At 45.9% G+C, this 72,089-nt stretch overlaps 1 pseudogene; it reads right to left on the minus strand.

Moving 5' to 3' along the window:
- Positions 1-28,731: 28,731 nt before the first annotated feature.
- Positions 28,732-30,285, minus strand: LOC121549206 (annotated as a pseudogene).
- Positions 30,286-72,089: the final 41,804 nt, after the last annotated feature.

Below are 72,089 nucleotides of genomic sequence, written 5' to 3' on the forward strand. Positions count from 1 at the left end.
GACTGGGAGGGCTACGGGCCAGAGGAGCGCTCCTGGGTTCCAGCCAGGGACATCCTGGACCCAGGTTTGATCCGAGATTTTCGCACCCTGGGGCCAGGGTGTTCTGGAAGGAACGTCAGGAGTCGTTCCTAGAGGAGGGGGTCCTGTCAGCTTCCTGCCTCCTGTTTGTCTCCGGGCCTCTAGAGGTCATCTGTGTTCCCCTCTGCCTTAGTTCTTCCTCGTGTGTGTCAGCTTCCTGCCTCCTGTTTGTCTCCGGGCCTCTAGAGGTCATCTGTGTTCCCCCTCTGCCTTAGTTCTTCCTCATGTGTCCTAATTAGCTTGATCCAGGTCACCTGTGCCTTGTTTCCCCTTGTGTATTTTAGCTGTGTGTTTTCCCCTTGTTTCTCACTTGGTTATTGCGTCCTGACTATGTGTCTCCTGCTTTGTCCCACCGTGTCTGTCCTAGTAAGTTGTTCAAAGTTATCTTTAGTTTGTTTTTCTCCCCTCGTGGAGTTGTTTTGTTTTGCCTCCTGTTTTGGAACATTAAATCTACTTGCCTGGAGTATTGCCTTGGGTGTTTCATTTGGGTCCTACAACACCTCCTCTGGGGCTAAGGGGTAGTACCCCCAGCTCTCCACATCTGAGACCGGAGTTTCTTGCCCGGCTTGTGACACTGTGAGCTTGTGTGGCCTACCACTTCGCGGCTGAGCCGTTGTTGCTCCTAGATGTTTCCACTTCACAATAACAGCACTTACAGTTGACCGGGGCAGCTCTAGCAGGGCAGGTAATTTGACGAACTGACTTGTTGGAAAGGTGGCATCCTATGACGGTGCCACGTTGAAAGTCACTGAGCTCTTCAGTAACGCCATTCTACTGCTAATGTTGGACTATGGAGATTGCATGGCTGTGTGCTCGATTTTATACACCTGTCAGCAACGAGTTTGGCTAAAATAGCCGAATCCACTAATTTGAAGGGGTGTCCACATACTGCTGGATATATAGTGTTAGGGTTAGGGTTAGGGTTAGGGTTAGGGTTAGCTCACTGCTGGATATATAGTGTATTAGAACCTAATGATGGTATTAGAACTTCCTGCATTGACACTTTATTGAGTCCTGGGTCCCAAATGGCACCCTATTTCCTGCTTTGGACCAGGGCCCATAGGGCTCTATTTAGGGAATAGGGTGCATTGGCCCTGGTGAAAAGAGGAGAGGAGAGGAGAGGAGAGGAGAGGAGAGGAGAGGAGAGGAGAGGAGAGGAGAGGAGAGGAGAGGAGAGGAGAGGACAGGACAGGATTAAAGAGAGGAGAGGAGAGGAGAGGGATATGAAAGGAGGAGAGGAATAGTGCTGCCTCGAGGTTTAGGGTTTATAGAGTCTGAACCTGAGAGAGACAGAGAGAGCATATCAGTTTGCAAACAATGATAATTGACTTAATAAAGCCGCATACAGATGCAGAGCCTTGGTCTGACGCCATTAAAAGGTAATTTACCACCTTCACGAGTGCAGTCTCAGTGCTATGATGGGGTCTAAAACCAGACTGAAGCATTTCTTATACATTATTTGTCTTCAGGAAGGCAGTGCGTTGCTGCGCAACAGCTTTTTCAACTTTTTTTTTTAGAGGAATTGGGGATTCGATATAGGCTGAAAGTTTTTTACATTTTCCGAGTCAACGTTTGCCTTTATCAAGAGAGGCTTTATTACTGCCACTTTTAGTGAGTTTGGTACACATCCAGTGGATAGGGAGCATTTATTATGTTCAACATAGGAGGGCCAAGCACAGGAAGTAGCTCTTTCAGTAGATTAGTTGGAATAGGGTCCAGTATGCAGCTTGAAGGTTTAGAGGCCAGGACTATTTTCATGAATGTGTCAAGAGATACAGGATTAAAAAACTTGAGTGTCTCCATTGATCTTGAGTGTCTCCTGGCAGTTCTGTGCAGACTCAGGATAACTGAGGTTTGGAGAAATACGCAGATTCAAAGAGGAGTCCGTAATTTGCTTTCTAATGATCATGAAGTGAAGGCCATCCTCTCTTGTTGAATGCTGCTTTTTAGTTAGCTTTGTGACAGTATCAAATATACATTTTAGATTGTTCTTATTCTCCTCAATTAGGTTGGAAAAATAGGATGATCGAGCAGCAGTGAGGGCTCTTCGATATTGCACGGTACTGTCTTTCCAAGCTAGTAGGAAGACTTCCAATTTTCTGGAAGCTTGCTTCAGGACTTGGGTATTTTCTGTATACCAGCGAGCACATTTTTTGTTTTTAGGGGTGCGACTGCATCTAAGGTATTACACAAGGTTACATCCTCAGTTAGGTGGTTAATTATTATTTTGAGCCCCACATCTTCAGCTAAAAATAAATAAATAATACAAAATAGAAAAGTGGCTTGCCTGTTTTGCAAGTTATTTTTGCATTAATACTTGTCACACATCAGTTTGCAAACAATGTAAAAATAAATTTAAAAAAATAGTAAATAAAGCCGCATATAAACAAACATGGTCTATTTTTTATTTTTTGCTTTATTGAGCTTCAGCAGCTCCTAAATGCAGGTTTTTCCGCCTAGCTCAGTGCTTTCTGTGGTGGTGGTGGGGCAGCCAGCGGAACATACAGAGCGTAGGGGTTGGTAATGTTCTCTAGTTGCTCCGTGATTGGCTCAGTGTTCTGTCACTCATGGGGACACTACGTCACCACCAGGTCTAAGGGTAGAGCTCGAAAATTCAAGCCCCTTGGGTGCTGCCATAGAGTTACATTAGAAATGCCCATCCAAGAAGGCTCAAGGTCATTGGCCACAGTTAAAATGACGTCAAATCTACAGTAGCTTTGATTGAACTGATTACGTCAACATCATACTTTCAAAATCTTAGTTAGCAGTCATCATCATGAATAAAGTCGACAATCTACTAGCAAATCCTTTTTAATCCTTGTCATATGAAGAGAAATAATGAAGAGAAATTATAGATAAAATGTATCGGTGCTCATCGGACATTGGACATAAACATTACACAACCAGTTGGAAATCGCAAATTCAACAATGAGTGGTTTGGAAGGAATCAGTGGCTAACTGCAAGCATTGCAAAGCAATCACTAGCCTGCTATTCAGTGGAGAGGGTGTGTGGTCCCAAGTCTGGGTTTAAGGGTCTCCAATTCTGATAAACATTCAACAGTACTACTGTTACAACTACTATTATTACTATTATTACTATTATTATTATTATTATTATTATTATTATTATTATTATTATTACTACTACAACCCGATGGTCACTCTGACAGAGCTCCAGACTTCCTCTGTGGAGATGGGAGAACCTTCCAGAAGGACAACCAGCTCTGCAGCACTCCACCAATCAGGCCTTTATGGTAGAGTGGCCAGACGGAAGCCACTCCTTAGTAAAAGGCATGACAGCCCACTTGGAGTTTGCCAAGAGGCACCTAAAGGTCTCTGACCATGAGAAAGAAGATTTTCTGGTCTGATGAATCCAAGGTTGAACTCGTTTGCCTGAATACCAAGCGTCACTGTCACACCCTGGCTCTGGGACTCTATTTGTTGAGCCAGGGTGTGTTCATTCTATGTGTTCTGTTTCTATGTTGGGTGTTTCTAGTTCGTCATTTTCTATGTTTGACTGAGTGACTCCCAATCAGAGGCAACGAGTGTCAGCTGTGTGCTGGTTGTCTCTGATTGGGAGCCATATTTAACTGTTTGTGTTTCACTTTGTGTTTGTGGGTTTTTGTTCCTTGTCGGTCTTTGTCACCGTGGACTTCACAAGTCGTTTATTGTTTTGTTTAGTGTGCTTATTATCACTGACGGTAATAAAGTCAATCATGTTCGCTCAACACGCTGCGCATTGGTCTACTTCTTTTCAAGACGATCGTGACAGTCACGTCTGGAGGGAACCTGGCACCATCCCTACGGTGAAGCATGGTGGTGGCAGCATCATGCAGTGGGGATGCTTTTCAGCGGCAGGGACTGGGAGACTAGTCATGATCGAGGGAAAGATGAACGGAGCAAAGTACAGAGAGATCATTGATGAAAACCTGCTCCACAGCGCTCAGGACCTCAAACTAAGGCAAAGGTTCACCTTCCAACAGGACAACTAACCTAATCACGGGGGGCAAGGCTGTAACGTAACAACATTTGGAAAAAGTCAAGGGGTCTGAATACTTTCCGAATGCACTGTATGTCAGTCTTACAGTTTCATTATCCTTATGCAGGACATGGGTAGGACGAACCACCAGAAATAGGGTAAAGACATTGGCTACTGTAAACACTGCAGTGTTTGCCATTTCTTCCCCATGCAACATCATACATGATCACCTTTTCTACAGGACTTTCTACATCAACTGATACAGTATCACCTGTCTCTCTGCTTGAAATTCAACAGCTTACAGTGTATCAATGAAATTCAATGAGTGGAATATATTGTTATATATATATGTATTTCAGCAGTCCAATGTACTCTACACTATCATTCCAAATGGTAGCACATAGTGACTCTTTCCACTTTGTCCTATTGAAGCACTCTGGCTGATGGAGAATGATGATGTAGTATTTACAGTCACATCCATATATGATTTGGTTTAACCTTCCAACATACATTTATGTTAAATTGATACAATTAAAAGGTAAAAATATAGCAATGTACAGTGTTACAGCAGTTATCAAACTACTGTATATACACTCAGTGGCCAGTTTATTAGGTACACCCATCTAGTGCTGGGTCTGACCCCGTTTTGTCTCCAGAACAGCCTGAATTCTTCGGGGCATGGAAACGTTACTCAACTGGTATCAAGGGACCTAACGTGTGCCAGGAAAACATTCCCCACACCATTACACCACCGCCACCAGCCTGTACCGTTGACACCAGGCAGGATGGGGCCATGGACTCATGCTGCTTATGCCAGATCCTGACTCTGCCATCAACAGCATGACGCAACAGGAACCAGGATTCGTTGGACCAGGTGATGTTTTTCCACTCCTCAACTGTCCAGTGTTGGTGATCACGTGCCCACTGGAGCCGCTTCTTCTTGTTTTTAGCTGATAGGAGTGGAACCCGGTGTGGTCGTCTGCTGCAATAGGCCATCCGTGACAAGGACCGACGAGTTGTGCGTTCCGAGATGCCGTTCTGCACACCACTGTTGCACTGCGCCGTTATTATCTTGCATGATTATTGCCATTCTCCTTCAACCTCTCATCAACGAGCTGTTTTCGCCCCGCTGACTGGATGTTTGTGGTTTACTGCACCATTCTCGGTAAAGACACTGTCGTAGATGAAAATCACTTTAAGTGATAGTTAATTGTATTTTTAACTAATGACAAGAAAATTATATCAAAAGTCAAGTGAATATTGCATTGTGAAAGGCAGATACTTAATTGAATATGTATGCAAATTGAAATAGTTCAGTGAACAAGATACTTTGTGAATGTGTTTGTTGTCTCAGTCAATTGAACATTTATTTAGAGTTTTGAAGCCATTTTGATGATCTGTTTAGAATTTTGTGCTTAGAGTTGTGAAAATTGCACCAAAGTGATTGAAAAAAAGTGTATTATTATCTGTGGGGCGTGCCTTGTCTGTGTACGTGTGCAGAGTGTGTGTGTGTGTTTTCATTTGGAAACAATCTGCTGTATTTCTCCAGAGAAGCATGTTGTGTGGAGGCTCAAAGCCCACATCAAGAGGATCCACCCGGCCTCGCTGCCACAAACTCTCTTCTCCTCGCTTTCCTCTCCTCTCTTTTCCTCTTCTCCTCCCTTCTTAACCTCCTGTCCTCCCCCGCCCCTTCCCCCTCACCTCCCCCTTTCCTCTTCTATGTCCTCCTCTCCACCCCCCCTCTCTCCCCCCTTCCCCCTCCCCCTACCCACTGGGATTCAGTTTGGAGTTAAAGAGGCATAGTGGTAAATGAAATAAAGTCACTTTTTTTTTTTTTTTTTTTCTCTTCCCCAACATGTGTCCTATTACGTCTGACAGCTTGATTCTAATATCAACTCACATTGATTTATTATTTTGGTTTCAGTTCAAAAATGTGATTTAATCTCGTAAATTTAGCAGTATAGCTGGGTGCCAAGACCATTAAATACATACATCAATCTTGAAAAAAGTGATTATCATATTGCATCTTACGTTGGCTCAGTTAGTTCATACTGTATGGTATATAGTCCATCTGTTCTTAATTCAGTTCAGTAGCTGAGAAAGGAAACAACAGCACGTCTCTCCACTGTCAAGGTCACTTTAGGAAATATGCAAATATGTTTAGCTAATAAGGGCTTGACGTCAGTAGTTTGTAATGATGTTGGTTATTCATCTCATCAGCAGCAGAGTGTTGTGTTGTGGAAATTAACTCTAACTATCTGGCCTCCCTCCATCCTCACTAACCCATCATCTTATCCTCTCTTCTTGTGGTCTTTCACATAAAGATCATTGCGAAAAATTATAATATTTGTAGAAAATAAAACTGAAAACACTAACACATCTTCATTAAATAAATATTCAACCCCCTGAGTCAATACAAGTTAGTGTCACACCCTGATCTGTTTCACCTGTCTTTGTGATTGTCTCCACCCCCCTCCAGGTGTCTCCCATCTTCCCGATTATCCCCAGTGTATTTATACCTGTGTTCTCTGTTTGTCTGTTGCCAGTTCGTTTTGTTTCTTCAAGCCTACCAGCGGTTTTCCCCTTGCTGCTGTCTTTCTCAAGTTCCTGTTTTCTAGTTTTCCTGGTTTTGACCATTCTGCCTGCCCTGACCCTGACCCTGCCTGCCGTTCTGTACCTTGTCACACCACCCTGGATTATTGACCTCTGCCTGCCCTGACCCTGAGCCTGCCTGCCGTTCTGTACCTTGTCACACCACCCTGGATTATTGACCTCTGCCTGCCCTGAGCCTGCCTGCCGTTCTGTACCTTGTCACACCACCCTGGATTATTGACCTCTGCCTGCCCTGACCCTGAGCCTGCATGCCGCTCTGTACCTTTTGGCTTCTGATCTGGATTACTGACCTCTGCCTGCCCTTGACCTGTCATTTGTCCCCTGTTTTTGTAATAAACTTTTGTTACTTCGACACTGTCTGCCACTGATTCTTCTCCTAAAACGTGATAGTACAAACTGGCCATGAATGGCCAGCAGACTCGGACCAACTCCGCAACGCCATCTCCTCCCAAGGAGCCACCATTGGAAGGCACAAGGAGTTGCTTCGTGGTCTCATGGAATGGTTCCAGACCTTGGCCGAATGCCAAGACCGAGCGTTTAACACATTGCTGGAGCAATTCCGTGGGTTGTCTGTTAGGCAGCCTACCACGACAGTAACCTCCCAGTCCCTCAGTAACCCGGCTGTTAGCAGCGTGGCCTCCTCGGCCACCGCGGTTTCCCGAGATCCCCGCTTACCTCCCCCGCAACGCTTCGCTGGAGAGTCAGGAACCTGTCGGGCATTTCTCGCTCAGTGTTCGCTCATCATCGAGCTACAGCCCTCCTCCTTCTCCTCAGACCACTCTAAGATAGCCTCATCACGCTGATTTCCGGGAGGGCTCTCGGCTGAGCTACGGCAGAGTGGGAACAACAGTCGGCAGTATGCTTCAGTCTGGAGGAGTTCATGCAGGAGGTAAAGAGGGTTTTCGATGCTCCATTGTCCAGGAGAGAGGCTGCCAGGAAGTTACTCCAGCTTTGGCAAGAATCCCACTGTGTGGCAGACTATGCGGTGGATTTCCGCACGTTAGCAGCTGAGTGTGCCTGGAACCCAGAGGCGCTGTTCGACACGTTCCTGCGCGGAGTATCGGAGGAAGTAAAGGACGAGCTTGCAGCCCGGGAACTACCGACGGATCTCGACTCACTCATCGCCTTGACCATTCGGATCAATGGGCGACTACGGGAACGAAAGAAGGAGAGGAAGTCCGATTCCACCGCGTCCCCGACGGCTCCGTTGCCGGCCGAGAGAACCCGAGGCTACCCGAGTTCCTCCAAGAGTCTCAGAAGTAGATTCACCTGAGTTCTGAGCCGATGCAACTAGGCAGAGCTAGGCTGTCCCGATGCAACTAATTAAGTCTCCTAAGGTTCCAGTGGTATTGAGTTTCTCTTGGCTTCAGCTGGTGGTGCCATAATGGGCTCATTGCTTGAAGTCAGTGCAGTGTCTTCCTGCGGGCTGGAAAGTTGCCTCGGATCTCTCCGCCATTCCTGCAGAGTACCAGGACCTCCGGGAGGTGTTCAGTAAGGCCCGGGACACTTCGCTTCCACCGCACCGACCCTACGACTGCAGAATTGACCTTCTCCCAGGCACCACTCCGCTCCGGGGACGACTGTACTCGCTGTCGGGTCCAATGATCCAATGAGAGCAGACTTCTGAGGCAGAATCAGAGAGATATCCAATGAGAGCAGAGATCTGAGGCAGAATCAGAGAGATATCAATCAATCAATCAATAAAATGTATTTATAAAGCCCTTTCTACATCAGGCAGAAACCTAAGAAGAAATCTAGAGAGGAAACAGGCTCTGAGGGGCGGCCAGTCCCCTTCTGGCTGTCCGGGTGGAGATTATAACAGTACATGGCCATTAAGGCCAGATCTTTCTCCAAGATGTTCAAACGTTCATAGATGACCAGCCTGGTCAGATAATAATCACAGTGGTTGTAGAGGTTGCAACAAATCAGTACATCAGGAGTAAATGTAACTTGGCTTTTCATAGCCTGGCATTTAGAGGTTGAAATAGCAGGTGCGGTAGAGAGAGAGAGTTGAAAACAGCAGGTCTGGGACAAGGTAGCACGTCCAGTGTACAGGTCAGGGTTCCATAGCCGCAGGCAGAACAGTTGAAACTGGAGCAGCAGCACGACCAGGTGGACTGGGGACAGCAAGGAGTCATCAGGCCAGGTAGTCCTGAGGCATGGTCCTAGGGCTCAGGTCCTCCGGGAGGGGAGGGAGAGAGGTAGAGAGAGAGAATTAGAGGGAGCATACTTAAATTCGCACAGGACACCAGATAAGACAGGAGAATAACACCAGATATGACAAACTGACCCTAGCGCCCCGGCACATAGACTATTGCATCATAGACACTGGAGGCTGAGACAGGGGGGGTTGGGAGACACTGTGGCCCGTCTGACGACACCCCCGGACAGGGCCAACCAGGCAGGATATAACCCCACCCACTTTGCCAAAGCACAGCCCCCACACCACCAGAGGGATATCAACAGACCACCAACCTACTACCCTGAGACAAGGCTGAGTATAGCCCACAAAGATCTACTCGAATGCACGAGCCAGATGGGGCGACAAACCGGACAGGAAGATCACGTCAGTGACTCAACCCACTCAAGTGGCGCACCCCTCCTAGGGACGGCATGGAAGAGCACTAGTAAGCCAGTGACTCAGCTCCCGTAAAAGGGTCAGAGGCAGAGAATCCCAGTGGAGAGAGGGGAGCAGGCCAGGCAGAGACAGCAAGGGCGGTTCGTCGCTCCAGTGCCTTGCCGTTCACCTTTGCACCCCTCGGCCAGACTACACTCAATCATAGGACCTACTGAAGAGATGAGTCTTCAGTAAAGACTTAAAGGTCGAGACTGAGTCCGCGTCTCTCACATGGATAGGCAGACCATTCAATAAAAATGGAGCTCTATAGGAGAAAGCCCTGCCTCCAGCTGTTTGCTTAGAAATTCTAGGGACAATAAGGAGGCCTGCGTCTTGTGACCATAGCGTACGTGTAGGTATGTACGGCAGGACCAAATCAGAGAGATAGGTAGGAGCAAGTCCATGTAATGCTTTGTAGGTGTTGTGTCAATTCCTGACTACAAGCTATACCGAGCACTCAAGCCTAAATCCACCCAGGGTGCTCAAAGCACTCCCAACCTGCAGGGGGCAACCATGCAACCGGAGCTGTTGAAACAAACCACCAGGAAGTGCTCTGGGGACCATATTAACCTGCGCACCCACAAGCAGTGCATGTGCATGGCATCGAAATGTTTGGTAAAAAGCTTACTTGGCTCTCACTCATTCCTGAGAAGAGATACCAATGACCACAGCTCCTGATCATCCAAAGACGCAACTGGTAGGACAGAATGTGTTGTGAATTCATGCTTCTATATGCCCTTTTGGTTTGGTTGTAACATACAATACAATTATTAATTTAATTAAATAGTGAAGACTTCATTATGTGAACGTAGAACTTGACAGTAACGTTACTATAATCATGTGTATTGTTAAATGTTTAATTATGATATTGATATTTAATTATTAACTTGCAATGATCCTAGGTTAATCTAAATGATGAAATGATTGTTTGGTTAGGTTTGAGGATTCAGTAACATTAGTTTATGCTTATTTTTGAGAAAGTGGAATTGAGAGTTATTTGTAACTAATCCATGGGTTTTTGTTTGTGTGGTTTGAAGGTTATCAACCTATTCTGTTCCATCTTTATGACAATAAAAAATCATAAAGTGAACAGTTTTGAGTTGTCCTTTGCGTTCATCAAGGATAAAGCCGTTTTCAAGTTTGGGCAGAGCTGTGGTCAGCCAGAAATCACGCAGAACTTGACAGTTGATAACCATCAAACCACACAAACAAAAACCCATGGATTAGTTACAAATAACTCTCAATTCCACTTTCTCAAAAATAAGCATAAACTAATGTTACTGAATCCTCAAACCTAACCAAACAATCATTTCATCATTTAGATTAACCTAGGATCATTGCAAGTTAATAATTAAATATCAATATCATAATTCCGAGAGGCAGTCCAATTCAACCTCTGGCCAAGATACGGTAAAGAGGAGGTAGACTTTGCAATCCAAGAAGCGGAGAAAGCCTGTGACAGAGCCAAAGAAACCCCCGTCACTGCTATTAACAGGGACGGCTATGAACTACAGCTGGAAAGAGCGAGGAAGCTAATCCATGATGCAAGTGGAAGCCTGAAAGACTGGGAAAAATGGGTCCCACACGATGGGACTGCAGATCTGAAAGGCAGAGTAAAAGATCTGAGAATATTCGGCAGTAACCTCGAGGCCAAAAGAACAGAATTCCTCATCGCACAGAGAATTGCAGAAGAGGACAGAAGACCTACAGAGCTTCAACCAAGAGCAGTCCCACAACCAGTGGTGAGAATAAAACCAACCAGTCTACCTAAATTCACTGGGCTTAGGAGGAATTTCCACAGATGGAGGAAAGACTGGGAGAGCCTGCAAAAGCAGGGAGAGCCGACTGGTTCAGTGGAGGTGAAGAAGTTTCAACTTCTTGACAGTGTGGACGAGAGAATATGTAGAGACCTGCGCCTGTCATCATATAACAGTGCTGAAGACATGTTTAGAGTACTCCAAAACCGGTATGGAAACAAGCCAACAATTGCTTTGGAGATAATTGAGGACCTGGAGAGGATCCCTCCTTTAAAGTCACACCAACCAAGGAAGGGTATTGACCTGATTCAAGCTGTGGAAAAGGCCCTGAATGACCTCACGGAGCTCGAAAGCAGTGGAGCCATAAAGAATCCCCTTGTCATCAGATCCATAGAGAGCAAGCTGCCGGATAACATGAAGAGGGACTGGCTGACATTCATGGTCAACCCAAGAAATGGAGTCACACCTGACAATCACTTCGACAGGCTTCTAAGATTTTTAAAGACACAAGAGGACATACTGGAGAAACTAGACCAGTTGGGTGTAAGTGAAAACCCTGAAAAGAAAGCTACGTACCCGGAGAAGCGGTATGCTTCCACAAGGTCCACGAGAAAGGGAGGATGCGTTGTGTGTGGAGATGAAAAGCACCGTGAGAAGATTTTCTTTTGTAAGCAGTTCAAAGAACTAAAGCCTAGTGAGAAGCTGAATGCTGTCGAAAGACTGGGAGCATGCAGAAGATGCCTCAGATGTCATGGGGAGGATGAGGAATGTACGGACACTTACCTTTGCAGAAACAGAGACTGCAAAAGAGGAAGCTCCTCGGATCACCATTTCTTTCTCTGCTTAAAGGAGGGGCTAAGAGAAAAGAATACGTGAAAGTGGAAAAACCCAGCACCAGGAGGCAAACATTCACAGAGGAGCAAGAGAGATTAATATGTGAGCTCACCCCGGACGTGGCAGAAAAATTCAGGAATGCTTTCACCAACATGGCAAAATCACACTGCACTGGAGGAAGCCTTCCTGGGGTAATGGACTCAAGCACACGTGAATTACCAGTTATTCTTATGCTTCTCGAAGTAACTACTAACGCAGGGCAGAAAATTGGAACTCTCATTGACTTAGCATCAGACACCAACTACATCACTCACACAGCCGCCAGGAGACTGGAAGCTTCAAGTGAAAGGATCACACTAGTCGTCCATGGAGTTGGAGGCATGGCCATGAAGGTGAAGACCAAAAGATACTTACTCAAGGTGAGAGTCAAGACACCAAGAGGCACGGAGAAAGCTCATGAGCTGATCTGTTATGGGTTGGATGAGATTGCAAAAGTTCACAGAGCAATCAAAGCACAACACCTCAAGAAGTTCTTCCCCGATACCAACCTGGAAGACCTTCACAGACCAGAACATGTTGAGCTTCTCATAAGCCACCGGGAAGGAAGACTTGCTCCACAGAGAGTAAAGGTAGTAGGAGATCTTGTCCTGTGGGAGAGCCCTTTAGGAAAGACCGTTGGAGGAGCACATCCAGACCTCTGTGAAGTAGTGGACATGGCCCTGCACAATTCTGAAACTCATTTTGCACGATCTATGAGAATCACAGCAGCAAAGTATCAAGAAATTGCTGAGATGCAAGAATCTAGAGCTGAAACTAAAACCACTGTGATTGGCAAAGAGTTCTTGGACTGGTGGAAGTGGGACAGCATTGGTGCGGCCTGTGAACCCATGTGTGGAGGATGTCGTTGTGGTAACTGTCAACCAGGAGGAAAAGACATGACTCTTAGTGAAGAAAGAGAGCTTGAGATAATCAGGCAAGGTCTCAGTTACGTGGAGTCAGATGTGCATAGTCAGGAGCCTCACTGGGACACAAAAGACCCTTGGATTGAAGATCCAAGTTCCCTGCCCAACAACAGAAGCGCAGTGGAAGCCACGTTTCTGAGGACGGAGAAACAACTCAAGAGAGAACCAGATTGGCGTGCAGCATACACAACTCAAGTTCATGAGATGGTGGAAAGGAAGGCAGCAAAGAAACTCACTAGAAAGACCATTGCCGACTGGAAAGGTCCAGTATGGTACGTCAGTCACTTGATAGCACCAAACCCACACTCTATAACTACACCTGTCCGACTGGTATGGAACAGCAGCCAGAGGTTTAGAGGAAGCAGCATGAATAACCTTCTTCTGAAAGGGCCTGATGTACTTAATCCTATTCGAGCGGTACTGCTAAGGTTCAGGAGAGGAATCCATGCTGCTCTCGGCGACATCAAAAAGATGTACAATTCTGTGTGGCTCGAAGACCTGGAGATGCACCTCCATAGATTCCTCTGGAGAGACGGTGATGATGGGGACATTGAGGAATATGCCATCACCAGGGTCAACATGGGCGATCGACCAGCAGGGTGTATCGCACAACTAGCCATGAGAGAAACAGCGAAGTTGCCCATGTTCACACATCTGAAAGAGGAACGGAGGGTCCTTGAAGAGGATTCCTACGTAGATGACATCCTGACATCCCATAATGACCTGGAAAAGCTAGACGGAACCACCAAAAAAGTCGAAGAAATCCTAAAGGCAGGTGGATTCTTCCTCAAGCCGTGGGTCCGATCAGGCCAAAGTGGGAGGCAAACATCTACATCAGAACATCCAACATCATCAGATGAAGTCTTCATCCTCCCCAACCAAGTGAGAGAAGGAGACAACAGAGCCCTTGGAGTTGGTTATTTAGTCGAATCAGACAAACTGTACCTCATGACCTCGATAAACTTCTCAAAGAGACAAAAGAAGATGAGGATCAGTCAAGATCTCGTTGGAGAGGAAGTGAGAATGAAAACTCCAAACCCACTGACCAGAAGGCAACTGCTTAGCCAAGTAGCTAGTTTGTATGACCCAATAGGCCTTGCAACACCTGCCAAACAGAAAGGAGCCATTTTAGTCAGAAAAGCATTCCAAGAAACTGGAGGCAAAGCTCTAACAAGAGACACATGGGACACACCTCTGTCTGAGAAACTTAGAGGAGAAGCAATCCGCCTGTTTGAGGAATACAGACACCTCAACCAAATTACCTTCCATAGAAGCCTGACTCCAGTCAAAAGGATTGGAGAACCCTGGGGAATAACATTCTCAGATGGGAGCGACCAGAGTTATGGAGCAGTGGCATACTTCAGGTGGGAGACCGAGCAAGGCATCCTGGTCCGACTTGTTGAGTCCAAAGCCAAGCTTACACCACTTGACCAAAAGGGAGAACCAGTGAAGGCTGAAGTCTGTGGTGCTGTGTTCGCTGCAAGACTCAGGAAATACATTGAAAAGCACAGTCGGATGCAAGTAGGACGTTGGATCCATCTGTTAGATAGTCAAACTGTGCTGGGTGCAATCCAAAGGGACAGTTATGGGTACCAGACCTTTTTTGCAAACAGAGTGGGAGAGATCCAGAAGTCAACATCAGTTGAGGACTGGAGATGGATTCCAGGTGAGCAAAACATTGCTGACCTCATGACAAGAGGAGCAACCCCAGAGGACCTCAAAGAGAACTCTGTGTGGCAGAACGGCCCAGAGTTTCTGAAACGACCTGTAGAGGATTGGCCGACAAAGTCAGCCAAAGAAGTCGCTGCAGATGCCAAAGAAGGCATAAACAAGCTCCAAAGGAAATGTTTTACAGCAGCACTGACCCGAGCGCAGGTGGGGAAAAAGATCCAACATGCTCCACGTATACCAATATCTCCAACCTCTGACAAAGGTAAAGACCTGCAAAGCAGCCCTAATGGAAGAGGGCACCAAATCCAAGTCCAAAGACCACCTTCTGGTTATTCAGTGGGGAATATCCTTAACATCAGCAAGTTCAGCAGTTTAACCAGGTTGACAAGAGTCATTGCCTGGGTGTGGAGAGCTGCCACAAGGTGGAAAGAAATGCTAGCCAAGACCACCACCACAAGCAAGCCAAAGAAAAAGGAAATTCCTTCAGCTCTTGAGATCAAGTCCAGAATCAAGAAAGCTACACTTACCATCATGGAGTGTGAAGATGCACTCAAGGATCTCTTCCTTGCAGCCCAAAAGGATGTAACCTGGCCAGACACCACACTCAGCAGGCTTGCTGTGGTCAAAGAGGAAAACACTGGACTCTTGCTCTGTGGAGGAAGATTCCAAATCTTTAATGAAGAAAAAACTGCAGTACCAATCTTGCCCTGCACGTCATGGGTATCCTCCCCTTCTAGCTCAAGAAGCCCACAAGACAAATCATGAAGACATCGCAGGCACACTCCTCCGGATGAGAAGGAAAGCGTGGGTGGTAAGAGGCCGGAAACTAGCTCAAAAGATCGTGGATAACTGTGTGACATGCAGGAAACTTAAGGCCCGGAGATGCCAACAGATCATGAGTGACCTTCCATCGGAGAGAATAACACCAGCCAATCCCTTTGAGTACACCACAGTGGACTTATTTGGACCTTATGAAGTGAAGGATGAGGTGAGAAAGAAGGTGAAACTTAAGGTGTGGGGAATTGTCTTTTGCTGCATGGTGTCAAGAGCTATGCACACAGACCTTGTCAGCGACCAGTCAGCTGAAGGCTTCCTGTTAGCCTACCAAAGATTTACGGCACTGAGAGGGCATCCAAGGAAATTGTGGTCGGATCCTGAAAAAACTTTGTCGGAGCCAGACCTGCCCTCAAGGAACTCTACATGTTTCTGGACCGGCTGGAGAAGTCGAAGCTTGAAAACGACGTTTCCAAGCATGGCACAGAATGGAGCTGGAGGATCCATCCAGCAGACTCACCTCACAGAAACGGAGCTGCTGAAGCCGCTGTCCGAACTGTGAAGCGGGCTTTACACAATCTGGGAGGTAATGGAGTCCTCACATGGGGGGAATTTCAGACTTTCCTTTATATGGCTTCCAACCTTGCCAATGAGCGGCCTATTGATGCCAGGACTCAGAGCAGAGAGGACTGTGTAGAATACATTAGCCCAAATTCACTTCTACTCGGACGAACCGGACCCAGAGGAGATCCAGGGACCTTTGACTTTGAAGGTTACTCCTACAAGAGATTAAGAACCATCCAAACAGAAGTTGACCGATTCTGGAGGAAATGGAGTCAGTTAGCCGGACCAAACCTGTTTGTCCGGACCAAGTGGCACACCGCTCACAGGAATGTGGCAATTGGAGATGTCGTCTGGCTGGCCGACCAGAACGCCTTGAGAGGTCAGTACAGGCTTGCCAGAGTTATTGACGTTAACACTGACAAGAAGGGAATCGTGAGGGATGTATATCTCCGATCCTTCCCCAGCTACCCAGTCGCAACTGTGAAGCCCACTAAAAGGATGGAAAAACATTCAATCAAGATACCAGCAACAGTTCTTCACAGGGATGTCAGACGGATAGTTGTCTTGCTTCCAGTTGAAGAGCAGCAGCAACAGGATCAAAAATAGAGTAACTGAATCCAACACATCACAGTTCTGTGTGACCTCCTTGGGTTGAAGAACCAGGAGGTCAAGTGGGGAGGTGTTGTGTCAATTCCTGACTACAAGCTATACCGAGCACTCAAGCCTAAATCCACCCAGGGTGCTCAAAGCACTCCCAACCTGCAGGGGGCAACCATGCAACCGGAGCTGTTGAAACCAACCACCAGGAAGTGCTCTGGGGACCATATTAACCTGCGCACCCACAAGCAGTGCATGTGCATGGCATCGAAATGTTTGGTAAAAAGCTTACTTGGCTCTCACTCATTCCTGAGAAGAGATACCAATGACCACAGCTCCTGATCATCCAAAGACGCAACTGGTAGGACAGAATGTGTTGTGAATTCATGCTTCTATATGCCCTTTTGGTTTGGTTGTAACATACAATACAATTATTAATTAAATTAAATAGTGAAGACTTCATTATGTGAACGTAGAACTTGACAGTAACGTTACTATAATCATGTGTATTGTTAAATGTTTAATTATGATATTGATATTTAATTATTAACTTGCAATGATCCTAGGTTAATCTAAATGATGAAATGATTGTTTGGTTAGGTTTGAGGATTCAGTAACATTAGTTTATGCTTATTTTTGAGAAAGTGGAATTGAGAGTTATTTGTAACTAATCCATGGGTTTTTGTTTGTGTGGTTTGAAGGTTATCAACCTATTCTGTTCCATCTTTATGACAATAAAAAATCATAAAGTGAACAGTTTTGAGTTGTCCTTTGCGTTCATCAAGGATAAAGCCGTTTTCTAGTTTGGGCAGAGCTGTGGTCAGCCAGAAATCACGCAGAACTTGACAGTAGGTTAGCAGTAAAACCTTGAAATCAGCCCTAGCCTTAACAGGAAGCCAGTGGCTAGCACTGGAGTAATATGATAAAACATTTTGGTTCTAGTCAGGATTCTAGCAGCCGTGTTTAGCACTAACTTGTTTGTTTTAATTTATTTATTTTATTATATCTTTGTCCGGGCAGAGCATAGAGTAGAGCATTGCAGTAGTCTAATCTAGAAGTGACAAAAGCATAGATTAGATTTTCTGCATCATATTTGGACAAAAAGTTTCTGATTTTTACAATGTTATGAAGATGGAAAAAAGTTGTCCTTGAATTATTCTTGATATGTTCGTCAAAAGAGAGATCAGTGTCCAGAGTAACGCCGAGGTCCTTCACAGTTTTTTTTTCATGATTAATTGTCAGATCCAACAGAAGATATCTTTGTTTCTTGGGACCTAGAACTAGCATCTCTGTTTTGTTCCAGTTTAAAAGAAAAAAAAATGCCGCCATCCACTTTCTTATGTCTGAAACAGGCTTCCAGGGAAGGCAATTTTGGAGCTTCACCATGTTTTATTGAAATGTACAGCTGTGTGTCGTCTGCATAGCAGTGAAAGTTGACATTGTGTTTCCGAATGACATCACCAAGAGGTTAAATATATAGTGAAAACAATAGTGGTCTTAAATTGGAACCTTGAGGAACACCGAAACTTACAATTGATTTGTCAGAGGACAAACTGTCCACAGAGACAAACTGATATCTTTCCGACAGATAAAATCTAAACCAAGCAAGAAGTTGTCCTTGTAGACCAATTAAGGTTTCCAATCTCTCCAAAAGAATGTGGTGATCGATGGTGTCAAAAGCAGCACTAAGGTCTAGGAGCAAGAGGACAGATGCAGAGCCTTGGTCTGACGCCATTAAAAGGTCATTTACCACCTTCACGAGTGCAGTCTCAGTGCTATGATGGGGTCTAAAACCAGACTGAAGCATTTCTTATACATTATTTGTCTTCAGGAAGGCAGTGAGTTGCTGCACAACAGCTTTTTCTAAAATCTTTGAGAGGAATGAGAGATTCGATATAGGCCGATAGTTTTTAACATTTTCTGGGTCAAGGTTTGGCTTTTTCAAGAGAGGCTTTATTACTGCCACTTTTAGTGAGTTTGGTTCACATCCAGTGGAGAGGGAGCCATTTATTATGTTCAACATAGGAGGGCCAAGCACAGGAAGTAGCTCTTTCAGTAGATTAGTTGGAATAGGGTCCAGTATGCAGCTTGAAGGTTTAGAGGCCAGGACTATTTCCATTAATGTGTCAAGAAATACAGAATTAAAAAACTCTGTGCAGACTCAGGACAGCTGAGATTCGAAAAAGAAATGCAGATTCAAAGAGGAGTCCGTAATTTTCTTTCTAATGATCATGATCTTTTCGTCGAAGAAGTTAATGAATTCATCACTGCTGAAGTGAAAGCCATCCTCTCTTGTTGAATGCTGCTTTTTAGTTAGCTTTGCGACAGTATCAAATATATATTTTGGATTGTTCTTATTCTCCTCAATTAGGTTGGAAAAATAGGCTGATCGAGCAGCAGTGAGGGCTCTTCGATATTGCTCTGTACTTTCTTTCCAAGCTAGTCGGAAGACTTCCAGTTTGGTGGAGCACCATTTCCGTTCCAATTTTCTGGAAGCTTGCTTCAGGGCTCAGTTATTTTGTGTATACCAGCGAGCAAATTTTTTGTTTTTAGGGGTGCGACTGCATCTAGGGTATTACGCAAGGTTAAATTTAGATCCTCAGTTAGGTGGTTAACTGATTTTTATACTCCGACGTCCTTGAGTAGGTGGAGGGAGTCTGGAAGGGCCTCTAGGAATCTTTGGGATGTCCAAGAAGATATAGCACAGCTTTTGATGGTCCTTGTTTGGGGTCTGAGCAGATTATTTGTTACGATTGCAAACGTAATAAGATGGTGGTCCGATAGTCCAGGGTTATGAGGAAAAAGATTTAGATCCACAATATTTATTCCACGGGACAAAACTAGATCCAGGGTATGACTGTGGCAATGAGTAGGCCCGGAGACGTGTTGGACAAATCCCACTGAGTCGATGATGGCTCCGAAAGCTTTTTGGAGTGGGTCTGTGGACTTTTCCATTTGAATATTAAAGTCACCAAAAATTAGAATATTATCTGCCATGACTAGAAGGTCCGATAGGAATTCAGGGAACTCAGTGAGGAACTCTGTATACGGCCCAAGAGGCCTGTAAACAGTAGCTATAAAAAGTGATTGAGTAGGCTGCATAGATTTCATGACTAGAAGCTCAAAAGACGAAAAAGCAGTGTTTTTTGGGGGGTAAATTGAAATTTGCTGTCGTAAATGTTAGCAACACCTCCGCCTTTGGGATATGGTCACTAGTGTATCCAGGATGAGAGGCTTCATTTAACACAGTCAGTTCATCAGGCTTAAGCCATGTTTCAGTCAGGCCAATCACATCAAGATTATGATCAGTGATCAGTTCATTGACTATGATGCCTTGGAAGTGAGGGATCTAACATTAAGTAGCCCTATTATTATTAATATTATTTAATAAATATTTTATTTTTGAGATATTATCACAATCTCTTTCAATAATGACAGGAATGGAGTAGGTCTTTATTCCAGTGAGATTGCTAAGGCGAACACCGCCATGTTTAGTTTTGCTCAACCTAGATTGAGGCACAGACGTGGTCTCAATGGGGATAGCTGAGCTGACTATAATATAATATATACAGTGGGGAAAAAAGGTATTTAGTCAGCCACCAATTGTGCAAGTTCGCCCACTTAAAAAGATGAGAGAGGCCTGTAATTTTCATCATAGGTACACGTCAACTATGACAGACAAAATGAGAAAAAAAATCCAGAAAATCACATTGTAGGATTTTTAATGAATTTATTTGCAAATTATGGTGGAAAATAAGTATTTGGTCAATAACAAAAGTTTCTCAATACTTTGTTATATACCCTTTGTTGGAAATGACACAGGTCAAACGTTTTCTGTAAGTCTTCACAAGGTTTTCACACACTGTTGCTGGTATTTTGGCCCATTCCTCCATGCAGATCTCCTCGAGAGCAGTGATGTTTTGGGGCTGTCGCTGGGCAACACGGACTTTCAACTCCCTCTAAAGATTTTCTATGGGGTTGAGATCTGGAGACTGTCTAGGCCACTCCAGGACCTTGAAATGCTCGTTACGAAGCCACTCCTTCGTTGCCCGGGCGGTGTGTTTGGGATCATTGTCATGCTGAAAGACCCAGCCACGTTTCATCTTCAATGCCCTTGCTGATGGAAGGAGGTTTTCACTCAAAATCTCACGATACATGGCCCCATTCATTCTTTCCTTTACACGTATCAGTCGTCCTGGTCCCTTTGCAGAAAAACAGCCCCAAAGCATGATGTTTCCACCCCCATGCTTCACAGTAGGTATGGTGTTCTTTGGATGCAACTCAGCATTCTTTGTCCTCCAAACATGACGAGTTGACTTTTTAACAAAAAGTTATATTTTGGTTTCATCTGACCATATGACATTCTCCCAATCCTCTTCTGGATCATCCAAATGCACTCTAGCAAACTTCAGACGGGCCTGGACATATACTGGCTTAAGCAGGGGGACACGTCTGGCACTGCAGGATTTGAGTCCCTGGCGGCGTAGTGTGTTACTGATGGTAGGCTTTGTTACTTTGGTCCCAGCTCTCTGCAGGTCATTCACTAGGTCCCCCCGTGTGGTTCTGGGATTTTTGCTCACCGTTCTTGTGATCATTTTGACCCCACTGGGTGAGATCTTGCGTGGAGCCCCAGATCGAGGGAGATTATCAGTGGTCTTGTATGTCTTCCATTTCCTAATAATTGCTCCCACAGTTGATTTCTTCAAACCAAGCTGCTTATCTATTGCAGATTCAGTCTTCCCAGCCTGGTGCAGGTCTACAATTTTGTTTCTGGTGTCCTTTGACAGCTCTTTGGTCTTGGCCATAGTGGAGTTTGGAGTGTGACTGTTTGAGGTTGTGGACAGGTGTCTTTTATACTGATAACAAGTTCAAACAGGTGCCATTAATACAGGTAACGAGTGGAGGACAGAGGAGCCTCTTAAAGAAAAAGTTACAGGTCTGTGAGAGCCAGAAATCTTGCTTGTTTGTAGGTGACCAAATACTTATTTTCCACCATAATTTGCAAATAAATTCATTACAAATCCTACAATGTGATATTCTGGGTTTTTTTTTCTCAATTTGTCTGTCATAGTTGACGTGTACCTATGATGAAAATTACAGGCCTCTCTCATCTTTTTAAGTGGGAGAACTTGCACAATTGGTGGCTGACTAAATACTTTTTTCCCCCCACTGTAATATATAAAATGCCATTTAGCATTAGCAGACGCTTTTATCCAAAGCAACTTACAGTCATGCGTGCATACATTTTTTGTGTATGGGTGGTCCCGGGGATCGAACCCACTACCCTTGGCATTACAAGTGCTGTGCTCTACCAGCTTAGCTACAGGACCACAAACTGACTGTGCTAGTGGCAGACTGAGCTGACTACACTGACTGTGCTAGTGGTAGACTCCACTAAGCTGACTGTGCTAGTGGCAGACTCCACTAAGCTGACTGTGCTAGTGGCAGACTCCACTAAGCTGACTGTGCTAGTGGCAGACTCCACTAAGCTGACTGTGCTAGTGGCAGACTCCACTAAGCTGACTGTGCTAGTGGCAGACTCCACTAAGCTGTCCGGCTGGCTAACAGCCTGCTGCCTGGCCTGCACCCTGTCTCATTGTGGAGCTAGAGGAGTTAGAGCCCTGTCTATGTTGGTAGATAAGATGAGAGCACCCCTCCAGCTAGGATGGAGTCCATCACTCCTCAGCAGGCCAGGCTTGGTCCTGTAGCACCCCTCCATCTAGGATGGAGTCCATCACTCCTCAGCAGGCCAGGCTTGGTCCTGTAGCACCCCTCCAGCTAGGATGGAGTCCATCACTCCTCAGCAGGCCAGGCTTGGTCCTGTAACACCCCTCCAGCTAGGATGGAGTCCGTCACTCCTCAGCAGGCCAGGCTTGGTCCTGTAGCACCCCTCCAGCTAGGATGGAGTCCATCACTCCTCAGCAGGCCAGGCTTGGTCCTGTAACACCCCTCCAGCTAGGATGGAGTCCATCACTCCTCAGCAGGCCAGGCTTGGTCCTGTAGCAGCCCTCCATCTAGGATGGAGTCCATCACTCCTCAGCAGGCCAGGCTTGGTCCTGTAGCACCCCTCCAGCTAGGATGGAGTCTGTCAATCCTCAGCAGGCCAGTCTTGGTCCTGTTTGTGGGTGAGTCCCAGAAAGAGGGCCAATTATCTACAATTCTATATTTTAGGAGGGGCAGAAAACAGTTTTCAACCAGCGATTGAGTTGTGCGAGTCTGCTGTAGAGCTCATCACTCCCCCTAACTGGGAGGGGGCCAGAGACAATTACTCGATGCCGACAAATCTTTCTAGCTAATTTACACGCTGAAGCTATGTTGCTCTTGGTGACCTCTGACTGTTTCATCCTAACATCGTTGGTGCCGACGTGGATAACAATATCCCTATACCATCTACACTCACCAGTTTATGACTTAGCCAGCACCATCTTCAGATTAGCCTTTACGTCGGTAGCCCTGCCCCCTGGTAAACAGTGTATGATCGCTGGAGGATTCTTTTTAAGTCTAATATTGCAGGTAATGGAGTCGCCAATGACTTGGGTTTTCAATTTGTCAGAGCTAATGGTGGGAGGCTTCGGTGGCTCAGACCCCGTAACGGGTGGAGGAGAGACCTGAGAAGGCTCAGACCCCGTAACGGGTGGAGGAGAGACCAGAGAAGGCTCGGCCTCAGACTCAGACCCCGTAACGGGTGGAGGAGAGACCTGAGAAGTCTCTGCCTCTGACTCTGACTCGTTTCTTAATGGGGAGAACCGGTTGAAAGTTTCTGTCGGCTGAATGAGCGACACCGGTTGAGCATGCTGACAGCATTTCTTTCCAGAAGCCTTGAGAAAATTGTCCGGCTGCGGGGACTGTGTGGGGGGGATTTATACTACTATCTGTACTTACTGGTGGCACAGACACTGTTTCATCCTTTCCTACTTACATTGCCCTTGCCTAACGATTGCATCTGAAGCTGGGCTTGCAACACGGCTATCCTCACCATAAGGCGATAGTTCTCCTGTATATTATGAGTACAGCGACTGCAATTAGATGGCATAGGGTTAATGTTACTACTTAGCTTCGGCTGGTGGAGGTCCTGTAGAACCATGTCCAGATAAAGGGTCCTGTAGAACCATGTCCAGATAAAGGGTCCTGTAGAACCATGTCCAGATAAAGGGTCCTGTAGAACCGTGTCCAGATAAAGGGTCCTGTAGAACCATGTCCAGATAAAGCGTCCTGTAGAACCATGTCCAGATAAAGAGTCCTGTAGAACCATGTCCAGATAAAGGGTCCTGTAGAACCATGTCCAGATAAAGCGTCCGGAGTTAAAAGTTGAATGAAAAAAGTTGAGCAAGAAAAAACAAATTACCAAAAAATAACTAAGACGTTGGTAAATTGTGTTAAATGAAGATTGATTAAACGGTCTTAAAAAGTAAAAACCGTAGCCAAGTAGCACAGCACAGCAGTACGGAGACAAGAGACACGCTCAAAACGGAGGTGACGAATGCTTGATAAGACACGCACTCTAGAGCAGAGTTCTGAGGCTGAATCAGAGAGATATCCAATGAGAGCAGAGTTCTGAAGCTGAATCAGAGAGATGTCCAATGAGAGCAGAGTTCTGAAGCTGAATCAGAGTGATATCCAATGAGAGCAGAGTTCTGAGGCAGAATCAAAGAGATATCCAATGAGAGCAGAGTTCTGAAGCTGAATCAGAGTGATATCCAATGAGAGCAGAGTTCTGAGGCAGAATCAAAGAGATATCTAATGAGAGCAGAGTTCTGAAGCTGAATCAAAGAGATATCCAATGAGAGCAGAGTTCTGAGGCAGAATACAACACATTGAGACCAACAGACCAGGCCATCACATCTCCATTCATAAATAAGTACACTGACAGTATATCATCTGGTTATTATACATGGGTATGGGACAGTGTGTGTGTGTGTGTGTGTGTGTGTGTGTGTGTGTGTATGTGTGTGTGTGTGTGTGTTATACAGCTCTGAAACAGTCTCTCTGCCAGTTCGTATCCAGGATCCTGTCACTGAGCTGATATCTGACACGGATGATAAATACAGTGTGTTTCAATCAGTACTCAGAACGCAGGGATGGAATGACTCCCCAGTGTTGTTCTAGAATGATAAATGTAGTGTTCTGAAACACACGGTGTTATATTAAAGGACTGCTGCTGCCAGGTCTGCAATTCTGATACACTTCAACTTCGACTGGAGTGTGTTTTAAAAGTACTGGCTAATCTACTATTTATATATTCTTTATTGATTTTCTGAACCAATCCAAAAAGACGTGCTCTTGTGGGACAGACGGATTAATAACCATGTCATACCGAATAGCTAGGGTCCAGGGTTTTACGTGGTTAAAGGGAAAACTCCAGCCCAAGGATATTTTTCCGCCTCCACTTGGAACTGTGGTGCCCTCTCTGCCTGGAGTGATGATCAACTCTGTCTCAGACAATGAGAGAGAGGGACACAACAACAGAGACCTAAACAAGAGCAGAGAGAGAGAGACACACCAACTGAGAGAAAACAGAGAGAGAGAGAGAGAGACAACAACTGAGAGAAAACAGAGCAGAGAAAGAACAGAGCAGAGAGAGAACAGAGCAGAGAGAGAGACATTTATAGGTTTTAAAGATGTTCTTTATATAAATCAATCCTCACCACATTACTTTTTGGGAGCACAAACTTCTAAATAAACTCGAACTAAACTCTGAGTTTCCTTCAAACTCAATAAGAGGATTAGCATTTGATCAGAGAGGATGTTTATAAACTGTTTTTTATGTATTTGAAAAAATGAAAGACTAGAATGTTATTTTTAGGTTTGTTAATCACATTGTTTACTGATGCAGCTCTACACTGTGTTCCGAGCCCAGGCTGCATCCCATATGCCCTTTGTAAGGCCCTGGTCAACAGTAGTGTACTATCTAGGGAATAGGGTGTCATAGGGCCCTGGTCAACAGTAGTGTACTATCTAGGGAATAGGGTGCCATTTGGGACACAGACCAGTCTTCAGAGTGTGTGATGTGTGGAGCCAGACTCACAACCATTAGTTGGAGACTACTTTCATCTCCCTCCCTCTCTCTCTGTCTGCCCCTAAAGGAGTGTGCTCATGCATGCCGCCCTTATAATCAGACATTTGGATATTCAAATGAGTAAAAAAAAAAAAGCTTTATTCACACATGTGTAGTTGACTACCAGAATACATCTAAGGGGAAGCCGGAATGACTCGTCTGGTTATCCTTCTCCTCTGTATTGTCCACTACATCAATAGAACAGAGGCAGAGGGGAGAAAGGGGGGGAAAGGGGAAAGGGGGGGGAGAAAGGGGAGGGGAAAGGGGGAGAAAGGGGAGGGGAAAGGGAGGGGGAAGGGGAGGGGGGAGGGGAGGGTGAAGGGGAGGGGGAGGGAGGGTGAAGGGGAGGGGTGGGGGGGAGGGGGGAAGGGGAGGGGGAGGGGGAGGGTGAAGGGGAGGGGTGGGGGGAGGGGGAAGGGGAGGGGGGAGGGGAGGGTGAAGGGGAGGGGTGGGGGGAGGGGGAAGGGGAGGGGGGAGGGGAGGGTGAAGGGGAGGGGGAGGGGAAGAGGAGGAGAAAGGGGAGGAGAAAGGGGGAGGAGAAAGGGGAGGAGAAAGGGGGAGAGGAAAGGGGAGAAGAAAGGGGAGGGGAAAGGGGAGGAGAAAGGGGAGGGGAAAGGGAAGACGGAGACGTGTGGAGCTAAACACACAAACACACACAACACACACACAACACACACACAACACACACACAACACACACACAACACACACACAAGGACAGAAGAGCTGGTTGCCACCCAGGGTCGTCTAAACACACTGCTATCCCTAAAAACAAAACACACACACACACTAACAGAACACACACACACACACTAACAGAACACACACACACACACTAACAGAACACACACTAACCCTAACAGAACACACACACACACTAACAGAACACACACACTAACAGAACACACACTAACCCTAACAGAACACACACACACACTAACAGAACACACTAACACTAACAGAACACACTAACCCTAACAGAACACACACACACACTAACAGAACACACACACTAACAGAACACACACACTAACAGAACACACACACACACTAACAGAACACACACACACACTAACAGAACACACACACTAACAGAACACACTAACACTAACAGAACACACACACACACTAACAGAACACACACACTAACAGAACACACTAACACTAACAGAACACACTAACACTAACAGAACACACACACTAACAGAACACACACACTAACAGAACACACACACACACTAACAGAACACACACACTAACAGAACACACACACTAACAGAACACACACACTAACAGAACACACACACTAACAGAACACACTAACACTAACAGAACACACACACACACTAACAGAACACACACACACACTAACAGAACACACACACTAACAGAACACACTAACACTAACAGAACACACTAACACTAACAGAACACACACACTAACAGAACACACACACTAACAGAACACACACACTAACAGAACACAAACACACTGAGTATTTATCAGACTCCTCTCATAGGAAGCTCAACGCTGCCAGGTGACTAGTATCATGTAGGGGAGGGTGTCTCTGTGTGTGTGGGTGTGTGTGTGTGTGTGTGTGTGTGTGTGTGTGTGTGTGTGTGTGTGTGTGTGTGTGTGTGTGTGTGTGTGTGTGTGTGTGTGTGTGTATGTGTGTGTGTGTGTGTGTGTGTGTGTGTGTGTGTGTGTGTGTGTATGTGTATGTGTGTGTGTGTGTGTGTGTGTGTGTGTGTGTGTGTGTGTGTGTGTGTGTGTGTGTGTGTGTGTGTGTGTGTGTGTGTGTGTGTGTGTGTGTGTGTGTGTGTGTGTGTGTGTGGGTATGTGTGTGTGTGTGTGTATGTGTGTGTGTGTGTGTGTATGTGGGTATGTGTGTGTATGTGGGTATGTGTGTGTGTGTGTGTGTGTGTGTGTGTGTGTGTGTGTGTGTGTGTGTGTGTGTGTGTGTGTGTGTGTGTGTGTGTGTGTGTGTGTGTGTGTGTGTGTGTGTGTGTGTGTGTGTGTGTGTGTGTGTGTGTGTGTCTGTGTGTGTAGGGGAGGATGTAATCACCATGACAGTGATGAAAGATAAATGTCCCATGGGGCCGTCCCTTAAGCCTCTGCACATGTGCACCACACTGTGCACACACACACACACACACACACACACACACACACACACACCGCCTCCCACTGAAAATATGACTACTGTTTGTTTGCCATGCTATGCTACGTAGCGATTGATAAATTAGCCTGTTGTAGCTTCGGCCTAGCATGCAGCATACTATTGCACTCCCTTTCTGGCTATGCCTGTTAACTGCTGCTATATTTATGCATATGTTTACCAATTTATATGTATATTTAATATGCAAATTGTCATTGATTATTGCCATTAACAGACGATTAATTCAGTATGTTAATAATCCTAACCCTAACCCTCACCTTAACCCTTACCCTTATTATAAACCTAACCATCACCTTAACCCTAGACCTAACCTTAACCCTTACCCTTACCCTAACCCTTAATCTAAATCCAACCGTAAGCTTAACCCTAGCCCTAACCTTAACCCTTATCCTTACCCTAACCTAACCCTAACCCTTATTCTAAACATAACCGTAACAATAACTCTTATTATAAACCTAACCCTATCCTTAACCCTTATTCTAAACCTAACCATCACCTTAACCCTAGCCCTAACCTTAACCCATACCCTAACCCTTATTCTTAACCTAACCTTAAGCTTAACCCATTCTCATCGACGGGGCTGTAGTGGAACAGGTTGAGAGCTTCAAGTTCCTTGGTGTCCACATCACCAACGAACTATACATTTACATTTACATTTACGTCATTTAGCAGACGCTCTTATCCAGAGTGACTTACAAATTGGTGCATTCACCTTATAGCCAGTGGGATGGGGTAAGGGGGGGGTAGAATGATTACTTTATCCTATCCCAGGTATTCCTTAAAGAGGTGGGGTTTCAAATGTCTCCGGAAGGTGCCGAGGGGTGCGCTCGGTGTCAGCTTCGCCCTCCCCCCGCCTCTTCGTCTCTGTTTAACTGATTTACTGTACTTATCAATGTGTGCCTCATGTTTTAGACAGGTTTAAAAAGGACTGCTAAAATGTAGCAGAATCGTGGCTTTATATTAACATCTTAGAGCTAGCAACATTGATAAAATATGTAAAAATCTAAGTGACAATAGTGTTCTAGAAAGTCTATGGCTGAGCGACAGCTCCATAAACCAGTTAAACTTTTTAGTGTGATAAAAACACACTGGGTGACAAGACTGGATCTTTTCAGCTAGCACAAAGTAATTTAATCTCAGCTGCCTCCAGGCTCTCAGACCCCCACTGTGCCCCTACCAATGAGCTGGGCAGTGTCATCGTCTGAGGGGTGGGAGTCCACCCCTCCCTCCTCAGTATCAGAGTCTGACTCCTCCCTCATATCCCAGGATGGGCGAGTCACAGTGAGTGGGAGAGCCTAGGCACTGGGCGGTGGTTACTGTAGTGACAGTGGCAGAATAGGCCCCTGGATTGCCAGAGGGGAAGCCTGGGTTGGAGGGGCGGAGCAGAGGGGTGCGCTCGGTGTCAGCTTCGCCCTCCCCCCCCTCTTCGTCTCGACCACTTGCCCTCTCATCCTCAGACTCGGACTCAGAGTACTCCGGATTGGGCCGGGTTACACGTTGTTTGCACACAGGGCAAGTTTTCTTAGTCCCTGTAAGCCAGGGATCCACACACTTGCTGTGGTACGCGTGTGAGCAAGGCAAAACTCGCAGTTTGTCTCCCTCTTCATCCAGACAAATAGCACAAACATCATATTCATCACCTTTAGTGAACTTGGTCAGCCTATTTTTCCTCATCCTTTTCCTGTACTGCACACAACGCACAATCAGGAAGACAACCATCACAAGGATGATCATGCCCACCAATCCGGTGAAGGGGATGAGATAGTACGAGAGTGGGAAGGCAAATTCCGGCTTGAGGATCACATAGGCCCCTTGTTCAGGAATGATGAAGGTCCTGAGAATTTGGGAGGTGTAGTAGCTGGTGAATACTGAGGGGATCTCAATCTCTTCTGCAATGGTTTCATTGCTGTAGTTCATGTTGAGTAGAGTCTCTGAGTACATGTTGAGTAGAGTCTCTGAGTACATGTTGAGTAGAGTCTCTGAGTACATGTTGAGTAGAGTCTCTGAGTACATGTTGAGTAGAGTCTCTGAGTACATGTTGAGTAGAGTCTCTGAGTACATTAGAGAGTCTCTGAGTACATGTTGAGTAGAGTCTCTGAGTACATGTTGAGTAGAGTCTCTGAGTACATGTTGAGTAGAGTCTCTGAGTACACGTTGTGAACGGTGGCTGCACTGAATCCAGCTGTGCATGCAGCACCTTGATATCAAAATTGCAGTCACAGCGTCGGATGAGGACTATGTACTTAGTAGTGGTAGTGTTGGGATCACTAGATGTGGGCCGAGGTGGTGGAGGTTTTATCGGAGTGCAGCCGTTGAGTGGACGGGACTCTACTAACACACCCATTAGTCCCTCTTTGGGTAGTGATGATCCAAACGAGGCAGACAGGTCCTCAAACAACATGTTGGTCATATTGCTGTAATGAGCATAGATGTATGCGTGTGCAGGTAAGGGAGCCAGTGTGCAGCACAGCACCAGAGTGAGAATGCCCAGTCGGGCACCCACGCACCACAGACCCAGCATCCTGCCTCACTGTCTGTCTGGAGAATGGGATGAGTAGGGCCAGGTAGCTGGGAAGTTCAGCCAGTGTCTTGTTGTTTTGTCCAGTTCTTCACTATCATGGTCCAAACACACCAAGACAGTCGTGAAGAGGGCACGACAAAGCCTATTCCCCCTCAGGAGACTGAAAAGATTTGGCATGGGTACTCAGATCCTCAAAAAATTCTACAGCTGCACCATCGAGAGCATCCTGACTGGTTGCTTCACCGCCTGGTATGGCAACTGCTTGGCCTCCGACCGCAAGGCACTACAGAGGGTTGTGCGTACGGCCCAGTACATCACTGGGGCCAAGCTTCCTGCCATCCAGGACCTCTATACCAAGCGGTGTCAGAGGAAGGCCCTCAAAATTGTCAAAGACTCCCAGCCACCCTAGTCATAGACTGTTCTCTCTGCTACCACACGGCAAGCGGTACCGGAGTGCCTAGTCTAGGTCCAAAAGACTTCTCAACAGATTCTACCCCCAAGCCATAAGACTCCTGAACAGCTAATCATGGCTACCCGGACTATTTGCACTGCCCCCCCACCCCATCTTTTTACGCTGCTGCTACTCTGTTAATTACTTATGCATAGTCACTTTAACTCTACCACATGTACATATTACTTCAACTACCTCAACTAGCCGGTGCCCCCGCACATTGACTCTGCACCGGTACCCCCCTGTATATATAGCCTCCCTACTGTTATTTTATTTTACTTCTGCTCTTTTTTTCTCAACACTTTTTTGTTGTTGTTTTATTTTACTTTTTTATTAAAAATAAATGCACTGTTGGTTAAGGGCTGTAAGTAAGCATTTCACTGTAATGTCTGCACCTGTTGTATTTGGCGCATGTGGCCAATAAAATTTGATTTGATTTGATTTTATATTCTAAACCTAGCCCTAACCTTAACCCTTATTCTAAACCTGACCGTCACCTTAACCCTTATTCTAAACCCAAACCTAAACTTAACCCTAACCCTTATTCTAAACCTAACCCTAACCTTAACCCTAACCCTAACCCTTATTCTAAACCTAACCCTAACCTTAACCCTAACCCTAAACCTAACCCTTATTCTAAACCTAACCCTAACCTTAACCCTAACCCTAACCCTAACCCTAACCCTTATTCTAAACCTAACCCTAACCTTAACCCTAACCCTTATTCTAAACCTAACCCTAACCTTAACCCTAACCCTAACCCTAACCCTTATTCTAAACCTAACCCTAACCTTAACCCTAACCCTAACCCTAACCCTTATTCTAAACCTAACCCTAACCGTAACCCTAACCCTAACCCTAACCCTTATTCTAAACCTAACCCTAACCGTAACCTTATGCAGCAGTTGCTAATCAACAGATAGTTTGTTGATATAATGTAGAGCATCTACAGATGGACTATACAGACTATCCAAATAAAGGGCTCTATTCAATCCGCATGGTGGAATTCAGAGTTATAGCGTGATTGAAATTCATGGTAAACGCTTCATATGTTGGGTCAATTGGAAATTACCTTTACATTTCTATCTCTTCAGCTTAACAGATTTAAAAGAGCCCAAAGTGTGACCAAACAGTGTTCTTCAGAGCTGTAGGAGAGAGACTGGCCTCACTGGCCAGACTGGCAACATATTTAGAGGGGGGAAGGAGAAGGTGTGTATATGTGAGAAAGAGAGAAAGACAGATAGGAGAGAGGAGAGAGAGGAGAGAGGAGAGTGGAGAGAGAGGAGAGAGGATATAGAGGAGAGAGGAGAGAGAGGGGAGAGTGGAGAGAGAGGGGAGAGAAGAGAGAGGAGAGAGGAGAGAGAGGAGAGAGGAGATAGAGGAGAGAGGAGAGAGAGAGGAGAGTGGAGAGAGAGAGGGGAGAGAGGAGAGAGAGGGGAGAGGGGAGAGAGGAGAGAGAGAGGGAGAGGAGAGAGAGGAGATAGAGGAGAGAGAGGAGAGAGGAGATAGAGGAGAGTGGAGAGAGAGAGAGAGAGTGGAGAGAGAGAGGAGAGAGGAGATGAGAGGAGAGAGGAGAGAGAGGAGAGAGAGAGGAGAGAGAGGGAGAGAGGAGATAGAGGGAGAGAGGAGAGAGAGGAGAGAGAGGAGAGAGAGGGGAGAGAGGAGAGAGGAGAGAGGAGATATAAGAGAGAGGAGAGAGAGGAGAGAGGAGATAGAGGAGAGAGAGGGAGAGAGAGGAGAGGAGAGAGAGGAGAGAGAGAAATGAAAGGAGAGAGAGGGGAGAGAAGAGAGGGGAGAGAGGAGAGAGAGGAGAGAGGAGATAGAGGAGAGAGGAGAGAGAGAGGATAGTGGAGAGAGAGGAGAGAGAGAGAGAGAGAGAGGAGAGAGAGGAGAGAGGAGAGAGGGAGAGAGGAGAGAGAGAGAGGAGAGGAGAGAGAGAGGAGAGGAGGAGAGAGAGGGGATAGGGGAGAGAGGGGAGAGAGGAGATAGAGGAGAGTGGAGAGAGAGAGAGGAGAGTGGAGAGAGAGAGGAGAGAGGAGATAGAGGAGAGAGGAGAGAGAGGAGAGAGAGAGGAGAGAGAGGAGAGAGGAGATAGAGGGGAGAGAGGAGAGAGAGGAGAGAGGAGAGAGGAGAGAGAGGGGAGAGAGGACAGAGGAGAGAGGAGATATAAGAGAGAGGAGAGAGAGGAGAGAGGAGATAGAGGAGAGAGAGGGGAGAGAGAGGAGAGGAGAGAGAGGAGAGAGAGAAATGAAAGGAGAGAGAGGAGAGAGAAGAGAGGGGAGAGAGGAGAGAGAGGAGATAGGAGATAGAGGAGAGAGGAGAGAGAGAGGATAGTGGAGAGAGAGGAGAGAGGAGATAGAGGAGAGAGAGAGGAGAGAGAGGAGAGAGGAGAGAGAGAGAGAGAGGAGAGAGGAGAGAGAGGAGAGAGGAGATAGAGGAGAGAGGAGAGAGAGAGGAGAGTGGAGAGAGAGGAGAGAGAGGGGATAGGGGAGAGAGGGGAGAGAGGAGAGAGAGGAGAGAGAGAAGAGAGAGAGTGGAGAGAGGGAGGAGAAAGGACAGAGGAGAGAGAGGGGAGAGGGGAGAGAGGGGAGAGAGGAGAGAGAGAGGAGAGGGAGAGAGTGAGAGAAGAGAGGAGAGAGAAGAGAGAGAGAAGAGAGAGAAGAGAGAGAGTGGAGAGAGAGAGGAGAAAGGACAGAGGAGAGAGAGGGGAGAGGGGAGAGAGGGGAGAAAGAGGAGAGAGGAGATAGAGGGGAGAGGGGAGAGAGGAGAGAGAGGAGAGAGTCGAGAAAGAGGAGAGATAAAAGAGAGAAGAGAGAGAGGAATGATAGGAGAGAGAGGAGAGAGAAGAGAGAGAGAGGACAGAGGAGAGAAATTAGAGAGGAGAGAGAGATTGTGGAGAGAGGAGGGAGGAGGGAGAGAGTAGAGGGTGGAGAGAGTGAGAGAAAAAGAAAAAAGCATTAAGTGTGGTGGTGTCTCTCAATGGCCCTCAGCATTAACACCTACTGTCTCCCCTTGGCCCTCATCATTAACACCTACTGTCTCCCCTTGGCCCTCATCATTAACACCTACTGTCTCCCCTTGGCACTCATCATTAACACCTACTGTCTCCCCTTGGCCCTCAGCATTAACACCTACTGTCTCCCCTTGGCCCTCAGCATTAACACCTACTGGCTCCCCTTGGCCCTCAGCATTAACACCTACTGTCTCCCCTTGGCCCTCAGCATTAACACCTACTGTCTCCCCTTGGCCCTCAGCATTAACACCTACTGTCTCTCATTGGCCCACAGCATTAACACCTACTGTCTCCACTTGGCCCTCAGCATTAACACCTACTGTCTCCCCTTGGCCCTAATCATTAACACCTATTGTCTCCCCTTGGCCCTCAGCATTAACATCTACTGTCTCCCCTTGGCCCTTAGCATTAACACCTACTGTCTCCCCTTGGCCCTCAGCATTAACACCTACTGTCTCCCCTTGGCCCTCAGCATTAACACCTACTGTCTCCCCTTGGCCCTCATCATTAACACCTACTGTCTCCCCTTGGCCCTCAGCATTAACACCTACTGTCTCCCCTTGGCCCTCAGCATTAACACCTACTGTCTCCCCCTGGTCCTCAGCATTAACACCTACTGTCTCCCCTTGGCTCTCAGCATTAACACCTACTGTCTCCCCTTGGCCCTCAGCATTAACACCTACTGTGTCCCCTTGGCCCTCATCATTAACACCTACTGTCTCCCCTTGGCCCTCATCATTAACACCTACTGTCTCCCCTTGGCCCTCAGCATTAACACCTACTGTCTCCCCTTGGCCCTCAGCATTAACACCTACTGTCTCCCCTTGGCCCTCAGCATTAACACCTACTGTCTCCCCTTGGCCCTCAGCATTAACACCTACTGTCTCCCCTTGGCCCTCAGCATTAACACGGACTCTCCCCTTGGCCCTCAGCATTAACACCTACTGTCTCCCCTTGGCCCTCATCATTAACACTTACTGTCTCCCCTTGGCCCTCAGCATTAACACCTACTGTCTCCCCTTGGCCCTCAGCATTAACACCTACTGTCTCCCCTTGTCCCTCAGCATTAACACCTACTGTCTCCCCTTGGACCTCAACATTAACACCTACTGTCTCCCCTTTCCCTTAGCATTAACACCTACTGTCTCCCCTTGGCCCTCAGCATTAACACCTACTGTCTCTCATTGGCCCTCAGCATTAACACCCACTCTCCCTTTGGCCCTCATCATTAACACCTAATGTATCCCCTTGGCCCTCAGCATTAACACCTACTGTCTCCCCTTGGCCCTCAGCATTAACACCTACTGTCTCCCCTTGGCCCTCAGCATTAACACCTACTGTCTCCCTTGGACCTCAACATTAACACCTAACTGTCTCCCCTTTCCCTTAGCATTAACACCTACTGTCTCCCCTTGGCCCTCAGCATTAACACCTACTGTCTCTCATTGGCCCTCAGCATTAACACCCACTCTCCCTTTGGCCCTCATCATTAACACCTAATGTATCCCCTTGGCCCTCATCATTAACACCTACTGTCTCCCCTTGGCCCTCAGCATTAACACCTACTGTCTCCCCTTGGCCCTCAGCATTAACACCTACTGTCTCCCCTTGGCCCTCAGCATTAACACCTACTGTCTCCCCTTGGCCCTCAGCATTAACGCCTACTGTCTCCCCTTGGCCCTCAGCATTAACACCCACTCACCCCTTGGCCCTCAGCATTAACACCTACTGTCTCTCATTGGCCCTCAGCATTAACACCTACTGTCTCCCATTGGCCCTCAGCATTAACACCTACTGTCTCTCATTGGCCCTCAGCATTAACACCTACTGTCTCCCCTTGGCCATCAGCATTAACACCTACTGTCTCCCCTTGGCCCTCAGCATTAACACCTACTGTCTCCCCTTGGCCCTCAGCATTAACACCTACTGTCTCCCCTTGGCCCTCAGCATTAACACCTACTGTCTCCCCTTGGCCCTCAGCATTAACACCCACTCTCCCCTTGGCCCTCAGCATTAACACCTACTGTCTCTCATTGGCCCTCAGCATTAACACCTACTGTCTCCCCTTGGCCCTCAGCATTAACACCTACTGTCTCTCATTGGCCCTCAGCATTAACACCTACTGTCTCCCCTTGGCCCTCAGCATTAACACCTACTGTCTCCCCTTGGCCCTCAGCATTAACACCTACTGTCTTCCCTTGGCTCTCATCATTAACACCTACTGTCTCCCCTTGGCCCTCATCATTAACACCTACTGTCTCCCCTTGGCCCTCAGTATTAACACCTACTGTCTCCCCTTGGCCCTACGCATTAACACCTACTGTCTCCCCTTGGCCCTCATCATTAACACCTACTGTCTCCCCTTGGCCCTCATCATTAACACCTACTGTCTCCCCTTGGCCCTCAGTATTAACACCTACTGTCTCCCCTTGGCCCTACGCATTAACACCTACTGTCTCCCCCTTGGCCCTCATCATTAACACCTACTGTCTCCCCTTGGCCCTCAGCATTAACACCTACTGTATCCCCTTGGCCCTCAGCAATAACACCTACTGTCTCCCATTGGCCCTCAGCAATAACACCTACTGTCTCCCCTTGGACCTCATTATTAACACCTACTTTCTCCCCTTGGCCCTCAGCATTAACACCTACTGTCTCCCCTTGGCCATCAGCATTAACACCTACTGTCTCCCCTTGGCCCTCATCATTAACACCTACTGTCTCCCCTTGGCCCTCAGCATTAACACCTACTGTCTCCACTTGGCCCTCATCTATAACACCTACTTTCTCCCCTTGGCCCACAGCATTAACACCTACTGTCTCCCTTGGCCCTCAGCATTAACACCCACTGTCTCCCCTTGGCCCTCAGCATTAACACCTACTGTCTCCACTTGGCCCTCGGCATTAACACCTACTGTCTCCCCTTGGCCCTCATCATTAACACCTACTGTGTCCCCTTGGCCCTCAGCATTAACACCTACTGCCTCCCCTTGGCCCTCATCATTAACACGCACTTTCTCCCCTTGGCCCACAGCATTAACACCTACTGTCTCCCCTTGGCCCTCAGCATTAACACCTACTGTCTCTCCTTGGCCCTCAGCATTAACACCTACTGTCTCCCCTTGGCCCTCAGCATTAACACCTACTGTCTCTCATTGGCCCTCAGCATTACCACCTACTGTCTCCCCTTGGCCCTCAGCATTAACACCTACTTTCTCTCATCGGCCCTCAGCATTAACACCTACTGTCTCCCCTTGGCTCTCATCATTAACACATACTGTGTCCCCTTTTCCCTTAGCATTAACACCTACTGTCTCCCCTTGGCCCTCAGCATTAACACCTACTGTCTCCCCTTGGCCCACAGCATTAACACCTACTGTCTCCACTTGGCCCTCAGCATTAACACCTACTGTCTCCCCTTGGCCCTCATCATTAACACCTATTGTCTCCTCTTGGCCCTCAGCATTAACATCTACTGTCTCCACTTGGCCCTCAGCATTAACACCTACTGTCTCCCTTTAGCCCTCAGCATTAACACCTACTGTCTCCCCTTGTCCCTCAGCATTACCACCTACTGTCTCCCCTTGGCCCTCAGCATTAACACCTACTGTCTTCCCTTGGCCCTCAGCATTAACACCTACTGTCTCCCCTTGGCCCTCATCATTAACACCTACTGTCTCCCCTTGGCCCTCAGCATTAACACCTACTGTATCCCCTTGGCCCTCAGCAATAACACCTACTGTCTCCACTTGGCCCTCAGCATTAACACCTACTGTCTCCCCTTGGCCCTCATCATTAACACCTACTGTCTCCCTTGGCCCTCAGCATTAACACCTACTGTCTCCCCTTGGCCCACAGCAACACCTACTTTCTCCCCTTGGCCTCAGCATTAACACCTACTGTCTCCCTTGGCCCCAGCAACTGTCTCCCTTGGCCCTCAGCATTAACACCACTGTCTCCTTGGCAGCCTCAGCATTAACACCTACTTCCCCTTGGCCCTCAGCATTAACACCTACTGTCTCCACTTGGCCCTCAGCATTAACACCTACTGTCTCCCCTTGGCCCTCATCATTAACACCTACTGTCTCCCCTTGGCCCTCAGCATTAACACCTACTGTCTCCCCTTGGCCCTCAGCATTAACACCTACTGTCTCCCCTTGGCCCTCAGCATTAACACCTACTGTCTCCCCTTGGCCCTCAGCATTAACACCTACTGTCTCCCCTTGGCCCTCATCATTAACACCTACTGTCTCCCCTTGGCCCTCAGTATTAACACCTACTGTCTCCCCTTGGCCCTCAGCATTAACACCTACTTTCTCCCCTTGGCCCACAGCATTAACACCTACTGTCTCCCCTTGGCCCTCAGCAATAACACTTACTGTCTCCCCTTGGCCCTCAGCATTAACACCTACTGTCTCCCCTTGGCCCTCAGCATTAACACCTACTGTCTCCCCATGGCCCTCATCATTAACACCTACTGTCTCCCCTTGGCCCTCAGTATTAACACCTACTGTCTCCCCTTGGCCCTCATCATTAACACCTACTGTCTCCCCTTGGCCCTCAGCATTAACACCTACTGTCTCCCCTTGGCCCTCAGCATTAACACCTACTGTATCCCCTTGGCCCTCATCAATAACACCTACTGTCTCCACTTGGCCCTCAGCATTAACACCTACTGTCTCCCCTTGGCCCTCATCATTAACACCTACTGCCTCCCCTTGGCCCTCAGCATTAACACCTACTGTCTCCCCTTGGCCCTCAGCAATAACACTTACTGACTCCCCTTGGCCCTCAGCATTAACACCTACTGTCTCCACTTGGACCTCAGCATTAACACCTACTGTCTCCACTTGGCCCTCAGCATTAACACGTACTGTCTCCCCTTGGCCCTCATCATTAACACCTACTGTCTCCCCTTGGCCCTCAGCATTAACACCTACTGTCTCCCCTTGGCCCTAATCATTAACACCTACTGTCTCCCCTTGGCCCTCAGCATTAACACCTACTGTCTCCCCTTGGCCCTCATCATTAACACCTACTTTCTCCCCTTGGCCCACATCATTAACACATACTGTCTCCCCTTGGCCCTCATCATTAACACCTACTGTCTCCACTTGGCCCTCAGCATTAACACCTACTGTCTCCCCTTGGCCCTCAGCATTAACACCTACTTTCTCCCCTTGGCCCACAGCATTAACACCTACTGTCTCCACTTGGCCCTCAGCATTAACACCTACTGTCTCCCCTTGGCCCTCAGCATTAACACCCACTGTCTCCCCTTGGCCCTCAGCATTAACACCTACTGCTTCCCTTGGCCCTCATCATTAACACCTACTGTCTCCCCTTGGCCCTCAGCATTAACACCTACTGTATCCCCTTGGCCCTCAGCAATAACATCTACTGTCTCCACTTGGCCCTCAGCATTAACACCTACTGTCTCCCCATGGCCCTCATCATTAACACCTACTGTCTCCCCTTGGCCCTCAGCATTAACACCTGCTGTCTCCCCTTGGCCCTCATCATTAACACCTACTGTCTCCCCTTGGCCCTCAGCATTAACACCTGCTGTCTCCTCTTGGCCCTCAGCATTAACACCTACTGTCTCCCCTTGGCCCTCAGCATTAACACCTACTGTTTCCACTTGGCCCTCAGCATTTACACCTACTGTCTCCCCTTGGCCCTCATCATTAACACCTACTGTCTCCCCTTGGCCCTCAGCATTAACACCTACTGTCTCCCCTTGGCACTCATCATTAACACCTACTGTCTCCCGTTGGCCCTCAGCATTAACACCTACTGTCTCCCCTTGGCCCTCAGCATTAACACCTACTGTCTCCCCTTGGCCCCCATCATTAACACCTACTGTCTCCCCTTGGCCCTCAGCATTAACACCTACTGTCTCCCCATGGCCCTCATCATTAACACCTACTGTCTCCCCTTGGCCCTCAGTATTAACACCTACTGTCTCCCCTTGGCCCTCAGCATTAACACCTACTTTCTCCCCTTGGCCCACAGCATTAACACCTACTGTCTCCCCTTGGCCCTCAGCAATAACACTTACTGTCTCCCCTTGGCCCTCAGCATTAACACCTACTGTCTCCCCTTGGACCTCAGCATTAACACCTACTGTCTCCCCATGGACCTCATCATTAACACCTACTGTCTCCCCTTGGCCCTCAGTATTAACACCTACTGTCTCCCCTTGGCCCTCATCATTAACACCTACTGTCTCCCCTTGGCCCTCAGCATTAACACCTACTGTCTCCCCTTGGCCCTCAGCATTAACACCTACTGTATCCCCTTGGCCCTCATCAATAACACCTACTGTCTCCACTTGGCCCTCAGCATTAACACCTACTGTCTCCCCTTGGCCCTCATCATTAACACCTACTGCCTCCCCTTGGCCCTCAGCATTAACACCTACTGTCTCCCCTTGGCCCTCAGCAATAACACTTACTGACTCCCCTTGGCCCTCAGCATTAACACCTACTGTCTCCCACTTGGACCTCAGCATTAACACCTACTGTCTCCACTTGGCCCTCAGCATTAACACCTACTGTCTCCCCTTGGCCCTCATCATTAACACCTACTGTCTCCCCTTGGCCCTCAGCATTAACACCTACTGTCTCCCGTTGGCCCTAATCATTAACACCTACTGTCTCCCCTTGGCCCTCAGCATTAACACCTACTGTCTCCCCTTGGCCCTCATCATTAACACCTACTTTCTCCCCTTGGCCCACATCATTAACACATACTGTCTCCCCTTGGCCCTCATCATTAACACCTACTGTCTCCACTTGGCCCTCAGCATTAACACCTACTGTCTCCCCTTGGCCCTCATCATTAACACCTACTTTCTCCCCTTGGCCCACAGCATTAACACATACTGTCTCCACTTGGCCCTCAGCATTAACACCTACTGTCTCCACTTGGCCCTCAGCATTAACACCCACTGTCTCCCCTTGGCCCTCAGCATTAACACCTACTGCTTCCCTTGGCCCTCATCATTAACACCTACTGTCTCCCCTTGGCCCTCAGCATTAACACCTACTGTATCCCCTTGGCCCTCAGCAATAACATCTACTGTCTCCACTTGGCCCTCAGCATTAACACCTACTGTCTCCCCATGGCCCTCATCATTAACACCTACTGTCTCCCCTTGGCCCTCAGCATTAACACCTGCTGTCTCCACTTGGCCCTCAGCATTTACACCTACTGTCTCCCCTTGGCCCTCATCATTAACACCTACTGTCTCCCCTTGGCCCTCAGCATTAACACCTACTGTCTCCCCTTGGCCCTCAGCATTAACTCCCACTGTCTCCCCTTGGCCCTCAGCATTAACACCTACTGTCTCCACTTGGCCCTCAGCATTAACACCTACTGGCTCCCCTTGGCCCTCATCATTAACACCTACTGTATCCCCTTGGCCCTCAGCATTAAAACCTACTGACTTCTTTGGCCCTCATCATTAACACCTACTGTCTCCCCTTGGCCCTCAGCATTAACACATACTGTCTCCCCTTGGCCCTCAGCATTAACACCTACTGTCTCCACTTGGCCCTCAGCATTAACACCTACTGTCTCCCCTTGGCCCTCAGCATTAACACCTACTGTCTCCCCTTGGCCCTCAGCATTAACACCTACTGTCTCCCCTTGGCCCTCAGCATTAACACCCAATCTCCCCTTGGCCCTCAGCATTAACACCTACTGTCTCTCATTGGCCCTCAGCATTAACACCTACTGTCTCCCCTTGGCCCTCAGCATTAACACCTACTGTCTCTCATTGGCCCTCAGCATTAACACCTACTGTCTCCCCTTGGCCCTCAGCATTAACACCTACTGTCTCCCCTTGGCCATCAGCATTAACACCTACTGTCTCCCCTTGGCCCTCAGCATTAACACCTACTGTCTCCCCTTGGCCCTCAGCATTAACACCTACTGTCTCCCCTTGGCCCTCAGCATTAACACCTACTGTCTCCCCTTGGCCATCAGCATTAACACCTACTGTCTCCCCTTGGCCCTCATCATTAACACCTACTGTCTTCCCTTGGCCCTCAGCATTAACACCTACTGTCTCCACTTGGCCCTCATCTATAACACCTACTTTCTCCCCTTGGCCCACAGCATTAACACCTACTGTCTCCCCTTGGCCCTCAGCATTAACACCCACTGTCTCCCCTTGGCCCTCAGCATTAACACCTACTGTCTCCAGTTGGCCCTCGGCATTAACACCTACTGTCTCCCCTTGGCCCTCATCATTAACACGTACTGTCTCCCCTTGGCCCTCATCATTAACACGTACTGTCTCCCCTTGGCTCTCAGCATTAACACCTACTGTCTCCCCTTGGCCCTCATCATTAACACCTACTGTGTCCCCTTGGCCCTCAGCATTAACACCTACTGCCTCCCCTTGGCCCTCATCATTAACACCCACTTTCTCCCCTTGGCCCACAGCATTAACACCTACTGTCTCCCCTTGGCCCTCAGCATTAACACCTACTGTCTCTCCTTGGCCCTCAGCATTAACACCTACTGTCTCCCCTTGGCCCTCAGCATTAACACCTACTGTCTCTCATTGGCCCTCAGCATTACCACCTACTGTCTCCCCTTGGCCCTCAGCATTAACACCTACTTTCTCTCATCGGCCCTCAGCATTAACACCTACTGTCTCCCCTTGGCTCTCATCATTAACACATACTGTGTCCCCTTTTCCCTTAGCATTAACACCTACTGTCTCCCCTTGGCCCTCAGCATTAACACCTACTGTCTCCCCTTGGCCCTCAGCATTAACACCTACTGTCTCCCCTTGGCCCACAGCATTAACACCTACTGTCTCCCTTTAGCCCTCAGCATTAACACCTACTGTCTCCCCTTGGCCCTCAGCATTACCACCTACTGTCTCCCCTTGGCCCTCAGCATTAACACCTACTGTCTTCCCTTGGCCCTCAGCATTAACACCTACTGTCTCCCCTTGGCCCTCATCATTAACACCTACTGTCTCCCCTTGGCCCTCAGCATTAACACCTACTGTATCCCCTTGGCCCTCAGCAATAACACCTACTGTCTCCACTTGGCCCTCAGCATTAACACCTACTGTCTCCCCTTGGCCCTCATCATTAACACCTACTGTCTCCCCTTGGCCCTCAGCATTAACACCTACTGTCTCCCCTTGGCCCTCAGCAATAACACCTACTTTCTCCCCTTGGCCCTCAGCATTAACACCTACTGTCTCCCCTTGGCCCTCAGCATTAACACCTACTCTCTCCCCTTGGCCCTCAGCATTAACACCTACTGTCTCCCCTTGGCCCTCATCATTAAAACCTACTGTCTCCCGTTGGCCCTCAGCATTAACACCTACTGTCTCCACTTGGCCCTCAGCATTAACACATACTGTCTCCCCTTGGCCCTCAGCATTAACACCTACTGTCTCCACTTGGCCCTCAGCATTAATACCTACTGTCTCCCCTTGGCCCTCAGCATTAACACCTACTGTCTCCCCTTGGCCCTCAGCATTAACACCTACTGTCTCCCCTTGGCCCTCAGCATTAACACCCAATCTCCCCTTGGCCCTCAGCATTAACACCTACTGTCTCTCTTGGCCCTCAGCATTAACACCTACTGTCTCCCCTTGGCCCTCAGCATTAACACCTACTGTCTCTCATTGGCCCTCAGCATTAACACCTACTGTCTCCCCTTGGCCCTCAGCATTAACACCTACTGTCTCCCCCTTGGCCATCAGCATTAACACCTACTGTCTCCCCTTGGCCCTCAGCATTAACACCTACTGTCTCCCCTTGGCCATCAGCATTAACACCCTACTGTCTCCCCTTGGCCCTCATCATTAACACCTACTGTCTCCCCTTGGCCTCAGCATTAACACCTACTGTATCCCCTTGGCCCTCAGCAATAACACCTACTGTCTCCCACTTGGCCCTCAGCATTAACACCTACTGTCTCCCCTTGGCCCTCATCATTAACACCTTACTGTCTCCCTTGGCCCTCAGCATTAACACCTACTGTCTCCCCTTGGCCCTCAGCAATAACACCTATTTTTCCCTTGGCCCTCAGCATTAACACCTACTGTCTCCCCTTGGCCCTCAGCATTAACACCTACTCTCTCCCCTTGGCCCTCAGCATTAACACCTACTGTCTCCCCTTGGCCCTCATCATTAAAACCTACTGTCTCCCGTTGGCCCTCAGCATTAACACCTACTGTCTCCACTTGGCCCTCAGCATTAACACATACTGTCTCCCCTTGGCCCTCAGCATTAACACCTACTGTCTCCACTTGGCCCTCAGCATTAATACCTACTGTCTCCCCTTGGCCCTCAGCATTAACACCTACTGTCTCCCCTTGGCCCTCAGCATTAACACCTACTGTCTCCCCTTGGCCCTCAGCATTAACACCCAATCTCCCCTTGGCCCTCAGCATTAACACCTACTGTCTCTCATTGGCCCTCAGCATTAACACCTACTGTCTCCCCTTGGCCCTCAGCATTAACACCTACTGTCTCTCATTGGCCCTCAGCATTAACACCTACTGTCTCCCCTTGGCCCTCAGCATTAACACCTACTGTCTCCCCTTGGCCATCAGCATTAACACCTACTGTCTCCCCTTGGCCCTCAGCATTAACACCTACTGTCTCCCCTTGGCCCTCAGCATTAACACCTACTGTCTCCCCTTGGCCCTCAGCATTAACACCTACTGTCTCCCCTTGGCCATCAGCATTAACACCTACTGTCTCCCCTTGGCCCTCATCATTAACACCTACTGTCTCCCCTTGGCCCTCAGCATTAACACCTACTGTCTCCACTTGGCCCTCATCTATAACACCTACTTTCTCCCCTTGGCCCACAGCATTAACACCTACTGTCTCCCCTTGGCCCTCAGCATTAACACCCACTGTCTCCCCTTGGCCCTCAGCATTAACACCTACTGTCTCCAGTTGGCCCTCGGCATTAACACCTACTGTCTCCCCTTGGCCCTCATCATTAACACGTACTGTCTCCCCTTGGCTCTCAGCATTAACACCTACTGTCTCCCCTTGGCCCTCATCATTAACACCTACTGTGTCCCCTTGGCCCTCAGCATTAACACCTACTGCCTCCCCTTGGCCCTCATCATTAACACCCACTTTCTCCCCTTGGCCCACAGCATTAACACCTACTGTCTCCCCTTGGCCCTCAGCATTAACACCTACTGTCTCCCCTTGGCCCTCAGCATTAACACCTACTGTCTCCCCTTGGCCCTCAGCATTAACACCTACTGTCTCCCCTTGGCCCTCAGCATTACCACCTACTGTCTCCCCTTGGCCCTCAGCATTAACACCTACTTTCTCTCATCGGCCCTCAGCATTAACACCTACTGTCTCCCCCTTGGCTCTCATCATTAACACATACTGTGTCCCCTTTTCCCTTAGCATTAACACCTACTGTCTCCTTGGCCCTCAGCATTAACACCTACTGTCTCCCCTTGGCCCTCAGCATTAACACCTACTGTCTCCCCTTGGCCCACAGCATTAACACCTACTGTCTCCCTTTAGCCCTCAGCATTAACACCTACTGTCTCCCCTTGGCCCTCAGCATTACCACCTACTGTCTCCCCTTGGCCCTCAGCATTAACACCTACTGTCTTCCCTTGGCCCTCAGCATTAACACCTACTGTCTCCCCTTGGCCCTCATCATTAACACCTACTGTCTCCCCTTGGCCCTCAGCATTAACACCTACTGTATCCCCTTGGCCCTCAGCAATAACACCTACTGTCTCCACTTGGCCCTCAGCATTAACACCTACTGTCTCCCCTTGGCCCTCATCATTAACACCTACTGTCTCCCCTTGGCCCTCAGCATTAACACCTACTGTCTCCCCTTGGCCCTCAGCAATAACACCTACTTTCTCCCCTTGGCCCTCAGCATTAACACCTACTGTCTCCCCTTGGCCCTCAGCATTAACACCTACTCTCTCCCCTTGGCCCTCAGCATTAACACCTACTGTCTCCCCTTGGCCCTCATCATTAAAACCTACTGTCTCCCGTTGGCCCTCAGCATTAACACCTACTGTCTCCACTTGGCCCTCATCATTAACACCTACTTTCTCCCCTTGGCCCACAGCATTAACACCTACTGTCTCCCCTTGGCCCTCAGCATTAACACCTACTGTCTCCCCTTGGCCCACAGCATTAACACCTACTTTCTCCCCTTGGCCCTCAGCATTAACACCCACTGTCTCCCCTTGGCCCTCAGCATTAACACCTACTGTCTCCACTTGGCCCTCAGCATTAACACCTACTGTCTCCCCTTGGCCCTCATCATTAACACCTACTGTCTCCCCTTGGCCCTCAGCATTAACACCTACTGTCTCCCCTTGGCCCTCAGCATTAACACCTACTGTCTCCCCTTGGCCCCATCATTAACACCTACTGTCTCCCGTTGGCCCTCAGCATTAACACCTACTGTCTCCCCATGGCCCTCATCATTAACACCTACTGTCTCCCCTTGGCCCTCAGTATTAACACCTACTGTCTCCCCTTGGCCCTCAGCATTAACACCTACTTTCTCCCCTTGGCCCACAGCATTAACACCTACTGTCTCCCCTTGGCCCTCAGCAATAACACTTACTGTCTCCCCTTGGCCCTCAGCATTAACACCTACTGTCTCCGCTTGGCCCTCAGCATTAACACCTACTGTCTCCCCATGGCCCTCATCATTAACACCTACTGTCTCCCCTTGGCCCTCAGTATTAACACCTACTGTCTCCCTTGGCCCTCATCATTAACACCTACTGTCTCCCCTTGGCCCTCAGCATTAACACCTACTATCTCCCCTTGGCCCTCAGCAGTAACACCTACTGTATCCCCTTGGCCCTCATCAATAACACCTACTGTCTCCACTTGGCCCTCAGCATTAACACCTACTGTCTCCCCTTGGCCCTCATCATTAACACCTACTGCCTCCCCTTGGCCCTCAGCATTAACACCTACTGTCTCCCCTTGGCCCTCAGCAATAACACTTACTGTCTCCCCTTGGCCCTCAGCATTAACACCTACTGTCTCCACTTGGACCTCAGCATTAACACCTACTGTCTCCACTTGGCCCTCAGCATTAACACCTACTGTTTCCCCTTGGCCCTCATCATTAACACCTATGGTCTGGCCTCAGCAATAACACCTACTGTCTCCACTTGGCCCTCAGCATTAACACCTACTGTCTCCCCTTGGCCCTAATCATTAACACCTACTGTCTCCCCTTGGCCCTCAGCATTAACACCTACTGTTTCCCCTTGGCCCTCATCATTAACACCTACTTTCTCCCCTTGGCCCACAGCATTAACACATACTGTCTCCCCTTGGCCCTCATCATTAACACCTACTGTCTCCCCTTGGCCCTCAGCATTAACACCTACTGTCTCCCCTTGGCCCTCATCATTAACACCTACTTTCTCCCCTTGGCCCACAGCATTAACACATACTGTCTCCACTTGGCCCTCAGCATTAACACCTACTGTCTCCCCTTGGCCCTCAGCATTAACACCCACTGTATCCCCTTGGCCCTCAGCATTAACACCTACTGCTTCCCTTGGCCCTCATCATTAACACCTACTGTCTCCCCTTGGCCCTCAGCATTAACACCTACTGTATCCCCTTGGCCCTCAGCAATAACATCTACTGTCTCCACTTGGCCCTCAGCATTAACACCTACTGTCTCCCCATGGCCCTCATCATTAACACCTACTGTCTCCCCTTGCCCCTCAGCATTAACACCTGCTGTCTCCCCTTGGCCCTCATCATTAACACCTACTGTCTCCCCTTGGCCCTCAGCATTAACACCTGCTGTCTCCTCTTGGCCCTCAGCATTAACACCTACTGTCTCCCCTTGGCCCTCAGCATTAACACCTACTGTCTCCACTTGGCCCTCAGCATTTACACCTACTGTCTCCCCTTGGCCCTCATCATTAACACCTACTGTCTCCCCTTGGCCCTCAGCATTAACACCTACTGTCTCCCCTTGGCCCTCAGCATTAACTCCCACTGTCTCCCCTTGGCCCTCAGCATTAACACCTACTGTCTCCACTTGGCCCTCAGCATTAACACCTACTGGCTCCCCTTGGCCCTCATCATTAACACCTACTGTCTCCCCTTGGCCCTCAGCATTAAAACCTACTGACTTCTTTGGCCCTCATCATTAACACCTACTGTCTCCCCTTGGCCCTCAGCATTAACACATACTGTCTCCCCTTGGCCCTCAGCATTAACACCTACTGTCTCCACTTGGCCCTCAGCATTAATACCTACTGTCTCCCCTTGGCCCTCAGCATTAACACCTACTGTCTCCCCTTGGCCCTCAGCATTAACACCTACTGTCTCCCCTTGGCCCTCAGCATTAACACCCACTCTCCCCTTGGCCCTCAGCATTAACACCTACTGTCTCTCATTGGCCCTCAGCATTAACACCTACTTGTCTCCCCTTGGCCCTCAGCATTAACACCTACTGTCTCTCATTGGCCCTCAGCATTAACACCTACTGTCTCCCCTTGGCCCTCAGCATTAACACCTACTGTCTCCCCTTGGCCATCAGCATTAACACCTACTGTCTCCCCTTGGCCCTCAGCATTAACACCTACTGTCTCCCCTTGGCCCTCAGCATTAACACCTACTGTCTCCCCTTGGCCCTCAGCATTAACACCTACTGTCTCCCCTTGGCCCTCAGCATTAACACCCACTCTCCCCTTGGCCCTCAGCATTAACACCTACTGTCTCTCATTGGCCCTCAGCATTAACACCTACTGTCTCCCCTTGGCCCTCAGCATTAACACCTACTGTCTCTCATTGGCCCTCAGCATTAACACCTACTGTCTCCCCTTGGCCCTCAGCATTAACACCTACTGTCTCCCCTTGGCCCTCAGCAATAACACCTACTGTCTTCCCTTGGCTCTCATCATTAACACCTACTGTCTCCCCTTGGCCCTCATCATTAACACCTACTGTCTCCCCTTGGCCCTCAGTATTAACACCTACTGTCTCCCCTTGGCCCTACGCATTAACACCTACTGTCTCCCCTTGGCCCTCATCATTAACACCTACTGTCTCCCCTTGGCCCTCAGCATTAACACCTACTGTATCCCCTTGGCCCTCAGCAATAACACCTACTGTCTCCCATTGGCCCTCAGCAATAACACCTACTGTCTCCCCTTGGCCCTCATTATTAACACCTACTTTCTCCCCTGGGCCCTCAGCATTAACACCTACTGTCTCCCCTTGGCCATCAGCATTAACACCTACTGTCTCCCCTTGGCCCTCAACATTAACACCTACTGTCTCCCCTTGGCCCTCAGCATTAACACCTACTGTCTCCACTTGGCCCTCATCTATAACACCTACTTTCTCCCCTTGGCCCACAGCATTAACACCTACTGTCTCCCCTTGGCCCTCAGCATTAACACCCACTGTCTCCCCTTGGCCCTCAGCATTAACACCTACTGTCTCCACTTGGCCCTCGGCATTAACACCTACTGTCTCCCCTTGGCCCTCATCATTAACACGTACTGTCTCCCCTTGGCCCTCAGCATTAACACCTACTGTCTCCCCTTGGCCCTCATCATTAACACCTACTGTGTCCCCTTGGCCCTCAGCATTAACACCTACTGCCTCCCCTTGGCCCTCATCATTAACACCCACTGTCTCTCCTTGGCCCTCAGCATTAACACCTACTGTCTCCCCTTGGCCCTCAGCATTAACACCTACTGTCTCTCATTGGCCCTCAGCATTACCACCTACTGTCTCCCCTTGGCCCTCATCATTAACACATACTGTGTCCCCTTTTCCCTTAGCATTAACACCTACTGTCTCCCCTTGGCCCTCAGCATTAACACCTACTGTCTCCCATTGGCCCTCAGCATTAACACCTACTGTCTCCCCTTGGCCCACAGCATTAACACCTACTGTCTCCACTTGGCCCTCAGCATTACCACCTACTGTCTCCCCTTGGCCCTCAGCATTAACACCTACTGTCTTCCCTTGGCCCTCAGCATTAACACCTACTGTCTCCCCTTGGCCCTCATCATTAACACCTACTGTCTCCCCTTGGCCCTCAGCATTAACACCTACTGTATCCCCTTGGCCCTCAGCAATAACACCTACTGTCTCCACTTGGCCCTCAGCATTAACACCTACTGTCTCCCCTTGGCCCTCATCATTAACACCTACTGTCTCCCCTTGGCCCTCAGCATTAACACCTACTGTCTCCCCTTGGCCCTCAGCAATAACACCTACTTTCTCCCCTTGGCCCTCAGCATTAACACCTACTGTCTCCCCTTGGCCCTCAGCATTAACACCTACTCTCTCCCCTTGGCCCTCAGCATTAACACCTACTGTCTCCCCTTGGCCCTCATCATTAAAACCTACTGTCTCCCCTTGGCCCTCAGCATTAACACCTACTGTCTCCACTTGGCCCTCATCATTAACACCTACTTTCTCCTTGGACCTATCCTTGGCCCACAGCATTAACACCTACTGTCTCCCCTTGGCCCTCAGCATTAACACCTACTTTCTCCCCTTGGCCCTCAGCATTAACACCTACTGTCTCCCCTTGGCCCTCATCATTAACACCTACTGTCTCCCCTTGGCCCTCAGCATTAACACCTACTGTCTCCCCTTGGGCCCTCAGCATTAACACCTACTGTCTCCCCTTGGCCCCCCATCATTAACACCTACTGTCTCCCCTTGGCCCTCAGCATTAACACCTACTGTCTCCCATGGCCCTCATCATTAACACCTACTGTCTCCCCTTGGCCCTCAGTATTAACACCTACTGTCTCCCCTTGGCAGTCAGCATTAACACCTACTTTCTCCCCTTGGCCCACAGCATTAACACCTACTGTCTCCCCTTGGCCCTCAGCAATAACACTTACTGTCTCCCCTTGGCCCTCAGCATTAACACCTACTGTCTCCCCTTGGCCCTCAGCATTAACACCTACTGTCTCCCCATGGCCCTCATCATTAACACCTACTGTCTCCCCTTGGCCCTCAGCATTAACACCTACTGTCTCTCATTGGCCCTCAGCATTAACACCTACTGTCTCCCCTTGGCCCTCAGCATTAACACCTACTGTCTCCCTTGGCCCTCAGCAATAACACCTACTGTCTTCCCTTGGCTCTCATCATTAACACCTACTGTCTCCCCTTGGCCCTCATCATTAACACCTACTGTCTCCCCTTGGCCCTCAGTATTAACACCTACTTTCTCCCCTTGGCCCTACGCATTAACACCTACTGTCTCCCCTTGGCCCTCATCATTAACACCTACTGTCTCCCCTTGGCCCTCAGCATTAACACCTACTGTATCCCCTTGGCCCTCAGCAATAACACCTACTGTCTCCCATTGGCCCTCAGCAATAACACCTACTGTCTCCCCTTGGCCCTCATTATTAACACCTACTTTCTCCCCTGGGCCCTCAGCATTAACACCTACTGTCTCCCCTTGGCCATCAGCATTAACACCTACTGTCTCCCCTTGGCCCTCAACATTAACACCTACTGTCTCCCCTTGGCCCTCAGCATTAACACCTACTGTCTCCACTTGGCCCTCATCTATAACACCTACTTTCTCCCCTTGGCCCACAGCATTAACACCTACTGTCTCCCCTTGGCCCTCAGCATTAACACCCACTGTCTCCCCTTGGCCCTCAGCATTAACACCTACTGTCTCCACTTGGCCTCGGCATTAACACCTACTGTCTCCCCTTGGCCCTCATCATTACTACGTACTGTCTCCCCTTGGCCCTCAGCATTAACACCTACTGTCTCCCCTTGGCCCTCATCATTAACACCTACTGTGTCCCCTTGGCCCTCAGCATTAACACCTACTGCCTCCCCTTGGCCCTCATCATTAACACCCACTGTCTCTCCTTGGCCCTCAGCATTAACACCTACTGTCTCCCCTTGGCCCTCAGCATTAACACCTACTGTCTCTCATTGGCCCTCAGCATTACCACCTACTGTCTCCCCTTGGCCCTCATCATTAACACATACTGTGTCCCCTTTTCCCTTAGCATTAACACCTACTGTCTCCCCTTGGCCCTCAGCATTAACACCTACTGTCTCCCATTGGCCCTCAGCATTAACACCTACTGTCTCCCCTTGGCCCACAGCATTAACACCTACTGTCTCCACTTGGCCCTCAGCATTACCACCTACTGTCTCCCCTTGGCCCTCAGCATTAACACCTACTGTCTTCCCTTGGCCCTCAGCATTAACACCTACTGTCTCCCCTTGGCCCTCATCATTAACACCTACTGTCTCCCCTTGGCCCTCAGCATTAACACCTACTGTATCCCCTTGGCCCTCAGCAATAACACCTACTGTCTCCACTTGGCCCTCAGCATTAACACCTACTGTCTCCCCTTGGCCCTCATCATTAACACCTACTGTCTCCCCTTGGCCCTCAGCATTAACACCTACTGTCTCCCCTTGGCCCTCAGCATTAACACCTACTTTCTCCCTTGGCCCTCAGCATTAACACCTACTGTCTCCCCTTGGCCCTCAGCATTAACACCTACTCTCTCCCCTTGGCCCTCAGCATTAACACCTACTGTCTCCCCTTGGCCCTCATCATTAAAACCTACTGTCTCCCCTTGGCCCTCAGCATTAACACCTACTGTCTCCACTTGGCCCTCATCATTAACACCTACTTTCTCCCCTTGGCCCACAGCATTAACACCTACTGTCTCCCCTTGGCCCTCAGCATTAACACCTACTGTCTCCCCTTGGCCCACAGCATTAACACCTACTTTCTCCCCTTGGCCCTCAGCATTAACACCTACTGTCTCCCCTTGGCCCTCATCATTAACACCTACTGTCTCCCCTTGGCCCTCAGCATTAACACCTACTGTCTCCCCTTGGCCCTCAGCATTAACACCTACTGTCTCCCCTTGGCCCCCATCATTAACACCTACTGTCTCCCCTTGGCCCTCAGCATTAACACCTACTGTCTCCCCATGGCCCTCATCATTAACACCTACTGTCTCCCCTTGGCCCTCAGTATTAACACCTACTGTCTCCCCTTGGCCGTCAGCATTAACACCTACTTTCTCCTTGCCCACAGCATTAACACCTACTGTCTCCCCTTGGCCCTCAGCAATAACACTTACTGTCTCCCCTTGGCCCTCAGCATTAACACCTACTGTCTCCCCTTGGCCCTCAGCATTAACACCTACTGTCTCCCCATGGCCCTCATCATTAACACCTACTGTCTCCCCTTGGCCCTCAGTATTAACACCTACTGTCTCCCTTGGCCTCATCATTAACACCTACTGGTCTCCCCTTGGCCCTCGCATTAACACCTACTGTCTCCCCTTGGCCCTCAGCATTAACACCTACTGTATCCCCTTGGCCCTCATCAATAACACCTCTGTCTCCACTTGGCCCTCAGCATTAACACCTACTGTCTCCCCTTGGCCCTCATCATTAACACCTACTGCCTCCCTTGGCCCTCAGCATTACACCTACTGTCTCCCCTTGGGCCCTCAGCAATACTTACTGTCTCCCCTTGGCCCTCAGCATTAACACCTACTGTCTCCACTTGGACCTCAGCATTAACACCTACTGTCTCCACTTGGCCCTCAGCATTAACACCTACTGTCTCCCTTGGCCCTCATCATTAACACCTACTGTCTCCTCTTGGCCCTCAGCATTAACACCTACTGTCTCCCCTTGGCTTCATTACACCTACTGTCTCCCCTTGGCCTCAGCATTAACACCTACTGTCTCCCCTTGGGCCCTCATCATTAACACCTACTTTCTCCTTGCCCACAGCATTAATACATACTGTCTCCTTGGCCCTCATCATTAATACCTACTGTCTTCCTTGCCCTCAGCATTAACACCTACTGTCTCCCCTTGGCCCTCATCATTAACACCTACTTTCTCCCCTTGGCCCACAGCATTAACACATACTGTCTCCCCTTGGCCCTCAGTGTTAAACCTACTGTCTCCTTGGCCCTCATCATTAACACCTACTTTCTCCCCTTGGCCCTCAGCATTACACTTTCTGTCTCCCCTTGGCCCTCAGCATTAACACCTACTGTAACCCCTTGGCCCTCATCAATAACACCTACTGTCTCCACTTGGCCCTCAGCATTAACACCTACTGTCTCCCCTTGGCCCTCATCATTAACACCTACTGCCTCCCCCTTGGCCCTCAGCATTAACACCTACTGTCTCCCCTTGGCCCTCAGCAATAACACTTACTGTCTCCCCTTGGCCCTCAGCATTAACACCTACTGTCTCCACTTGGACCTCAGCATTAACACCTACTGTCTCCACTTGGCCCTCAGCATTAACACCTACTGTCTCCCCTTGGCCCTCATCATTAACACCTACTGTCTCCTCTTGGCCCTCAGCATTAACACCTACTGTCTCCCTTGGCCCTAATACATTAACACCTACTGTCTCCCCTTGGCCTCATCATAACACCTACTGTCTCCCCTTGGCCCTCAGTATTAACACCTACTGTCTCCCCTTGGCCCTCATCATTAACACCTACTGTCTCCCCTTGGCCCTCAGCATTAACACCTACTGTCTCCCCTTGGCCCTCAGCATTAACACCTACTGTATCCCCTTGGCCCTCATCAATAACACCTACTGTCTCCACTTGGCCCTCAGCATTAACACCTACTGTCTCCCCTTGGCCTCATCGGCTAACACCTACTGCCTCCCCTTGGCCCTCAGCATTAACACCTACTTTCTCCCTTGGCCCTCAGCAATAACACTTACTGTCTCCCCTTGGCCCTCATCATTAACACCTACTGTCTCCTCTTGGCCCTCAGCATTAACACCTACTGTCTCCCCTTGGCCCTCAGCATTAACACCTACTGTCTCCCCATGGCCCTCATCATTAACACCTACTGTCTCCCCTTGGCCCTCAGTATTAACACCTACTGTCTCCCCTTGGCCCTCATCATTAACACCTACTGTCTCCCCTTGGCCCTCAGCATTAACACCTACTGTCTCCCCTTGGCCCTCAGCATTAACACCTACTGTATCCCCTTGGCCCTCATCAATAACACCTACTGTCTCCACTTGGCCCTCAGCATTAACACCTACTGTCTCCCCTTGGCCCTCATCATTAACACCTACTGCCTCCCCTTGGCCCTCAGCATTAACACCTACTGTCTCCCCTTGGCCCTCAGCAATAACACTTACTGTCTCCCCTTGGCCCTCAGCATTAACACCTACTGTCTCCACTTGGACCTCAGCATTAACACCTACTGTCTCCACTTGGCCCTCAGCATTAACACCTACTGTCTCCCCTTGGCCCTCATCATTAACACCTACTGTCTCCTCTTGGCCCTCAGCATTAACACCTACTGTCTCCCCTTGGCCCTAATCATTAACACCTACTGTCTCCCCTTGGCCCTCAGCATTAACACCTACTGTCTCCCCTTGGCCCTCATCATTAACACCTACTTTCTCCCCTTGGCCCACAGCATTAACACATACTGTCTCCCCTTGGCCCTCATCATTAACACCTACTGTCTTCCCTTGGCCCTCAGCATTAACACCTACTGTCTCCCCTTGGCCCTCATCATTAACACCTACTTTCTCCCCTTGGCCCACAGCATTAACACATACTGTCTCCCCTTGGCCTCAGTATTAACACCTACTGTCTCCCCTTGGCCTCATCATAAACACCTACTTTCTCCCCTTGGCCCTCAGCATTAACACCTACTGTCTCCCCCTTGGCCCTCAGCATTAACACCTACTGTATCCCCTTGGCCCTCATCAATAACACCTACTGTCTCCACTTGGCCCTCAGCATTAACACCTACTGTCTCCCCTTGGCCCTCATCATTAACACCTACTGCCTCCCCTTGGCCCTCAGCATTAACACCTACTGTCTCCCCTTGGCCCTCAGCAATAACACTTACTGTCTCCCCTTGGCCCTCAGCATTAACACCTACTGTCTCCACTTGGACCTCAGCATTAACACCTACTGTCTCCACTTGGCCCTCAGCATTAACACCTACTGTCTCCCCTTGGCCCTCATCATTAACACCTACTGTCTCCTCTTGGCCCTCAGCATTAACACCTACTGTCTCCCCTTGGCCCTAATCATTAACACCTACTGTCTCCCCTTGGCCCTCAGCATTAACACCTACTGTCTCCCCTTGGCCCTCATCATTAACACCTACTTTCTCCCCTTGGCCCACAGCATTAACACATACTGTCTCCCCTTGGCCCTCATCATTAACACCTACTGTCTTCCCTTGGCCCTCAGCATTAACACCTACTGTCTCCCCTTGGCCCTCATCATTAACACCTACTTTCTCCCCTTGGCCCACAGCATTAACACATACTGTCTCCACTTGGCCCTCAGCATTAACACCTACTGTCTCCCCTTGGCCCTCAGCATTAACACCCACTGTCTCCCCTTGGCCCTCAGCATTAACACCTACTGCTTCCCTTGGCCCTCATCATTAACACCTACTGTCTCCCCTTGGCCCTCAGCATTAACACCTACTGTATCCCCTTGGCCCTCAGCAACAACACCTACTGTCTCCACTTGGCCCTCAGCATTAACACCTACTGTCTCCCCATGGCCCTCATCATTAACACCTACTGTCTCCCCTTGGCCCTCAGCATTAACACCTGCTGTCTCCCCTTGGCCCTCATCATTAACACCTACTGTCTCCCCTTGGCCCTCAGCATTAACACCTGCTGTCTCCTCTTGGCCCTCAGCATTAACACCTACTGTCTCCCCCTTGGCCCTCAGCATTAACACCTACTGTCTCCACTTGGCCCTCAGCATTTACACCTACTGTCTCCCCTTGGCCCTCATCATTAACACCTACTGTCTCCCCTTGGCCCTCAGCATTAACACCTACTGTCTCCCCTTGGCCCTCAGCATTAACTCCCACTGCCTCCCCTTGGCCCTCAGCATTAACACCTACTGTCTCCACTTGGCCCTCAGCATTAACACCTACTGGCTCCCCTTGGCCCTCATCATTAACACCTACTGTCTCCCCTTGGCCCTCAGCATTAAAACCTACTGACTTCTTTGGCCCTCATCATTAACACCTACTGTCTCCCCTTGGCCCTCAGCATTAACACATACTGTCTCCCCTTGGCCCTCAGCATTAACACCTACTGTCTCCACTTGGCCCTCAGCATTAATACCTACTGTCTCCCCTTGGCCCTCAGCATTAACACCTACTCACTCCCCTTGGCCCTCAGCATTAACACCTACTGTCTCCCCTTGGCCCTCAGCATTAACACCTACTGTCTCCCCTTGGCCCTCAGCAATAACACTTACTGTCTCCCCTTGGCCCTCAGCATTAACACCTACTGTCTCCACTTGGACCTCAGCATTAACACCTACTGTCTCCACTTGGCCCTCAGCATTAACACCTACTGTCTCCCCTTGGCCCTCATCATTAACACCTACTGTCTCCCCTTGGCCCTCAGCATTAACACGTACTGTCTCCCCTTGGCCCTAATCATTAACACCTACTGTCTCCCCTTGGCCCTCAGCATTAACACCTACTGTCTCCCCTTGGCCCTCATCATTAACACCTACTGTCTCCCCTTGGCCCTCAGCATTAACACCTACTGTCTCCCCTTGGCCCTCAGCATTAACACCTACTGTCTCCCCTTGGCCCTCAGCATTAACACCTACTGTCTCCCCTTGGCCCTCAGCAATAACACTTACTGTCTCCCCTTGGCCCTCAGCATTAACACCTACTGTCTCCACTTGGACCTCAGCATTAACACCTACTGTCTCCACTTGGCCCTCAGCATTAACACCTACTGTCTCCCCTTGGCCCTCAGCATTACCACCTAGTGAGGTGGTGTGACCCCTTGGCAGCTTTGCTCCTGTTCCTCCTCCTCCCCTCCTCCTCCCCTCCTTCTCCCCTCCTCCCTTCCTCCTCCCCTCCTCCTCCCCTCCTCCTCCCTTCCTCCTCCCCTCCTTCTCCCCTCCTTCTCCCCTATTCCTCCCTTCCTCCTCCCCTCCTTCCTTCCTCCTCCTCCCTTCCTCCTCCCCTCCTTCTCCCCTCCTCCTCCCTTCCTCCTCCCTTCCTCGTCCCCTCCTCCTCCCTTCCTCCTCCCCTCCTCCTCCCCTTCCTCCTCCCCTCCTCCTCCTTCTCTCCTCTAGTGTTTTATTTTTGTCTATCTGGCATAGGGCTCTCCCCCCCCTCCCCTCCTCCTCGTCCTCCTCTCCTCCATATCTGTCTATCTCGCCCAGGCGTCGCCAGTCCTGTTTTAGGAAACTTTTCCGGCCGTCTCTGTGGAGTCGTGTGCCCCTGAAGTCCTAACCTCTTCCATGGGATCATTAAAGGCAGACGGAGCCCCAGTTCGTGTTGCTTTTAGAGCAAACAGCTCAGTTGCCACTTCATCCATCTACATTAGCTCTCTGTCCTGGAAACTGGCTTTTTCCAGCGGCTCACATGGGGGGAGCCTGGCACTGACGGACGCTCCTCCAACCCCCATCCCCCCACCCCACTCAGAGAGGAGGAAGTTGCCCCTAGACTCTGACCAGTGACTAAGACCAGTTTTGATGGTTAAGATTAGGATATAGGGGAGGTCAACTGATCCTAGATCTGTGGTTAAGGATCTGTGGTTTCTCCTGGAGCAGAACTGACCTTAAAGACCAACTGCCCCTAAAAAGCAACTTCTCGTTTTGAAGAAGGCCTATGTAGCATCGATATGAGTCAGAAACATATATTCTAGTGTCAAAATTGACTACAGAGTGTAAATAGGATAATTTGGGTCATAAAGTCAGTCTCGCTCAAAACTGAGATTTGTGAGAGGATAGGAAAAAATGGTATATCAAAGAATGAAACGTCCTGTAACAGTGTTCCGTGGCTTGTGTTGACTTGAATCCGGCCAACGTAACCAACTCAGTGGCCTTGTGGTAGAGTGTCTGCCCTGAGATTGGAAGGCTGTGAGTTTGATCCCTGGCCGAGACATGCCAAAGACTGTAAAAATGGGACCTGCATTCAGTATTAAGGAGTTTGAGGGTAAAGCACTGCGATAGACTATTGTTCTGTCTAGGAGGTGTACTTGTACACCAAGCTGCCTCCTTCTACAGAGATACGCTCCTGCCCTATGAGCCTTGTGCTAGGATACTTAACACATGCTGGCAGCACCCAAGAAATCATCAATTTGGAGCGCAGCTGCACACGACCTGATTGTAATGCCCTTGGTCAATTTGGGGCTAGTTAAGGACAATCAGTAGATTACACACTGTACATGGGTCAATATTTTAAAAGGTTAATAGCTCCAAATTACAATGACTCAAAAACCTCAAATTATGAATTGTAGAAATTCATATATGGAATATTGAAAGCATTTAATGAGATAACTAAAAGATGTGCAACCTGAAAATATTGTCCCATTTACATTGTGTAATTTATTGACAGTCCCTAACTAGCCCCAGAGATAGGCTATCCAAAGTCAAACCAACCTTGCATCGGTCGCACACCAGCCGGCTGAAGCTAATTGGCTAGATAATTTGGCTAACTCTTCCCACACAAGAAACACCCACATCAAGCCACACCCAGAAACCAACTCACGTTTAAATTCAGTCATGGCCACTAGCATTTCTTAATGAACCAAATATAAAACAAGGCTAAATCAGGAAGTGCAGTCGCCTTTTAACCTCTACCGGATCGGTGTCCCGCATACGGGACGGTTGAGCTAACGTGCACTAATGTGATTAGCATGAGTGTTGTAAGTAACAGCAAACTTTCCAGGACATAGACATGTCTTATATGGGCAGAAAGCTTACATTCTTGTTAATCTAACTGCACTGTCCAATTTACAGTAGCTATTACAGTGAAAAAATACCATGCTATTGTTTGAGGAGAGTGCACAACAACAAAAAACGTATCACGACAACTGGTTTGATACATTCACCTCTGAAGGTAAATAATGTACTTACATTCAGTAATCTTGCTCTGATTTGTCATCCTGATGGTCCCACAGATAAAATGTAGCATAGTTTTGTTTAATAAAATCTATTTTTATATTCAAATGTATGAACTGGGCTCTACAGTTTGAACCCTTGCTGTCTCTGGCTCCACACCCACCTCGCCCGGCCATCTAGATGTGTGAAAGTTAGTGTATAAGCTAATGACATTCCTGGGAGTGTTTAAACTTCCATTTTGTATTGCCTTATCATTTTTGTATGTTCTCTATTGTTATGTACTTGAAAATGTTTCAATTGACCAATTCGGCACATTTGGGCAGACTTCATACAAAATAGTCCAGTATTGCAATGCTTCACTGCATCAATCTGAAACTTTGCACACACTCTGCTGCCATCTAGTGGCCAAAATCTAATTTGCGCCTAAACTGCAATATTATATTGTGGCCTTGCTCTTGCATTTCAAAGATTACATAAAAAAAATATATACAGTGGTGAGAACAAGTATTTGATACACTGCCGATTTTGCAGGTTTTCCTACTTACAAAGCATGTAGAGGTCTGTAATTTTTATCATAGCTACACGACAACTGTGAGAGACGGAATCTAAAACAAAAATCCAGAAAATCACATTGTATGATTTTTAAGTAATTAATTTGCATTTTATTGCATGACATAAGTATTTGATCACCTACCAACCAGTAAGAATTCCGGCTCTCACAGACCTGTTAGTTTTTCTTTTAGAAGCCCTCCTGTTCTCCACTCATTACCTGTATTAACTGCACCTGTTTGAACTCGTTACCTGTATAAAAGACATCTGTCCACACACTCAATCAAACAGACTCCAACCTCTCCACAATGGCCAAGACCAGAGAGCTGTGTAAGGACATCAGGGATAAAATTGTAGACCTGCACAAGGCTGGGATAGGCTACAGGACAATAGGCAAGCAGCTTGGTGAGAAGGCAACAACTGTTGGCGCAATTATTAGAAAATGGAAGAAGTTCAAGATGACGGTAAATCACCCTCGGTCTGGGGCTCCATGCAAGATCTCACCTCGTGGGGCATCAATGATCATGAGGAAGGTGAGGGATCAGCCCAGAACTACACGGCAGGACCTGATCAATGACCTGAAGAGAGCTGGGACCACAGTCTCAAAGAAAACCATTAGTAACTGTCACGCCCTGACTAAACTCCACTCGCCGTGTTTGGAGGAAGAAGAAGGATGAGTACAACCCCAAGAACACCATCCCAACCGTGAAGCATGGAGGTGGAAATATAATTCTTTGGGGATGCTTTTCTGCAAAGGGGACAGGACGACTGCAGCGTATTGAGGGGAGGATGGATGGGGCCATGTATCGCGAGATCTTGGCCAACAACCTCCTTCCCTCAATAAGAGGATTGAAGATGGTTCGTGGCTGGGTCTTCCAGCATGACAACGACCCGAAACACACAGCCAGGGCAACTAAGGAGTGGCTCCGTAAGAAGCATCTCAAGGTCCTGGAGTGGCCTAGCCAGTCTCCAGACCTGAACCCAATAGAACATCTTTGGAGGGAGCTGAAAGTCCGTATTGCCCAGCGACAGCCCCGAAACCTGAAGGATCTGGAGAAGGTCTGTATGGAGGAGTGGGCCAAAATCCCTGCTGCAGTGTGTGAAAACCTGGTCAAGAGCTACAGGAAACGTATGATCTCTGTAATTGCAAACAAAGGTTTCTGTACCAAATATTAAGTTCTGCTTTTCTGATGTATCAAATACTTATGTCATGCAATAAAATGCTAATTAATTACTTAAAAATCATACAATGTGATTTTCTGGATTTTTGTTTTAGATTCCGTATCTCACAGTTCAAGTGTATCTATTATAAAAATTACAGACCCCTACATGCTTTGTAAGTAGGAAAACCTGCAAAATCGGCAGTGTATCAAATACTTGTTCTCCCCACTGTATATATGCATGTTTTTTTGTTTGCATTATCTCCACTCAGCCCTCAGGGTCAGTTTCAGAACATGTACTGGTCTGTTTGACAGTTCATGCCGAGGCCACCCACTGGTGCCAGAGGTGTTCAGTGCAGCTGTATGCTAGCTATGTTCTGCAGTGCAGCTGTAGTCTATACCTACACCAGGTTACACTTTGTCTCAGCTAACCAGACGTCCAGATCTCTCTCACAGGAAGCAGGTCATGTTACCAGAGAAGTTTAGTATTTATTTATGACTTCTTATTATTATTTTTTTGGTTGAGGTTTATAAAAGCTGAAAGCTACTAAAATGTATTTCAGGGGATATATCTAAACAGCATCCCAGTGGCAAGACAGGGGATGGGAAACGTTTCTGATGAGCCAATTATAGTCAAGTATTGAGCTGTCTGTATACAGAGACTGGGGACAAGACTAACATGTGTATTGGTCTGTAATGAACATTATATAACACATGAGTTAAGGACAAGGATACGAAGAACAGTTATGTGGAGTGTCTGTCTGCGTCCCAAACACTAAGGTGACACAGACTCTGACAATGGAAGTAGTGATAGTGTTATAGTGATATAGAGTAGTAGTGATAGTGTTATAGTGATACAGAGTAGTGATAGTGTTATAGTGATATAGAGGAGTAGTGATAGTGTTATAGTGATACAGAGTAGTGATAGTGTTATAGTGATACAGAGTAGTGATAGTGTTATAGTGATACAGAGTAGTGATAGTGTTATAGTGATATAGAGTAGTGATAGTGTTATAGTGATATAGAGTAGTGATAGTGTTATAGTGATACAGAGTAGTGATAGTGTTATAGTGATACAGAGTAGTGATAGTGTTATAGTGATATATAGTAGTGATAGTGTTATAGTGATACAGAGTAGTGATAGTGTTATAGTGATACAGAGTAGTGATAGTGTTATAGTGATATAGAGTAGTAGTGATAGTGTTATAGTGATATAGAGGAGTAGTGATAGTGTTATAGTGATATAGAGTAGTAGTGATAGTGTTATAGTGATATAGAGTAGTGATAGTGTTATAGTGATATAGAGGAGTAGTGATAGTGTTATAGTGATATAGAGTAGTAGTGATAGTGTTATAGTGATATAGAGTAGTGATAGTGTTATAGTGATATAGAGGAGTGATAGTGTTATAGTGATACAGAGTAGTGATAGTGTTATAGTGATATAGAGTAGTAGTGATAGTGTTATAGTGATATATAGTAGTAGTGATAGTGTTATAGTGATATAGAGTAGTGATATTGTTATAGTGATGTAGAGTAGTAGTGATAGTGTTATAGTGATATAGAGTAGTAGTGATAGTGTTATAGTGATATAGAGTAGTAGTGATAGTGTTATAGTGATACAGAGTAGTAGTGATAGTGTTATAGTGATATAGAGTAGTGATAGTGTTATAGTGATATAGGGTAGTAGTGATAGTGTTATAGTGATATAGTGTAGTAGTGATAGTGTTATAGTGATATAGAGTAGTAGTGATAGTGTTATAGTGATATAGAGTAGTAGTGATAGTGTTATAGTGATATAGAGTAGTGATATTGTTATAGTGATGTAGAGTAGTAGTGATAGTGTTATAGTGATATAGAGGAGTAGTGATAGTGTTATAGTGATATAGAGTAGTGATAGTGTTATAGTGATATAGAGGAGTAGTGATAGTGTTATAGTGATATAGAGTAGTGATAGTGTTATAGTGATACAGAGTAGTGATAGTGTTATAGTGATACAGAGTAGTGATAGTGTTATAGTGATATATAGTAGTGATAGTGTTATAGTGATATAGAGTAGTAGTAATAGTGTTATAGTGATATAGAGGAGTAGTGATAGTGTTATAGTGATATAGAGTAGTAGTGATAGTGTTATAGTGATATAGAGTAGGGATAGTGTTATGGTGATATAGAGGAGTGATAGTGTTATAGTGATACAGAGTAGTGATAGTGTTATAGTGATATAGAGGAGTAGTGATAGTGTTATAGTGATATAGAGTAGTAGTGATAGTGTTATAGTGATATAGAGTAGTGATAGTGTTATAATGATAAAGAGTGGTAGTGATAGTGTTATAGTGATATAGAGTAGTAGTGATAGTGTTATAGTGATATAGGGTAGTAGTGATAGTGTTATAGTGATATAGAGTAGTAGTGATAGTGTTATAGTGATATAGAGTAGTAGTGATAGTGTTATAGTGATATAGAGTAGTGATAGTGTTATAATGATATAGAGTGGTAGTGATAGTGTTATAGTGATATAGAGTAGTAGTGATAGTGTTATAGTGATATAGGGTAGTAGTGATAGTGTTATAGTGATATAGAGTAGTAGTGATAGTGTTATAGTGATATAGAGTAGTGATAGTGTTATAGTGATATAGAGTAGTAGTGATAGTGTTATAGTGATATAGAGTAGTGATAGTGTTATAGTGATAAAGAGTAGTAGTGATAGTGTTATAGTGATATAGAGTAGTAGTGATAGTGTTATAGTGATATAGAGTAGTAGTGATAGTGTTATAGTGATATAGAGTAGTAGTGATAGTGTTATAGTGATATAGAGTAGTAGTGATAGTGTTATAGTGATATAGGGTAGTAGTGATAGTGTTATAGTGATATAGAGTAGTAGTGATAGTGTTATAGTGATATAGAGTAGTAGTGATAGTGTTATAGTGATATAGAGTAGTAGTGATAGTGTTATAGTGATATAGAGTAGTAGTGATAGTGTTATAGTGATATAGAGTAGTAGTGATAGTGTTATAGTGATATAGAGAAGTGATAGTGTTATAGTGATACAGAGTAGTAGTGATAGTGTTATAGTGATATAGAGTAGTAGTGATAGTGTTATAGTGATACAGAGTAGTAGTGATAGTGTTATAGTGATACAGAGTAGTAGTGATAGTGTTATAGTGATACAGAGTAGTAGTGATAGTGTTATAGTGATATAGAGTAGTAGTGATAGTGTTATAGTGATACAGAGTAGTAGTGATAGTGTTATAGTGATATAGAGTAGTAGTGATGGTGTTATAGTGATATAGAGTAGTGATAGTGTTATAGTGATATAGAGTAGTGATAGTGTTATAGTGATATAGAGTAGTAGTGATAATGTTATAGTGATACAGAGTAGTAGTGATAGTGTTATAGTGATACAGAGGAGTAGTGATAGTGTTATAGTGATATAGAGTAGTGATAGTGTTATAGTGATACAGGGTAGTAGTGATAGTGTTATAGTGATATAGAGGAGTAGTGATAGTGTTATAGTGATATAGAGTAGTGATAGTGTTATAGTGATATAGAGTAGTAGTGATAGTGTTATAGTGATATAGAGTAGTAGTGATAGTGTTATAGTTATATAGAGTAGTAGTGATAGTGTTATAGTGATATAGAGGAGTAGTGATAGTGTTATAGTGATATAGAGTAGTAGTGATAGTGTTATAGTGATATAGAGGAGTAGTGATAGTGTTATAGTGATATAGAGTAGTAGTGATAGTGTTATAGTGATATAGAGTAGTAGTGATAGTGTTATAGTGATATAGAGTAGTAGTGATAGTGTTATAGTGATATAGAGTAGTAGTGATAGTGTTATAGTGATATAGAGTAGTAGTGATAGTGTTATAGTGATATAGAGTAGTAGTGATAGTGTTATAGTGATATAGAGTAGTGATAGTGTTATAGTGATATAGAGTAGTAGTGATAGTGTTATAGTGATATAGAGTAGTAGTGATAGTGTTATAGTGATATAGAGTAGTAGTGATAGTGTTATAGTGATATAGAGAGTAGTGATAGTGTTATAGTGATATAGAGTAGTAGTGATAGTGTTATAGTGATATAGAGTAGTAGTGATAGTGTTATAGTGATACAGGGTAGTATTGATAGTGTTATAGTGATATAGAGTAGTGATAGTGTTATAGTGATATAGAGTAGTAGTGATAGTGTTATAGTGATATATAGTAGTATTGATAGTGTTATAGTGATATAGAGTAGTAGTGATAGTGTTATAGTGATATAGAGTAGTAGTGATAGTGTTATAGTGATATAGAGTAGTAGTGATAGTGTTATAGTGATATAGAGTGGTAGTGATAGTGTTATAGTGATATAGAGTAGTAGTAATAGTGTTATAGTGATATAGAGTAGTAGTGATAGTGTTATAGTGATACAGAGTAGTAGTGATAGTGTTATAGTGATACAGGAGTAGTAGTGATAGTGTTATAGTGATATAAGTAGTAGTGATAGTGTTATAGTGATATAGAGTAGTAGTGATAGTGTTATAGTGATATAGAGTAGTAGTGATAGTGTTATAGTGATATAGAGTAGTAGTGATAGTGTTATAGTGATATAGAGTAGTAGTGATAGTGTTATAGTGATATAGAGTAGTAGTGATAGTGTTATAGTGATATAGAGTAGTAGTGATAGTGTTATAGTGATATAGAGTAGTAGTGATAGTGTTATAGTGATACAGAGTAGTAGTGATAGTGTTATAGTGATATAGAGTAGTAGTGATAGTGTTATAGTGATACAGAGTAGTAGTGATAGTGTTATAGTGATATAGAGTAGTAGTGATAGTGTTATAGTGATATAGAGTAGTAGTGATAGTGTTATAGTGATATAGAGTAGTAGTGATAGTGTTATAGTGATATAGAGTAGTAGTGATAGTGTTATAGTGATATAGAGTAGTAGTGATAGTGTTATAGTGATATAGAGTAGTAGTGATAGTGTTATAGTGATATAGAGTAGTAGTGATAGTGTTATAGTGATATAGGAGTAGTGATAGTGTTATAGTGATATAAGTAGTAGTGATAGTGTTATAGTGATATAGAGTAGTAGTGATAGTGTTATAGTGATATAGAGTAGTAGTGATAGTGTTATAGTGATATAGAGTAGTAGTGATAGTGTTATAGTGATATAGAGTAGTAGTGATAGTGTTATAGTGATATAGAGTAGTAGTGATAGTGTTATAGTGATATAGAGTAGTAGTGATAGTGTTATAGTGATACAGAGTAGTAGTGATAGTGTTATAGTGATATAGAGTAGTAATGATAGTGTTATAGTGATATAGAGTAGTAGTGATAGTGTTATAGTGATATAGAGTAGTAGTGATAGTGTTATAGTGATATGAGTAGTAGTGATAGTGTTATAGTGATATAGAGTAGTAGTGATAGTGTTATAGTGATATAGAGTAGTAGTGATAGTGTTATAGTGATATAGAGTAGTAGTGATAGTGTTATAGTGATATAGAGTAGTAGTGATAGTGTTATAGTGATATAGAGTAGTAGTGATAGTGTTATAGTGATACAGAGTAGTGATAGTGTTATAGTGATATAGAGTAGTAGTGATAGTGTTATAGTGATATAGAGTAGTAGTGATAGTGTTATAGTGATATAGAGTAGTAGTGATAGTGTTATAGTGATATAGAGTAGTAGTGATAGTGTTATAGTGATACAGAGTAGTAGTGATAGTGTTATAGTGATATAGAGTAGTAGTGATAGTGTTATAGTGATATAGAGTAGTAGTGATAGTGTTATAGTGATATAGAGTAGTAGTGATAGTGTTATAGTGATATAGAGTAGTGATAGTTTATAGTATAGAGTAGGAATAGTGTTATAGTGATATAAGTAGTAGTGATAGTGTTATAGTGATATAGAGTAGTAGTGATAGTGTTATAGTGATATAGAGTAGTAGTGATAGTGTTATAGTGATATAGAGTAGTAGTGATAGTGTTATAGTGATAGAGATAGAGTAGTGATAGTGTTATAGTGATATAAAGTAGTAGTGATAGTGTTATAGTGATATAGAGTAGTAGTGATAGTGTTATAGTGATATAGAGTAGTAGTGATAGTGTTATAGTGATATAGAGTAGTAGTGATAGTGTTATAGTGATATAGAGTAGTAGTGATAGTGTTATAGTGATATAGAGTAGTAGTGATAGTGTTATAGTGATATGTAGTAGTGATAGTGTTATAGTGATATAGAGTAGTAGTGATAGTGTTATAGTGATATAGAGTAGTAGTGATAGTGTTATAGTGATATAGAGTAGTAGTGATAGTGTTATAGTGATATAGAGTAGTAGTGATAGTGTTATAGTGATATAGAGTAGTAGTGATAGTGTTATAGTGATATAGAGTAGTAGTGATAGTGTTATAGTGATATAGAGTAGTAGTGATAGTGTTATAGTGATATAGAGTAGTAGTGATAGTGTTATAGTGATATAGAGTAGTAGTGATAGTGTTATAGTGATATAGAGTAGTAGTGATAGTGTTATAGTGATATAGAGTAGTAGTGATAGTGTTATAGTGATACAGAGTAGTAGTGATAGTGTTATAGTGATATAGAGTAGTATTGATAGTGTTATAGTGATATAGAGTAGTAGTGATAGTGTTATAGTGATATATAGTAGTATTGATAGTGTTATAGTGATATAGAGTAGTAGTGATAGTGTTATAGTGATATAGAGTAGTAGTGATAGTGTTATAGTGATATAGAGTAGTAGTGATAGTGTTATAGTGATATAGAGAGTAGTGATAGTGTTATAGTGATACAGAGTAGTGTATAGTGTTATAGTGATATAGAGTAGTAGTGATAGTGTTATAGTGATATAGAGTAGTAGTGATAGTATTATAGTGATATAGAGTAGTAGTGATAGTGTTATAGTGATATAGAGTAGTAGTGATAGTGTTATAGTGATATAGAGTAGTAGTGATAGTGTTATAGTGATATAGAGTAGTAGTGATAGTGTTATAGTGATATAGAGTAGTAGTGATAGTGTTATAGTGATATAGAGTAGTAGTGATAGTGTTATAGTGATATAGAGTAGTGATAGTGTTATAGTGATATAGAGTAGTAGTGATAGTGTTATAGTGATATAGAGTAGTAGTGATAGTGTTATAGTGATACAGGGTAGTATTGATAGTGTTATAGTGATATAGTAGTATTGATAGTGTTATAGTGATATAGAGTAGTAGTGATAGTGTTATAGTGATATAGAGTGGTAGTGATAGTGTTATAGTGATATAGAGTAGTGATAGTGTTATAGTGATATAGAGTAGTAGTGATAGTGTTATAGTGATATAGAGTAGTAGTAATAGTGTTATAGTGATATAGAGTGGTAGTGATAGTGTTATAGTGATATAGAGGTAGTAGTGATAGTGTTATAGTGATATAGAGTAGTAGTGATAGTGTTATAGTGATATAGAGTAGTAGTAATAGTGTTATAGTGATATAGAGTAGTAGTGATAGTGTTATAGTGATATAGAGTAGTAGTGATAGTGTTATAGTGATATAGAGTAGTAGTGATAGTGTTATAGTGATATAGAGTAGTAGTGATAGTGTTATAGTGATATAGAGTAGTGATAGTGTTATAGTGATATAGAGTAGTAGTGATAGTGTTATAGTGATATAGAGTAGTAGTGATAGTGTTATAGTGATATAGAGTAGTAGTGATAGTGTTATAGTGATATAGAGTAGTAGTGATAGTGTTATAGTGATACAGAGTAGTAGTGATAGTGTTATAGTGATATAGAGTAGTAGTGATAGTGTTATAGTGATATAGAGTAGTAGTGATAGTGTTATAGTGATATAGAGTGGTAGTGATAGTGTTATAGTGATATAGAGTAGTAGTGATAGTGTTATAGTGATATATAGTAGTATTGATAGTGTTATAGTGATATAGAGTAGTAGTGATAGTGTTATAGTGATATAGAGTAGTAGTGATAGTGTTATAGTGATATAGAGTAGTAGTGATAGTGTTATAGTGATATAGAGTAGTAGTGATAGTGTTATAGTGATATAGAGTAGTAGTGATAGTATTATAGTGATATAGAGTAGTAGTGATAGTGTTATAGTGATATAGAGTAGTGATAGTGTTATAGTGATAAGTAGTAGTGATAGTGTTATAGTGATATAGAGTAGTAGTGATAGTGTTATAGTGATATAGAGTAGTAGTGATAGTGTTATAGTGATATAGGTAGTAGTGATAGTGTTATAGTGATATAGGAGTAGTGATAGTGTTATAGTGATACAGAGTAGTAGTGATAGTGTTATAGTGATATAGTAGTAGTAGTGATAGTGTTATAGTGATATAAGTAGTAGTGATAGTGTTATAGTGATATAGAGTAGTAGTGATAGTGTTATAGTGATACAGAGTAGTAGTGATAGTGTTATAGTGATATAGAGTAGTAGTGATAGTGTTATAGTGATATAGAGGTAGTAAGGGTGTATAGAGTAGTAGTGATAGTATTATAGTGATATAAGTAGTAGTGATAGTGTTATAGTGATACAGAGTAGTAGTGATAGTGTTATAGTGATATAGAGTAGTATTGATTATAGTGATATAGAGTAGTAGTGATAGTGTTATAGTGATATAGAGTAGTAGTGATAGTGTTATAGTGATATAGAGTAGTAGTGATAGTGTTATAGTGATATAAAGTAGTAGTAGTGATAGTGTTATAGTGATATAGAGTAGTAGTGATAGTGTTATAGTGATATAGAGTAGTAGTGATAGTGTTATAGTGATATAGAGTAGTAGTGATAGTGTTATAGTGATACAGAGTAGTAGTGATAGTGTTATAGTGATATATAGTAGTATTGATAGTGTTATAGTGATATAGAGTAGTAGTGATAGTGTTATAGTGATATAGAGTAGTAGTGATAGTGTTATAGTGATATAGAGTAGTAGTGATAGTGTTATAGTGATATAGAGTAGTAGTAATAGTGTTATAGTGATATAGAGTGGTAGTGATAGTGTTATAGTGATATAGAGTAGTAGTGATAGTGTTATAGTGATATAGAGTAGTAGTGATAGTGTTATAGTGATATAGGAGTAGAGTGATAGTGTTATAGTGATATGAGAGTAGTAGTGATAGTGTTATAGTGATATAGAGTGTAGTGATAGTATTATAGTGATATAGAAGTAGTAGTGATAGTGTTATAGTGATATAGGTAGTAGTGATAGTGTTATAGTGATATAAGTAGTAGTGATAGTGTTATAGTGATATAGAGTAGTAGTGATAGTGTTATAGTGATATAGAGTAGTAGTGATAGTGTTATAGTGATATAGAGTAGTAGTGATAGTGTTATAGTGATATAGAGTAGTAGTGATAGTGTTATAGTGATATAGAGTAGTAGTGATAGTGTTATAGTGATATAGAGTAGTAGTGATAGTGTTATAGTGATATAGAGTAGTAGTGATAGTGTTATAGTGATATAAGTAGTAGTGATAGTGTTATAGTGATATAGAGTAGTATGATAGTATTATAGTGATATAGAGTAGTGTGATAGTGTTATAGTGATATAGAGTAGTAGTGATAGTGTTATAGTGATATAGAGTAGTAGTAATAGTGTTATAGTGATATAGAGTAGTAGTAATAGTATTATAGTGATATAGAGTAGTAGTAATAGTATTATAGTGATATAGAGTAGTAGTATAGTATTATAGTGGTATAAAGTAAGTAATAGTATTATAGTGATATAGAGTAGTAGTGATAGTGTTATAGTGATATAGAGTAGTAGTGATAGTGTTATAGTGATATAGAGTAGTGATAGTGTTATAGTGATATAGAGTAGTAGTGATAGTGTTATAGTGATACAGAGGAGTAGTGATAGTGTTATAGTGATATAGAGTAGTAGTGATAGTGTTATAGTGATATAGAGTAGTAGTGATAGTGTTATAGTGATATAGAGTAGTAGTGATAGTGTTATAGTGATATAGAGTAGTAGTGATAGTGTTATAGTGATATAGAGTAGTAGTGATAGTGTTATAGTGATATAGAGTAGTAGTGATAGTGTTATAGTGATATAGAGTAGTAGTGATAGTGTTATAGTGATATAGAAGTAGTGTGATAGTGTTATAGTGATAGAGTAAGTAGTGATGAGTGTTATAGTGATATAAGTAGTAGTGATAGTGTTATAGTGATATAGAGTAGTAGTGATAGTGTAATAGTGATATAGAGTAGTAGTGATAGTGTTATAGTGATATAGAGTAGTAGTGATAGTGTTATAGTGATATAGAGTAGTAGTGATAGTGTTATAGTGATATAGAGTAGTAGTGATAGTGTTATAGTGATATAGAGTAGTAGTGATAGTGTTATAGTGATATAAGTAGTAGTGATAGTGTTATAGTGATATAGAGTAGTAGTGATAGTGTTATAGTGATATAGAGTAGTAGTGATAGTGTTATAGTTGATATAGAGAGTAGTGATAGTGTTATAGTGATATAGAGTAGTAGTGATAGTGTATAGTAATATAGGTAGTAGATGATAGTATATAGTGATATAGAGTAGTAGTGATAGTGTTATAGTGATATAGAGTAGTAGTGATAGTGTTATAGTGATATAGAGTAGTAGTGATAGTGTTATAGTGATATAGAGTAGTAGTGATAGTGTTATAGTGATATAAGTAGTAGTAATAGTGTTATAGTGATATAGAGTAGTAGTGATAGTGTTATAGTGATATAGAGTAGTAGTGATAGTGTTATAGTGATATAGAGTAGTAGTGATAGTGTTATAGTGATATAGAGTAGTAGTAATAGTGTTATAGTGATATGAAGTAAGTA

The sequence above is a fragment of the Coregonus clupeaformis genome, chromosome 33 (assembly GCF_020615455.1).
Source record: "Coregonus clupeaformis isolate EN_2021a chromosome 33, ASM2061545v1, whole genome shotgun sequence".
In the NCBI taxonomy this organism is placed as follows: domain Eukaryota; kingdom Metazoa; phylum Chordata; class Actinopteri; order Salmoniformes; family Salmonidae; genus Coregonus; species Coregonus clupeaformis.